This window comes from Artemia sp. Qi Xiang Cuo, chromosome 16 (assembly GCF_049724085.1).
Source record: "Artemia sp. Qi Xiang Cuo chromosome 16, ASM4972408v1, whole genome shotgun sequence".
Taxonomy (NCBI): domain Eukaryota; kingdom Metazoa; phylum Arthropoda; class Branchiopoda; order Anostraca; family Artemiidae; genus Artemia; species Artemia sp. Qi Xiang Cuo.
In genome coordinates this window covers 25,751,379-25,823,467 of record NC_142809.1, presented here as the reverse complement: position 1 = coordinate 25,823,467, position 72,089 = coordinate 25,751,379, and the positions used below count along the sequence as shown (strand labels likewise).

Sequence of the window (72,089 nt, the reverse complement as noted above, 5' to 3'; positions counted from 1 at the left end):
AGTTCTACATGGGTACCTGGAGAAATCTGAGGAAGGGAAGCAGGAAGGGTGTGTGAAAGCATACCATGGCTGGTTCCATACCCCCTTACACTTCCTGGTTGAAGGGCCTTGAAATGGAGATCAGTACTACTGGTTTGGACTTTAAAGGTCTAGTGGTATATGCTTTAACTTTACCCATGTAAATGCGATTTGTAATTTGACGATAGTTGAATTATAGCAGATCATAAAATGTCGAGAGAAATCAAATGCTAATTATGAAATAAGTGCTTAAATTATTTTTAGTTTTTTTTTTTTTGTTACAGGCTTCAAGGCTCCATCACAGATGATGATTTGCCACTGGTCCTGGTAATTACCTCATTTTCTAACACTGAGGTATTTGTTACCCTCTCTTGAACGCGTCAATGGAAAGATTTTCCGGGATTACCTCTGCCGGCAATCTATTCCACGTGGCAACCGATCGCCGGGTGAAACTCGTTTTCAGATATTCTTGGCGGGTAGTACCCTGCTCAAGGTAGTCCGGGCGAGCTGTACTTCGGTGAGTTGATTGCAAGGGCTTTGCTCTATCAGGAACGAGCTTCGATAGCTCCTCTGATGGAGGATTATACAAGTACTTGTAGAAAACCGACATTGACGCCACATCGAGACGTCCCTGGATCAACTGTGGGGTTTTAGCTTTCGTGTTGCCAGAGGTTGCTGCACTGCTCTATTTTGAATATGTTGGAGGTGAGCGATGTGTCTTTTTGGTGCACCAGCGAAGAGAGGACATGCATATTCCATGATAGGTCTTATGCACGAATTGAAAAGTGGCAGAATAGAATCATCAGGGAGAAGACTTTTGCTTCTTAGGATAACTCCTAACTTCTTGTAGCAAAAGGATCTAATTTTACTGCTATGCTCAGTCCATGAGCATTGTGTTTCAATCACAAGGATTTTTAATGAATAAAATTTAATTATTTCGGACCATTTTCTATATTTATCTCTAAGTGATTCTGTCAAATGAAGCAAAACATACTTATATTTATAAATCTAGAGGTGGGGGCTTGCAAGGGTACGGGTCAAGGGGCTCACTTTGTTCTCTTTTATGACACAAAATGGAAGTCGTAGCATAATTCTGATTTCAACAAGGCCTAACATGTTAATGTTTTAATTAAAATATGGGGTTTTACGTAATTGTATAATTTAGGTCCCTTACCCTTGGGGCTGCACTTATCATGTTCCCTCCACCTCCACCCTCCTGGATTTTTCAGCCATTTACATTAAAATGAATACATCCAAGTTTTGATCTGATGTCAAATGGGACTACTAGGCTCAAATGGGGAGCAGTGGTCGTTCAATAGATAGTAGATTATCCCTCGATGACTCTTTGTCCCTAAAAGGGGTGCTAGAACTTGAGATCGAGGCTTGCTATCCGCAACATCTGCTCGATCTGATGACCTTTGGTGGAAAATACATGGGACCCACATATATTTTTTTTACTAAATCAGTGTTATTGCGTCTACTATGATATATTATTTTCAATTTTTTTTAAGAGTTTCGATTATTATGGACTTCATTTGTCACCCTTAGATCTTTGTTACGATGAATTTTTTATCTTGTTTTACGTTTGTAATCTTTTATCGTAAAGAATATATGAAAATCAAATAGCTTATTTATATATTTATTTGTCATTGAAAGTTTTGAATCCAACGGTGGCACCCATCCTGGGTTCCGTATCATGGCTCTCCGTCCTAAAAATAGAAAAAGTTGTCGGAATTTCCTTTTCAGGAAAGCAGATTTTTTCAATCAGCAAAAAATAAAAATGTTTTTAGCTTAGAATTTTCGCTCAAATATGAATTTGGCTAAGTGGCGAACAAACAAATGGCACTTGACCCCTATTCCTTCCAAGATTTTTCGCCAGCACTAGGTTTTGAAAAAATTTTTTTTTTTTGGTACTTTTATTGAAGGATGGCTTATTTGTATTTTCATTGAATCAAAAATTAACCCCCCCCCCCCCAAGATTTCGAAAAATGTATATTTGCCCCTCCTCCTAATTTCCGTGAATTGACGCCATTGATAATACGACCACATTTATCCTGATGGTTCAAATAAGAAAAGACAGAAACTTTAATTATAATTTCCTTAGGAATACACCCGAATGTATTCATCCATTGTTCAATATATCAACCTTCATGGAAAAAGACAAACGACATCATTCACTTGACTGCCCATAAGGTTTCAGTTTCCAAACGACATTTTTACTCGAGAAAGATCCCACGCATAATACCTTACCGTTTGACAGACACTTATGAGAACAAATGGTCCACTTCTCAACAGGAGACGTAAGAATACCTCTTCTGAACAGTTGTGCCCTAAAGACACGACAAATAATCATTCCTTACACTGGGAATTGTCTTAGAGAATTACCTATAGCTTATTCCAAAATTTCATTTGTTTTTAGATTAATAGCTAAGTAGAAATTGAGATTCTAATCAGGAAAAATTCACAAAAACGACGATAATTTATATTCAAAGTCTTTTTTGGGTCTTTTCTTAGCAGGGTCATTAAAGAGAGTTCAAATCTGAAACTTGTGTTGGGATAGGCATATGCGAGGCCTAGTTGCTGGTACAGATGTGTCACATAATTAATGCTTTGCTAAAAAGGAAGGTTACTCTTTTGCTTGATGCCTCAAGCTTTATACTGGATTACTATAGATTAATGAACACAAGATGAAAACTGCAGTTCTGAACACTGGCAGATCCAGGGGGGCGGGGGACTCTTCTTAAGTTGACAACACACAAGACCTTAGCATTGGTTTTCTAGCTCTCTCTCTTCCCATTTTCGTGCTACGGGGTATATTTTATCTTTGAAGGCAAGCCCTCCACACGTTTGGTCACAAAAATAGGCAATTGCGAATCTATCAAAAATAAAGAAAAAGGAGAGAAGCTATGATGACGATAAAAAGATTAAAAAAAAGTGTATCAGAATTTGATTGAAATTTACAAGGGAGATATAAAATTTGATTGGGTTTTGCTAAACCATAGTGACTGAGTTCAACCATGTTCAACAAAAGGCAAGTTTTTTTTTTCATAGCAAGTGGCAGCCTCGAAAGGAATTGAAGCGCGGGAAGAGTCTTTGGAGGCGATATCAGTTACGTTTGAATCTTCTTAGGGACCGTTCACGCTAGTGAATAGGGCGTAAAATTCGTATAATTATGTGCCTTGTACAGGAAAATCTGTGATAAGATTTTGTACACGCTTCTCTCAGTGTGTTAAAAATTAATAGAAGTGAGTCCCATTTTGTGTGTTAAAAATTGTACGTGGGCTTGTACATTGTCTTTTTGTCTATATATTTTTAGTAAATATAAGTCTTTCTTTTTAGAAAATATGTTCTATTCGAAACCAAGACGTTGCCGACTTTTACGCCAAGTGTGTACTTAAGAAGCAGAAGAAGAAAAGCCTAATATTTTATCGTGCCAAAAATGAGTTAATGAAATGGAAAATCAATGGAATTAAGTTTTTTTTTATTATTGACATTGTAAGAAAGAGAGAGTACCGACTCTGTTAATGTAACAAAATGGCAGTTGTGCAAGTCAAAACAACTTTAAACTTGCTGTGATAATTAATAATAATAATAATAATTTATTTATTACCCACTGCGAACAAAAAGTAGTGGAGTACATAAAAAAAAACTTGCACACTTAACAATTATTTACATAAAACGACGTAAATTATGGTGCGCAGTAATACCTGCAGATTCCAATAGCTTTCCCGCAAGCGCATTCACTTCTTCCTGTAAATCAGGGAGGCTGAATCGCGATATTAGATGCTGGTTCCAGAACCACGGAGGGAGGTACAGAAGGTACCGGGAAAATTTTAAAATAATAAGTCCGAAGAGATTTGAGATGTTTAGGCTTCAGAATTGGAAGAAACCCAGATAAAAAAAAAAAAAGAATAGAGTGATCACAAAATGAAGAATATAATTTCCCAAGAGTTTTTCTATTGTACCTCCTTCTGTTTGCAACAATTTTTGAATATCTAATCTGAATTTTTTTTTTCTTAGTATTAGAAACTGTCAGAGCCTGGAGTGTTTTGAGATTATTAGTAATGTCAAAAGACCAAGCCACCGAAAAGAAGAGACACAGAGAATAGACGAAAAACCACAGTTAAGAGGGAGACTCGCACTCAAATTAAACGAAACATATTCGCACTTATCAACGTTCAGCAAAGGCTCAATCCGTCTGAACTGGTCTGAGATCCAGCTGACAGAATGTGAGACCCCAGCCCTAGAACGACTGACAAGGAGCACGTCGTCCGCATAAGTGAGATGCGAGACATCAATTCCATCAGAAATGAAAGTCGAAGGCAAAGATGAAAGGATGGGGAGCAATACATAACTTAAAAATAGTTGGAGAAAGCACATCATCTTGATGGACCCCACGCCAAAGAAACCCCTTTGAATCAGAAACTACTCCATTATATTTTACCTGAATAAATGAGTTAGGATACCAGTACCGTAACAAAACAACAATAGAAAGGTTAATATTATTAGAAAAAAGTGAATAGAGTGCTTGTGAGTGGACTATACTATCAAAAGCTTTCGAGAGATCAAGAGCACAGATATATGAAGAGGAGATTTATTATTAGCAGATGGCAGCAGGAGGGAAGCTAGAACACAATGGGCGTGCTGACATCCCAGCCTTTTTTGAAAGCCAAATTGGTTTTCACCAAAATTAACATTTCCTGAAACGAAAGGGAGAAGAATATATTCAAAAATATTGCTAAGATTACACGAAAATTACACGATTGAAAACATTTGGTGTTCAAATTTTTCCAAATATGAACGGGCATGGAGAATAAGGGTTAAACACATACAGTTTAATTTTTTTTTTATACGTAAGCCTGAACGGTCATTTAGTCATTTATGCGGAAGCCTGAATTAATCGTTTAGTCATTATAAAGGGTAAAGTGATGTAAAAAAGGTTGCATATCCGCTATGCATAGATGTGTACATCTACCAGATCTATCATGTTCATAGATCTGACCCAGTGTATGTATATACATGGCACTCTTTTACGTTATTAAATAAAAAAAACAAGTTTTTTTAACTGAAAGTAAGGAACGACGTTAAAACTTAAAACGAACAGAAATTATTCCGTATATGAAAGGGGCTGTCCCCTCCTCAACGCCTCGCTCTTTACGCTAAAGTTTTTTATTGTTTAAAAAAGTATAGATGAGGGAAAGTCAAACCTTAGCGTAAAGAGCAAGGCGTTAAGGAGGGCCCCTTCCATATACGGGATTATTGTCTGCTCGTTTTAAGTTTTAACATCGTTCCTTACTTTCAGTTAAAAAAACTTGTTTTTTTTATTTAATTTTTGAACGTTTTCGAATTAATGCAGGTTTTGATTTTGGCTCACCGTACATGAATAATTAAAACAAAATTTGCATATTATATTTGGTTAAATGGCTTTCTCGAAACTTGTTTAATTTTATTTACGAACGTTTTTATTAGTAATAAATATACGTAACTTAGAATTAACTTACGTAACGAACTTCTATATTCATAAATTTTTAACACGTATATTAGGGGGGTCGCCCCCTAGTCAATACCCTGCTCTTTAAACTATAGTTCGAATTTTTTTTCCAGTTCTTTAAAAATGACCTCTTAATCACAATCAGTTGACCAGTTGAAAAACTTGTTTTTTTTTATTTAATTCCTGATCTTTTTCTTTAATAATGCTGGGAAATCCGGCGCCCCCTTCATAGCAATGTCCCTTCCCCCATGAAAACTTCCTTCATGGAAAGATCCTTCCATATAGCCCCCACCCTCTCCTTCCCCCACCTACCAGAAAAAATCTCCTCTGAAAAAGTCTGTATACTTCCCAATACCCAATACTATATGTTAACATTGAGTAAAGTTCATAACTTTCAGCCCTCCCCCTGGGGACTTTGGGGGATCAAGTCATCCTAAAAGACATTTTTATCATATTTTTCACCATGTTGAAGAAGATGGCTATCTCAAAATTTTGATCGGGTGACTTTACGAAAAAAATGAGCGTGGGAGGGGGCCTAGTTGACCTCCATTTTTTTTGGTCACTTAAAAAGGGCACTAGAACTTTTAATTTCCGTTCCAATGAGCCCTCCCACGATATTCTAGGACCACTGGGTCGATACGATCCCCCCTGGGAAAAAAAAAAACAAACAAACAAACAAACAAACAAATAAACACGCATCCGTGATCTTTCTTCTGGCAACAAATAGAAAATTCCACATTTTTGCATATAGGAGCTTGAAACCTCTGCAGCATAGTTCTCTGATACGTTGAATCTGATGGTGTGATTTTCATTTAGTTTATATAGCTTTTAGGGGGTTTTTCTCCCTTTTTTCAAAATTCAGCTGAATTTTATCAGGCAGGTAACTTTTGATGGGTAAAATTAAACTTAATGAAACTTATATATTTGAAATTAGAATTAAAATCTGATTCTTTTGATGTATCTATTGGTATCAAAATCCCGTTTTTTAGAGTTTCGGTTACCATTGAGCCGGGTCGCTCCTTACTTACAGTTCGTTACCACGAACTGTTTGAAATCTCAAAAATTTGGAGGATCTGACATAGACGCAGGAATTTATTTAAAAAGTACGCAACATGAAAAAAAAACATAAAAACTGCGTTTAATTTTTAATTACGCAAGTGAACTTTGTAAGAAAAACAACCCTTTTATCCAAATACTAGTGATTGTCCAACTATTTCGGCTCTATATCTGGAAGCCTTTATCGAGAGGAAAAATGGGAAAATAAAAAGTAGAACTTGATTAAACAAACTAATCAATTATAGAAAATGACACAAACAGATGAGAAACATACAAACACTATACAAAAAACTAACGAAAGGAACACACGTATGGTTAACTGTATTTTTTTTCAAAATTTTCGAATCTGACAGTCACAAACAAATAACCAGGCAGGGGTACTCCTGTATTATATTCTGCATGTCCTTGGTTTATTTTTTTTATATTAGTCTGTATGATAAACTATAGTTGCAGGCCATCATTTCACAGAAATTAGAGGGGGGCAAGTTTTTTTTCCATTTACTAGCGTAGACACAAAAAAGGTATTTTTGAAAATCTGGTGGGGGACATTTTTTTTTCAATGAAAACACTAAAGAAAAGTAGGATACTTTTAGAAACCAAGGGAGGGGATTAATTGACCTCACTCCTGTCCCTCAATTTGTACCCCTGTATGTTTGCTATTTAAAAAAAATAAAAAAAAACAAGTCAGTCTGAGTTTCCACAGCTCGGGGCAGAGCCAAAAAGGGGGTGGATCTTATAAGTTATGCTGTACGCTGAAAACAAATAATCAATATAATAATGTTTGATTCCACTCCTGGTCAAAACTAAATATAAAAAACAAGTTTTTTTAACTGAAAGTAAGGAACGACGTTAAAACTTAAAACGAACAGAAATTATTCCGTATATGAAAGGAACTGTCCCCTCCTCATCGCCTCGCTCTTTACGCTAAAGTTTTTTATTGTTTAAAAAAATAAGAGTTGTGAGAAAGTCAAACTTTAGCGTAAAGAGAGAGACGTTGAGGAGGGGACAGTCCCTTTTATATACGGAATAATTTCTGTTCGTTTTAAGTTTTAACGTCGTTCCTTACTTTCAGTTAAAAAAACTTGTTTTTTTTATTTAATATTTGAACACTTTTGATTTAATACAGGTTTTGATTTTGGCTCACCGTACATGAATAATTAAAACGAAATTTGGATATTAATTTTACTTTTATTTGGTTAAATGGCTTTCTCGAAACTTGTTTAATTTTATTTACGAATGTTTTTATTAGTAATCAATATACGTCATTTACGAGTTAACTTACGTAACGAACTTCTATATTCATTTATTTTTAATACGTATATTAGGGGGCCCGCCCCCTAGTCAATAACTCGCTCTTTAAGCTAAAGTTCAAATTTTGTTCCAATTCTTTAAAAATGACCCTTAATCACAGAGGCTGTTATTTAGAATAAATAGCTCTTATTAAAGTACTAAAAAATCTTTGGATTAAAGAGCGAGGTATTGACTAGGGGGTGAACCCTATCATACAAGTAATATTTTCTGTTCGTTTTAAGTTTTTATGCTACTTCTTATTTTCAGTTGGAAAACTTGTTTTTTTTATATTTAATTTCTGACCTTTTTTTTTAATAATGCTGTAAAATCCGGCGCCCCCTTCATAGCAATGTCCCTTCCCCCATGAAAACTTCCTTCATGGAAAGATCTTCCCACATAATCCCCGACCCACCCACCCCCCCTACTACCAGAAAAAATCCCCCCTGAAAACGTCTGTATACTTCCTAATAACCAATACTATATGTTAACATTGGGCAAAGTTCATAACTTTCAGCCCTCCCCCCGGGGACTTCGGGGGATTAAGTCATCCTAAAGGACATATTTATCATATTTTATACCATACTGAAGAAAATGGCTATCTCTAAATTTTGATCAGGTGAATTTGGGAAAAAATGAGCGTGGGAGGGGGCCTAGCTGCCCTCCATTTTTTTTTTGGTCACTTAAACAGGGCTCTAGAGCTTTTAATTTCCGTTTCAATGAGTCCTCCCACGATATTCTAGGACCACTGGGTCGATACGATCACTCCTGAAAAAAAAAACAAATAAACACGCATTTGTGATCTTCCCCCTTTTTTCGAAAATCAGCCAAATTTTCTCAGGCGAATAACTTTTGATGGGTAGGGCTAAACCTGATGAAAGTTATATATTGAATTCAGCATTGAAATCTGATTCTTTTGATGCATCTATTGGTATCAAAAACCCGTTTTCTAGAGTTTTGGTTACCATGGAGCCGGGTCACTCCTTACTTACAGTTCGTTACCACGAACTGTTTTATCGTCTATCCCTTTGGTAAAAGTCTGTACATGTGGGCTCCCCGTAACGGAGAGAAAACTTTTCAATTTTTTTTTTAATGCTCTATTTTGATTTTTTTTGAAATTCATATAATTAACTTCTATCCCTTTCGTCAAGATAATTCAGGATCATACACATATCTCTTCGCCCCTTTAATCTCCTGCAGATTTACGCCAAAGCTCATCTTTCATTACTTTCTGACTAATCTCGGAAACGAAATTCGAATCTTTGCTTGTCCTAATCTGTCAACACTGTTGAACTTGGATGAACTTAAATTTTCCAAAGCCATCTGCTCTTTTCGGCATTGCAGGGGTTTCTGTGCAATCTGTCATAGTCGTGGACTTAGAGTAATTCGCGAATTGACGCCAAATTTAGAAAGGGTTACTAAACGTGGAGAACGTAGAATATTAAAAGCAGGCTTTAGAGTGTCTAAACGAATCTATTCCAATTTACATGATATATATTGAAAATGCAAAAGAAATTACGAAAAAGCTTTGGATGAATAGAAATGTGTTTCAGTATTTCCCTCTGGCAGTAGTAGGCCGTACACTTGTAAAATCATTTAAATCTATAAAAGAAATAGCAAACAAAAGTAAAAAGGAATAAACAGAAATTGAGGGTTAGGCCTATACATGCTTTGCATCAGTAATCTGATGGTAAGATATTCATAGTTATTTTTGTGTTTAGCTGTATTTTAGTACAGAAATTTTTCTTAGTTAATACTGTTTTGCTTGTGCTCATCAAAATATTATTCCTCTTCTATCTATTATTATTATTATTTGCATGCTTATTCTTTAATTGAAGTTTGGTTAAATCACTTCAAGATTTAAATCATCGTTCTAATTCTTTCTTTGTATTGATAATAAAAAGTTTTTCTTGCAAAAGGAGCTTTCAAAGAGAAATAAAGAGCTTTATTAAACAAAAGATGAGCAGAAACAGAGTCAATTAATTTTTCAAGCGCAAAGTGACCATAAATCATTATCAATAAATAAACAAAACCCCAAACGAACAGAAAGTACGCTAAATAATCAAACTCAAAACGAGCATAAATTGCCACAAAGAGATTTTGACATCCCCCATGCCTTGTAAAGGCCAGAATTCAATTTGTACTTTACTACTGAAAACAGTTTTTACTTCGAGCTATGTGTTTTTATTGCTCATGAAATAAAAAATATAACACCAAAATTACTGAAAGTACAAAGAAATGTGTATTGACAGTTTAATATATACTGATATTCATTCCTGGAAGTGTCTATAATTTTGGATTTATCATTTTTATAAAAAGAAAATATTGAAAATGTGGTATGTTTTCAGTAAAGGGCAAATTAGATTCTGGTCTTTAGAAAGCACAGGAGGCATTTCTGCTTGTTTCTGCTTGTTTTTTGTTTATTAACACAATTTAAATCAGAAAGAGACTTTACAATCCAACGACCTCTTAAAGAGAACCACAATTCCTTATTATTATTATTTCCCTTCAGAATTTTGAATTATAACTTGGTTATTTAGTGTAATCTCTGTTGGTTTTGGGATTCATTTATCTATTGATTAGATAAAAGAAAAACAAGTTTTTTCAACTAAAAGTAACTTGTTACGTATATGAGGCGGGTTGCTCCTGCTCAACACTTCGCTCTTTACGCTAAAATTTTTTTAGTACTTTTAAAAAAATCTTCTTATTGTTCTAATTGAACGAACATAGTGTTTCAAGAGTCGTTCTTAAAGAGTTGGGAAAGAATTCAAATGTTAGCGTAAAGAGCGAGATGTTGCGGAGGAGTAACCCCCCTCAAATACGCAATTATTTCTGTTCGTTTTAAGTTTTAATGTTGCTCCTTACTTTCAGTTGAAAAAACTAATACTTTCAGTTTTTTATTTAATTTCTAATTTTTTTTTAAATAATGCCAGGGAATCTGACTACACCTCCACAGAAAAATCCCTCCTCCCCGCGGATTTATTCTCTTGACAATTCAATTTTTGGTGAAAATTTACCCCTGACTATTACCCTTAACATCTCCACGCGTAAAATTGAGTCGGCAAAAAGAAAGCAAGACATAAGAAGAATTTCACATAGGATTTCTGGCAAAATCCCACAGTTCAAAATTTCCTCTGAAAAATTCGCCCCCTGGAAACTATCCTCCCCATGAAAAATTATCCCCGTGGAAAATCCCACCAACAGAAAATTCCACTTCCCCACCTGAAAAATGTGTGCATACTTCCCAATAACAAATACTATACGTAAACAATGGACAAATTTTGTAATTTAAAGACTTTTCCCCAGGGTCTGTGGGTGGTTATGATATCTCTAAATGCATGGTGATTGGGCCTTTCAACTATGCTCAACAAAGTGGCTATCTCAAAATTTTTATCGGACGATCTTGAGAAAAAAGGGGCGTGGAAGGGGGCCTAGTTGCCCTCCGATTTATTTGGTCACTTACAAAGGGCACTAAAAATTTTAATTTCCGTTAAAATGTGCCATTTCCCGATATTCAAGGACTACTGATTGATACGATCATCCCTAAAAAAAAAACAAAAACGAAACAAATAAACACCCATCCGTGATCTTTTTCCGGGCAAAAAATACAAAATTCTACATTTTTACAGATAGGATCATGAAACCTCTATAATAGGGTTCTCTGATACGTTGAATCTGATGGTGTGATTTTCATTAAGATTCTATGACTTCTAAGGGATCTTTACCCCTATTTTGGAAAATCACGTACATTTTCTCAGGCTCGTAGCCTTTGCTGGGTAAAACTAGACATAATGAAACTGATATAAGTAAAACCAGCATAAACAGCCAATTCTATGTCGTAAGGGTGTATTTGGGATATCTCAGGAATGGTTAAATGTGCTAAGTTGAAAATTTCTGGGAATGTGGAGGGGGATGTTTAACTAAATGTGTTTTTTAAATGGGCGTATCTGCAATATCTCTGGAATGGCTGAGTCCATTAAGTTGAGACTGTAAGGGGATGATGGGGTATCTGTTGAACTAAATCAAAACCCCCTACATGTACGCAGGTTTTCAAAAGAGCGTATCACCAATCTACCAGGAACGACTGAGGATAATAAATTGGACCTTTCAGGTCTACTATAACTGCTACTGCTACTTCTAAAACTAACTCTACTACTATTGCTACTAATACTACTACTATTATTACTACTACTACTACTACTACTACTGCTACTACTACTACTACTACTACTACTGCCACTACTACTTCTATAACAAGTACTACTACTTATGCTGCTACTGCTTCTTCTAAATATAGCTCAACTGCAACTGTGACTACTTACGATTGCATCTGCTTGCAATTGCAACTACCTGCTATTGTGGTATTTTTGACTACGTGTGACGATAATTACTTGCGACTGTGACTAAATGTGACTCTGACTACTTGCGACTCTAACTCCAACTACTTCGAACAATGATTACAATTGCAACAAATACTTGCGTCTGCAGCTACTTACAACATCGACTGTAACCAATTCCGAATGCGACAACGACTTCACGTAGCTACAGCTGTTACTACTTGTAATTGCAACTGCGAGTGCTTGTGACTCCTGCTACTAATACTACTAGTATACTACTACTACTACTACGACTGTGACTGCTACTACAACTACTATTACTACTTCTGCTACTTCTACTGCTACTACTACTACTGCTACTATTGCTTTTGCTAATACTATTACTACTGAACAAGATCGAAAGAATCTAAGAACATCCAGGTTGTCAAAATGGCACAGAAACAATATTTCAGGAACAGAACAGGGCAATAAGTTGAAACTTTCAGGGAAAGATGATGGGTAAGGTAAAACTAAAACAAATTATGGGCATTCAAATTTTCAAAAGGACATCTATGTAGTTTCCCTGAAAAAAATATGGGTATTACTTTGGAACTTCAGTGTCTTTAGATTTTGGAACCAAATCTAAAGACACTATGTATCCAATTCTTCTCAAACGGCATGTCTGCAATATATCAGGAGCGGCTAAGGTTATTAAATTAAAATGCCAGGACATGTTGAGTGGGAAGTTGAACTAAATCACAAAACACTTTTGATTTTATCCAAGATTATAAAGAGGGAATACCTTCGATATCTCAGGAACGTTTAAGGGTATTAAGTTGAAAATTTTAAGGTATGTGGAGGGGCATGGTGGATTCACATTTTTCTATACTCAAGCTTGTAACTGTGGTTAGAATTCAGTCAGCTCTAAAGGAACCAAAAGATTATATATATTTGAATATTTATCCATCCAAAGCTATAAAGTACAACTATTATTAAAATTGCCGCAAAATTTTGTCCAATATATAAATAGTACGCCAAAATTTGGATTCTTATAGAACAAAAGCAAAAAGATTAAAATAATTGGTGTTTATGCTGATTTTAAACATATAAGTTTCATTAAGCTTAGTCTTACCCATCAAAGGTTACGAGCCTGATAAAATTTACCTGATTTTCGTAAAAAGGGGGAAAGACCCCATAGAAGTCATAGAATCCTAATGAAAATCACACCATCATATTCAACGTATCAGAGAACCCTACTGAAGAGGTTTCATGCTCCTATCTGAAAAAATTTGGAATTTTTTGTTTTTTGCCAGGAGAAAGATCACGGATGCGTGTTTATTATTTTTTTTTCCAGGGGTGATCGTATTGATGTAGTAGTCCTTGAATATCGGGAAATGGATCATTTTAACGAAAATTAAAATTTCTAGTGCCCTTTTTAAGTGACCAAAAAATCGGAAGGCAACTAGGCCCCCTCCCACGCCCCTTTTTTCCTCAAGATCGTCCGATAAAAATTTCGAGATAGCCATTTTGTTCAGCATCGTTGAAAGGCCGAATAACTGTGCCTTAGGAGATATTATGATCCCACACAGCCTCTAGGAATAAGTCTTTAGGTTAAAAAATTTGCCTGTTGTTTACGCATAGTATTTGTTATTCGGAACTATGCACACATTGTTCAGGGGGGGAAGGGGGAGTTTTCTGATGGTGGGATTTTTCTCGGGGATAATTTTTCATGGGGAGGATAGTTTCCAGGGGGCGAATTTTTCAGAGGAAATTTTGCACAGTGAGAATTTGCCAGAAATCCTATGTAAAATTCTTCTTATGTCTTACTTTCTCTTTGCCGACTCAATTTTACGCGTGAAGACGTTAAGGGTAATAGTCAGGGGTAAATTTTCACCAAGATTGAATTGTCTAGAGAATAAATCCGTGAGGAGGGGGGATTTTTCCGTGGAGGTGTACTCAGATTCCCTGGCATTATTAAAAAAAAACTATCAGAAATTAAATAAAAAACAAGTCTCTTTCAACTGAAAGTAAGGAGCAACATTAAAACTTAGAAGGCATGGGGGATGTCAACCCTTTCTTTGTGGCAGTTTATGATCGTTTTGAGTTTGATTTTTTAGCGTAATTTCTGTTCGTTTGGGGTTTTGTTTATTTATTGATAATGATTTATGGTCACTTTAAGCTTAAAAATTATTTGACTTTGTTTCTGCTCATCTTCGGTATAATAAAGCTCTTTATTTCTCTTTGAAAAACTTCTTTTGTAAAAAAAGGTTTTTATTATCAATACAAAGAAAGAATAGGAAGATGATTTAAATCTTGAAATCATTTCACTGAACTTCACTTAAAGAATAAGCATGCAAATAATAATAGATAGAAGAGGAATGATACTAGAGATAGGAGAGGATAGAAGTATACAGTGGTTTAATTAAAGCTGTACTAAAATCGTTAGGTACTTCCCCTTTTTCAAAAATCATATTCATAATCTTCAGTAACGTATTGCTAACCTCAGATTCACCATATTTAAGAAACTCTTTTAGCACACTATCAGCCCTTTTTAATAGTCAAAAGTAATCGAAGGGAGAACCACCCCCCCCCCCACGCACATCATTTCTCCAAACATTTCCGATCAATATTTTGTTCAACGTAGTTGAAAGGTCTGGAAATTATGCCTTTGAGGACGACAACCCTCCCCCGATAGCCCTCAGGACAAGGGGCGTAAGTTATGCCCTTAGGGCATATAAGGTTTTTAGAGAAAGTTTTGCCGTAGAAGCTTGAAAAAGGGCTCATTTGATTGTAAATTCAGAGGAATAGTGCCTTTTTTTAGTCGATTGTGATCAAAGGGCAAATGCCCCCCCCCCACGCCCATCGTTTCCCCAAACACTTCCCATCAGAATTTTGAGATAGCCATTTTGTTCAATGTATTTGAAGGGTCTGGAAATTATGCTTTGAGGATAACAAATCTCCTCAGCCCTCAGGGCAAGGATTCTAAGTTATGCCCTGGGGGCATTTAAGGTTTTTATAGAAGGCATGGTCATACGAACGTCGGTGGGGACTCATCGGATCGGTAATCAGACGCTCTAGTGTTCTTTTTAAGAGTCAAAGGGATCGGAGGACAACTAGCCCTCCCCTACCCCATACACACACGTCGTATTGTCCCAAAATGCATCTAATATAAATTTTTAGATAGCCATTCCATACAAAACAGTCTAAATATCATATAACGAGGCTTTTGGGGTTTAAAGAAGCCCAAGAGATTAGGGGCAAGGGTTGTAAATTATGCCCAGGGGGTATTTAAGGCTTTTATGAAAGGGTGGCTGTTTAACTTTTGAAGAGGCTCATTCTTTTTCCCTGAAAAAGATTATGTCAATATAAAATGAACGGAAATTAATTAAAAAATCATTTTCCACTAAATAAGTTTTTCAAAAAAAAGTAAAGAACTCCATTAAGCCAAAAATGAATAAAAATAGAATCAAATAATCTACCAAGTATACAACTACCACAAATCAGCATCAATAAATAAATAAAACCCAAAACAAACAGAAATTAAAATAAAAAACAGAGTCAAACTCAAAACGAACAGAATTTGATATGCGCGGGGTTCTAAACCCCTAAGCTTTCTAAAAGTCAGAATATAATTTGTACTTTACTGAAAAAATTCTTTTAAATGTTGTCATTTTTATAGCTTTAAGAAATCAAAATTAATTAAGATTCCAAGGAATAAATATCAGCATATGTATATTAAACTGACAATGCACATTTTGTCAGTAAATTCATTTGAATTTTCTCAGTAAAGTACAAATTATATTTTGGGTTTTAGAAAGCATAGGGGCTTAGAACCCTACCCATAGTAATTTCTCCTCGTTTTGAGTTTGACTCTGTTATTTATTTTAATATCTGTTTGTTTTGGGTTTCATTTATTTATTGATACTGATCTGTGGTAGTTGTACGTTTGGTAATTTATTTGATTCTATTTCGGTTCATTTTTGGTTTACTGGATTTCTTTACTTTTTTTGAAAAACATATTTTGTGGAAAAAGATTTTTTTAAATTAATACCATACAAGGATAAGACCTTTGCTAAAGCTCTTCTATCAACAGAATCGAACGCTTGCTGATAATCTACAAAACTAAGAACCAAAGGTGTTTGAAAATTAAGGCATTTCTTAATTCTTAACCTAAGAGTGAAAATTTGGTCGACACATCCTCTACCTTTTCTAAAGCCGCACTGTTCTTCTTTTAAAACTTTGTCTACAGCATCTCTCAGTCTAAAAAGTATCATATTACTAAGTAATTTGCTTCCTACAGAGACCAGATTAATGCCTCGATAATTACGACAATCACTCTTATCCCCTTTCTTATACAGCGGTTTAATTAAGGTTTTCCTAAAATCGTTTGGTACTTCCCCTTTTTAAAAAATCATATTCATAATCTTCAGCTTATTTCTAACCTCAGAGCCACCATATTTAAGAAACTCATTTACCACACTATCAGCCCTTTTTAATAGTCGAAAGTAATCGAAGGGAGAATCATCCCCCCCCCCCACGCCAATCATTTTTCCAAACATTTCCAATCAACATTTTGATATTGCATTTTGTTCAACGTAGTTGAAAGGTTTGGAAATTGCGCCTTTGAGGCCTACAACCCTCCCCCCATAGCCCTCAGGACAAAGGGCATAAGTTATGGCCTTGGGGCATATAAGGTTCTTATAGAAATTTTTGTCGTAGAAGCTTCAAAAAGGACTCATTCGATTGGAAATTGAGAGGACTATTGTCTTTTTTGTTAGTCGAAAGTGATCAGAGAGCAAATACCCCCACGCCCATCATTTCTTCAAACACTTCCAATCAAAATTTTGAGGTATCCATTTTGTTCAACGTATCTGAAAGGTCTAGAAATTATGTCTTTGAGGATAAAAAATCCCCCCAGCCCTCAGGGCAAGGACTGTTATGCCCTGGGGGCATATAAGGTTTTATTATAGAAAGCATGGTCGTATAAATTTCGGAGAGGGCCCACTGGATTGGTAATCAGATGCTCTAGTGCTCTTTTTAAGAGTCAAAGTGATCGGAGGGCAGTTACACCTCCACCCCCCCCCCCCACACACACACACACACACACACGTCGTATTGTCCCGAAATCCATCTAACAGAACTTCTGATATAGCCATTCTATTCAAAATAATCTAAATATCATATAACAAGGCTTTTGGGGTTGAAACAAGCCCCAGAAATTAGGGCCAAGGGTTGTAAGTTATGCCCAGGGGGTATTCATGATTTTTATTGAAGGGATGGTTGTTTAACTTTAGAAGCGACTCAGTCTTTCTCCCTGAAAAAGACTATGTCAATATAAAACGAACAGATATTAATTAAAAAAAAAACTTTTTCCACAAAATAGATTTTTCAAAAAAAAGTAAAGAACTCCATTAAGCCAAAAATGAACCAAAATTGAATCAAATTATCTACTAAGCATACAACTACCACAAATCAGTATCAATAAATAAATGAAACCCAAAAGAAACAGAAATTAAAATAAATAACAGAGTCAAACTCAAAACGAGCAGAAATTAATATGAGTAGGGTTCTGAACCCCATGCTTTCTAAAAGCCAGAATATAATTTTTACTTTACTGAATTTTTTTTTTTTATGTTTTCATTTTTATAACTTTAGAAATCAAAAATTAATTAAGATCTTAAGGAATAAATATCCGCATATGTATATTAAACTGACATTGCACATTTTTCTCAGTAAATTCATTTGAATTTTTTTCAGTAAAATACAAATTATATTCTGGATTTTAGAAAGCATAGGGGCTTAGAACCCTACTCATATTAATTTCTGCTCGTTTTGAGTTTGACTCTGTTATTTATTTTAATTTCTGTTTGTTTTGGGTTTCATTTATTTATTGATACTGATTTGTGGTTGTTGTATGCTATGTAGATTATTTGATTCTATTCTCGTTCATTTTTGGTTTAATGAAGTTCTTTACTTTTTTTTTAAAAACATTTTATGGAAAAAGTTTTTAAAATTAATTTTAACAGTAAAGGAAGCAGCTGCTATCAACAAACGCGAAGGATGTGCGCACAGCCCTCTGATTTCTGCTCATTTTGAGTTTGATTCTGTTATTTTTTTTAATTTCTGTTTGTTTTGGGTTTTATTTATTTATTGATACTGATTTGTGGTAGTTGTACGCTTTGTAGATTATTTGATTCTATTCTCGTTCATTTTTGGTTTAATGAAGTTCTTTACTTTTTTTTTGAAAAACTTATTTTATGGAAAAAGTTTTTAAAATTATTTTAACAGTAAGGAAAGCAGCTGCTATCAACAAACGATGTGTGCACAGCCCTCCTACAATCAAATTTCAGGATTTAAAAATCACATTTCTTCAAGGACAGTCTTTCTACTTCACCATGTTTTTCATTTTTTTTTTCACAATTTACTCTTCAATTTCGCATTTCATAGCAAAAAAAAATTTTTTTGTGTCAAGAATTCCAGTTTTCTCAATAATTCGAGCATTTAAATATCACATTTCTTCAAGTAAGGCGGTTCTACTTAATCAAATTTTCAACAATTTCAGTTTGATGTTTCAATTTCAATTGCACATCCTTTTTTCATGTTAAGCATTCCAATTTTTTGTAAAATTTTGCAATTTAAATATTACATTTCTTCAAGTAAAGCCTTTCTACGTCATCAAATTTTTTGCTTTTAAACATTTTTCATTTTTTTTTTCTAATGTCAATAACAAAAACCTGTTTTTGTTATTATCAAGTTTTGTTATTTTGTAATATATCAAGTTTTCTTAAGGATTTTGGAATTTATATATTATGTTTCTTTAACTAACGCTTTTCTAAGTCATACCAATTTTTATTTTGTAACAATTTACCTCTATTTTTTGAATTTGGATAGCAATAATACTTTCTATGTTAAAAAAAACTTTTATTATTAATTTCAGGATTTAAATATCACATTTCTTCAAGTAAAGATTTCTACATCATCAAATTTTTTCAGTTTTAGCAATTTTTACTTCTTTTTTTTCGATTTCGATGGCAAAACCCTTTTCAGACCAAGAAGTCCATAATTTGATGATTTCTAGAAAATTGCATGACTTGAATATCACAATTCTTCATGTAAAGCCTTCACGTCTTTTATTTTTAACAATTTCATACCTCTTTTTTTGTTTTTCAATACCACAGCCCTTTTTCAATACAAAGAATGCATCTTTTCTTAAGAATCTCAGGATTTAAGAATCACATTGAATTGAATTGAGTTTATTTATAACCCGTTGAAATACCATGATGAACGGAGTATATAAAAAAAAGAATAAAAAAAAGGAAAAACAAAAGCGAAAGAAAAAGATGGATAATGACAAACAAAATGAAATAAAAGCTCATAGAACAGTCGCACAAGCACACTAATAAACCAGAAAATGACAACACAAGCCAATGTAACAAGCACATAGACAAGCACGAACAGAACGAAGATAAAAATTATGGAACAAGCACACAAGCATAGTAATAAACCAGACAATCATATAGTATATATAACAAACACAAAAACAGTAAACGTGAAAGGCCTATTGTTTTAAAAGGGAACACCACGGGTATCCATTTATTCCCCTATTGTAAGCTGCAATGCATCTGCCGATGTTTTTTCAAGTAAAGTGTCTACGTCATCAAATTTTCTCAGTTATAACAATTTCTACTTCTTTTTTTACTTTTTTATAGCAAAAACCTTTTCATGTCAAAAACTCCAGATTTTCTGAAAATTTTCAGCACTTAAATATCACATTTCTTCAAGTAAAACCAATCTACCTCATCAAATTTTTCTTTGGTTAAGCAATCTTCCCCTGTTTTTTATTTTTTCAATTTCAATAACACAACCCTTTTCATGTCAAGAATTCCAGATTTCTTGAAAATTTTAGGATTTAAATATCAGATTTCTCCAAGCAAAGCCTTCCTCCGTCATCCATTTTTTTATTGTTGAACAATTTGCATTCTCTTTTCATGTCAAGAATTCTAATTTCCTTAAAAATTTCAATATTTCTAACAACTTTTCATTGCTCTTGAAAATGAATTTTTTGTTTCTTTGACAATTTTGATATTTTTTTAACGTCGATACCAAATCCTTTTCGTGTCAAGAGCTCCACTTTTTTGAGAATTATTGAGTTCTACTTGCATTCTTGATTCAAGGGGTTGAATTGAATGGGGCTTGAGTTTCATTGGTGCTGAATTACAGTCTAATGGGGGGGGGGGGTTTATGTAAAAAATGATTCTGGCTGGAATCTTCCGAGAACCTTCTGATAAGGGGAATTTTAATAAAAATTATTTGTTCTTATATCGACTGATTGATTTAATGGGGAAATTTAGTTAAACTCTTAGTTGGCGGTTCACAGGTGGTGTACCTGAGAGGAGGCAGAACTTCGTGTGTGGGGAGCTTAAATTAGCGGTTCAAATAGGGAGCTTATGTTAACGGCCATATTGAGTCGAAATCAGATTGAAAAACTTCAGTTTCCCTTAGGAGCGAGTGGAGCCATAAGGACTAACAAACTTGAGAAATATTAACTTGGAGAGAATAAAATAAGAAAGTAACGTATTTATTGTTACTCACATAGTTGTCACAGAGCTTCGGTATATCAGTACACTTCCAATAAAAGACACTAATACAAAATTGTCATCTGGGATATAGCGACACAAAAGTTCATTCACAGCTAAAAACTTTCCTCGAAGGTCTGTTTTAAACTGATTCACATGAAATTCATATTAGTCTTTTGCAGGCTTGACTCGCGTAAGACTTCTCTAAGTCTCAGAATAGACTCAAAACCAGACTGAAAACATGACTGAAACAAGACTGAAAACAAGACTGGCATAAGACTGGCATAAGACTGGCATAAGACTGGCGCAAACCTTACCAAGTCCTAACTATCTACTTTTCCTAATTTCGCCAGAGGTTACATTCGGGCGTTACCCACAAGTATATTTTACAGTCCCTATTGGCTGCACTATTTGTCCTACATCACTATTGGACGGGCTTGCACCAATGGGCTACTTGGGTTTAATTGAAGTTTATGACTTTTAAGATATCACTCTGGAATTTTTCTAATAAAGCGAAGCTCTACATTGTAACTTTAATTACAATTTATAACTTTTTATAATAACACTTTGGAATTTTCTCGAACGAACAAAGTTTTACATTGTAATATTTTGCTAGCAGGGGGTCGCTTAATTTTCAGGAGACTTATAATTTATTTCTGTGAAAGTTGGTAAATGATAATACAAATTAATTTCATTGAGATAGCTAGTTCTAAATTTAGTCTCCAGAACAATGCAACAAAAATATTTTGCATCTTGAGTGACTATTTTTTTTGTATAATAAACTTTGCCCTTTTGATAGTTTGGTATTCCGAGCTCTTAAAATTCAAATTACATTGTTCGTTGACTGTCATATAAGATTTGGTCCAACTGATATTTATTGCTTTTATTGGCGACACAAGGGCGGATTTATTTGTTGGATTTTCTGTGGGAAAGATTCTTATGATGTTTGTTACAAAGTATAATTACAATGTATAAGTAGATACATTTGTTTCACTATGTTAAATTGGAAGCTTGAGTCTTGCTCGATCTGTAGGTTACTTGAATTTTTCAGGTTCATATTTTGGGTGATTTTATTCTTTACTTGGGTAACTTTAATTGGGAGATTTTGGGGGTTTTGAGAATTGATTCCATTACATATCATCCTTCCCATTTTTAACGATGTCCTCATCGTTGTGTTAAGCTACTCTCTTTGTACTTTCAAATTTTGTTTTTTTTTTTTTTAATAATTTGTCTTATTGCTCATTACTTGAATTATTTCTGCTCTGGCAAAATTTATATCTTTCTTTCATATTTCCGATTGCTCTATTAAACTATATATATGATAACATTACTTTAAAGTCCATCACCTACTCACTCTATTTGGCGAAAGGGCCAAAGAGTCACTATTAACTAACACATAAGATTATATGATTATATCATAATTATTATTCCTACATCTAATATCAAAAGTCCTCCACCTGATATGATTATCTTATCACTGTAAATTGTACATATTTGCCCCTTTTTTTTTAACACTTGACTATACTTCCACCTGACGTTATATAGGTACGATTATATTATTATTCCTTCACCTAATATTAGAATTCCTTCACCTGATCTTCTAATACTTCTACATGGCTCCAACTAGTTAAGTTCCGCTTTTTTAATTACTTCATTATTTAACGTGGTAGATATTCGTTACTTCCAATGCTAGTTATACTTTCACCTGACGTTGTATTTGTACGATGGTTATTTGACCTCAAAAACATCTAACTACATCTAACACATCTAACAACAATACACTAATATATATGGATTAAAATTAGCTTGGAGAAAAAAAAATTTCACACGTTAACATTCTTAACTTAATGTTGATGGCAACACTGGGATAAGGTAGCTTGCACTGATTTCCATCTGTTTTATTATAAGTTTAACAATATTTATTAAAGTTACTAGTTAGATACATAAGACTTCACACTTACTTCATCATTCTACGTGTCTATAATACTCACATACGTTATCACTCTTACTTTGGGCTTCCATTCAATTAATTACTAGGTTGGCTAATTGTTTATGGTTCGTCTTCGTGGTGTTTCGCTTTTGTCACTTGTTGCTTGGGATAAGCGTTTGCATTGTTCATAAGTATGACTATAGCACAAAACTGTCCGTGCATGGTTTGTCATGTGAAATATGCGGGGTTGATGTCACAGGGACGTTGGAATGTCTATTGGGTACATATCCCTTGGGGAATTGATTACATGAAATGGGTATCTTGATCGCTGGGTAGGTCTTCTTGGACACTTTTGTTTTTGGGAAAATCTGATACTCGTACAGTCTGTGTTTCCCGTAAATTGTTCACGTTCAGTACATATCTTGGACTATGGGCTGTGTTACAACATTTAACGTTAACTATGTCAGGATCAAAACTTGATCTAAGGACCTTGGCTCGACGCATTCTCTTTGATTTCCGGTTAAATGATACACAATCATTGAGGGCTTAATTATGGAGATTAAAACAATAATAACTGTTTGTTTTTCTTTTGCGAACACTTCTTTTTGGGACAGAAATTTATCACATACAGTCCATATTCCCTTAAATTGATAATGTTTGATTTTTCTTATCATGGCGAATGGTTAGGTTTTGCGACATCTAATAGTAATTGGATAGCGTCAAAACTTAAGCTTTTGATGTTGGTTCAACATATTGTCTCTGATTTGGGGCTTAAGATACATGATCCTTGAGGGATTGACCCTAGGGTTATTCTTGGTGTTTCAAACATTGAATCTTAAAGCCGTTGCCGTCTAAGGATAGTTATCGACGGTCTCCACGTAGTTTTACGACGTTGCGGTCGAGGCGGTTCTTTAGGTAACTATTAATTCAGATATATATGTATATGTGGGGTTCTTGGTTTGCCAATATTGCTTGAGATAAGATTACCTGGTACTAGGCTTGGGTGACTTGGAATGTTATCAGGATATGTCTTAGGGACTTCCTTGGTGAGTACTTGTCGGTGGTTGACGAATGATGAAAGTAGATGCTACTGGGTTGTATCCGTGTTGCCTGCTGGTACACCAATAATTAATTTGCACTGGTTACTCAGCTTCCTAGAATATAAATACCTGGGCAGAATCATATGCTCTTTATAATTACACAACTTACGACACATACAGCAGTATTATGCAATTTACATGGGACCATGTGGGGACTATTTTTGAAATAATAGTCGTGATTAATTATATGAATAATATCACTTTTAATACAGTTACGGTTAAATTCAAAGATAAAACAAATAATAGCAATTTTCCTGTTTTTACGTGTATATGCAGCAATCACTAAATTACTACGAGATAAACTAGGTAAAACTGGGAAAATAATTGTGTCTTCAAAAAAAAATAACGCTATACGATATTTCCAAAATTTGGTGATTAAATATATACATGTATATATGTGCATTTGACACATATTAATATTCAACACGCTTTTAAATGTTATTCAACACTCATCTACCTTAGCATTTAATTTTCTATTCTACTACCACTTGCGAGGCAGACTGCCTGGTTTTTATTAGAGGTCTCGATTTACTATAAATTTCAAATCTTTACTGTTTATGCGCGTCCACGCCACTTAAGAAATATATCTTTGCAGCTGCATGGGCTCGCATAAAAAAAATTAGATGAAAGTTTGGGACTGGACATGGCACGAATGAGGACCTCTACTCCCATTCGCTCAATCATGTCCTCCCTTATTCTTTGCTTAAGGGTTATCAGGGATTTCCGGGTTTAGGTTTTGCATCTCACTCGGCTCGATGTGGTCTGACTTTGCTCTTTTTCTACGTGTTATTCTCAACATTCTTCCGTAATTTAGGGTTAACAGCATTCTTATAGCCAGAGAGATCATGAACACGAATCCTACCGTCAGGAGGATATTCCACCAAAAATTTGTTGAGAATAGTCCATATCTACTTTCTACATATGTCAATCTTTGGTTTTCATTAGTGAACATGGGAATCTGAGAGTCTAGGGCTTCTCTTATTTTTGTTAGTGGTAAGGTTCCTTTGACATTCTCCATTTTTGACCATATTCTGGTTTTTACTTCTTCATTTTCAATGTTAGGAATCGTATACGATAAATTTACTGCTTTAAAATTGACCACTTTGGGGCTTATTATATTCGTGCTGGTGGTTATCAGAGGTGTTTGTACTGTGGCTTCCTTGGTTACCAGTCGGCATCCTTGTTTTATCGTTATAGTTCCTACGTCTTGTAATATTAGTTCAGTTCTGTAGCTTGGATCGATTCTTTCTGTGTTATTATAACAATAGATAGTCCCAACTATTTCTTTTGGAACAGAAAATAGCCATAGATCATTTCTAAGGTGAATAAATATTTCTCGTTTAGTACTGCTTACTAGTACTTCGCACGAGTTGGGAATTTCCTCTTGTTGAGCCTCTTTTAAGAATATATCCGGTAGACACTATTCTGGTTTTACATTATAGATGGGTAGTGTTAGTTGACATACTAGGTTTTTGAATGCTAAACATTACTTGAGGGCCTGTGGATTTGCTAAGGCATATTTCCTTCTATCTTGATCGATTAGCAAAAAATCTGCTTCGGGGGTAATAGTCATGAACGAAATAGTTCTACCTATGTTGGCTGGAAACGTAGAAATTTTATACAAGTCATATATTGATTGTTGATTTATTAGCGGGATTGTTACCACTGCAAATAATTGTTCGTTTATCTCTGTGATGTGAACCTTCATCTTGGTGTAATAGTGAAATAAGTTTGCTACTTCCGGTTCTGTTGGTAGGTGCAGTCCGAACGTTAAATGCGTTTTTATTTCATCCAAGATACTTTTTAGGTTCGAAGGATCCACTAGGTCGTACGACAAGGTTCCTCCGGTAAGGGCAAATAATGCAAATTCAAATTTGCTAACGTCAGTTGCCAGGTTAAGTAAGGACATTGTCACTATGTCTAGTGATACCATGGTGAGGCTCGAATCGGTAATCACCCGATCTACTTCATTTTTTAAATAATTCATTATGTTTACTGTCTTTGATATTTTCTTCGAGATTGCCTCAATTTTGTCTCTCTGGTAATTGGCTATACTGGCTTGTATTTTTTGGACATGAAAAGGTCACGTTCATAGCGTTATTCAGTTGTCCTACGTTTTCCCTTAGGATATTTAGGTCTTCTTCAGTTGAAAGTCCAAACAAGCGTGAGGCTAAATCTCCCACGATTTGTATTAAACTAGCTGATCTTCGATATTTGCTTTTTCTAAAAAATACTTCGAAGATTCTCGTGGTACTTTGTTTTAATTTTTGTATTTCTGTATTAAACAATTCAAATTGTGCTTGCAGTCTCTGTCTATAGAATATTAGAAAGGACTGGCGAATTGATTTTCTTAGAGCGTTTTTCTCTTTTGGCCCAGGTAATGGCTCGATGTCTTCTTTCGCTGGTTCATTGGACATTGCTAATCTAGCACACATACTTTTGCTGTCTACCGTCCAACATTTTTTGTGCGGGTAACTGTCCTCCTCTTCTTTCTTAGTTTTATCTTTCTTTTCCACTGGTTGAATCGCTTTTACTTTTATCGTTTGTATTTCTGTTTGCTTTACTGGGAGTCTTGCTCTAAAGCCTATAGTAAATACTCCAATCGACCGGGTGCGGTAATGCATGGGTCCTGTTGACCATGTACATTTTGTAAGTATCGTTGGTCTTAGATAAGTTAGCGTGGTCAAATATCTAGGTGCATTCTTGCTAAGTGCACTCATTTTGGTGATTGTGCTCGTTGTAAATTCTGACATTGAAGATTGTATATCTATCACTGGGGTCTCATATGTAGGCGTGGTTGTATTTGTGTCTTTTCTTTTTCTTTCTGTATGACTTTTATTGTTATCATCTTGTTGTGTGTTTGAGAATTTTAATTCCTTTAGGTTAATAATTTGTCTGTAGTCTTTTTCCTTCGTGAGTTTTGATAATATTTGTTTGGTAATATTTTGTTCGGCATGATTTTGCCATAATTCCTTGAGAAAAGTCCATAGGCTCGGTAATTCATTTAGCATGTCGTAGTTTCCATCATAGAGTTTATTTTTCTTAGAAGTTATCAAGAGGGAATCGGTAGTATATTTTGCCGTGGTATATTCGTTTATAGATCCGTCAATTTTGTTTAATTCTCTTTTTCTCCTGTTTCCTATATTGTTAGTTCCTAGAGCTTTGTCGATTTCTGCCATTTTCTTGTCAAAATCGTCCACTATGAATTTCGACTTTAGTTTGGGAAGAATGGGAGGTAGATTTCCTGTATTTTCCTTGTGGTGCATGTCTTTTGTGGCCTGCAAGCTTTTGTCCGATCTTAAGAATTGAAATATGGAATCCTTTAATTCATTGGTGTTCTTCTCCAGTCTCATTACCTGTTGAAATAGGGTTTCAAACGGTTTGGGATCCAGTTTCATAATTATTTTCCAGGCATTGTGGCTTGCAAGTAACGAGTTCTCATGTTTGAAGATTATTCCATGTTTTACGATGTCTTGGGCTATAGTTTGGGAAATGAAGATTGTTATGACCTTTGTTATCCACATCCTTTTTGCTGTTTCTGGAATTAATACTTCATTATACATAATATAGGAAAACATTTTATGATTGATAATCGAACGAGAACTTTGACTCCTATTATTTGTTCTTTTTTTTTCAGGGAAGGAAAGAAAATGCTAATTATGATATTATATTTTCATTATTTTATGATAATCTTCGTTGTCCAAAGGAAACAAGGTGAGACTAAGATTCATGGTCGGTCAATTTGTTACTCGCCTATGGTGAATGTACGGTTTGATTCCCAGGCTGAGGGGATAGATATGTTAATGGCTTTCACACCAGAATTTTTCTTTTAACGTAAAAGGTTGGTTAACTTTAATTATTTCGGTTGGCGCAGTTTTTTTGATTTTTTTGTTACTTTTGATTTTGATACATAGGTTTTTATTCTCTTAAATATAATTTCATTTCTCATTGCGCTGCATATTACACTTTTTGGATTATATATATACTGCTTATAATATATTATTTCTTGGAGGGGGTCATGTTTACCTTGATATTTTACCCAATTTGGGTTTCCTTCAATTTTATAAACTAAATTTTGCTTTCTACATTTGTCGAGGAGTAATAAATCTGTCTGACAAGGACCCTTAACATACCAGTACCGAATTTTATATTGTTTTTGCAACTTTCTTATCTCATGTTGAACTAAATAAAGGTACTTGCCCTTTCTGCCGTTATATTTTATTACTAATTTGCCTCTGGCTGGTCGAGATTTGGGCGTGTTTGCTAGACGTAATCTGAAGATATATGATCCTATGTTGTACTTCCTTAAGTCGTACTTGACATCCCATTTTTCCGCAAAAACTTCTTCCCCTGATTTATTCACAATAATCATTGCCGCTGAGTATATGACATTTTCTTTGGCATGTTTAATGCATATGAACTCTGTGTCAATAATTGCTTTGGCCATTATTCTGAAATAAAAGGTAGTTTCTATGATTTTTGTTTAATTAATAATTTTTTTTTTCGAGATTGGTTATGATCATGGTACACTCTAGGTCGAGGTCAAACTATCTTTTCACCGGCATTTCCTCAATACATCGGATACTTATTCATTCGACTGTAATTCGAGTCATCTGAGCTCCATATTAACCAAATTTGAGTGAAAAACAAGGTAACTTCAGGTTGAGGTTGAACTACTTTTTCACCGATTCCTCCTTGCACCTGGCTCTTTGTGTGTTCGAACATAGTTGCTTCCCTAAAGTTCCGTACTCTAGTTTAACGACTTTGCGGTCGCTTTATAGGCTTAAAAGTACAGAGATTTTCGAAAAACTACCCTTTTTTCAATATATTGATGATGTACTTAGGTCTCGTAACATTTACTCGGATTCATAGTTTTATAAATATTAATACAATACTGGTCTATAATGCACTTCCTTTTTTTTTATTGTGATAATAATCGATTTTCATAGTTATAACGCTTCAGGTAATATTATAGGGTTCTTTTATCATTCATTTCAACAAGACTATTTATATATACAGTTTTTCCCACTGAGGTTGGGTTTTAATTTCAATATGGGTGCATCATCTGGCAGTACCGCCTTTGAATTTGGAGATGTAAGCATATCTAAAAGTCGATAATTTTCCCAAGACGAAACATTTGGGCTGAGAAATTGGAGTTCAAATACTATATCGTTTTTACCGTTTTCGGGTATATTTAGGTACATTAAATACACTAGTAGTTGGTTTGGGAGGTGCAGGCCTTCCAGAGTGGCGGTTATGTCATTCATTCGCATATTTTGACGAATGACTTTCCGCCACAACTGAGATAATGACAATGGGTCATTTATTATCTTTACTATAGAGAAACTTAAGTTTACGTGTGAATGGAAACAGTACAGCTGCTCACACACGATTACGTCTAACCCAGGAACTATCTTCCTTCCAAAATTTTCATCTTCTTGGAAGAAATTCGGGGTTATTTTCCTTGTCTTTATATTCTCTTGGGGTAACTTGAAAAATTGCGAATCCCATTGTAGGGTTTATCGGATTTAGATACGTGTTATTTACACAATTGACGTATAATGTTTTAAGAAACCCTTCAACTTTTAACATGTGTCCTTGGTCTATTAACGTGCAGACAAACTTGGTGGGCCAAATTGTAGTCACATCGTTATCATCTTAATCGTACCAAATATTGTTGGCGATATATTCAGACAACGAGCTATACATTGTTGATGGGATATGTTGTACTAAGATTCGGAAGGCCAGATTGGCACTTCGTCTAGTGTGCTCTAGTGTTCTGGCCATCGCACGTGCACTAAAATTATAAAGCACTAGGCTTGCCGTTAATCTTAGGATCATTCTTTGTTCCAACATAGTCTTTTGAGATTTTAGAAGATAATATAGTTTTGGACAGTCATGATTTTCTACTGCTTTAATAAGTTCCTCTTCTTTCATTAAACTGTCAACAAGTCCCCATTCCCTTAATGGAGCATTAATATTATCTACGCTATGTCTCATCTTAAGATTCCAAAAGATTGCATTTTCTCGTCTATGTTTATTTAATTGTTGATGGCTTGTGTATCTTATCATGGTTACTTTTTTTTTATTATTCTACTAGATTTTAGGTTCAATATAAGCACGTACCGTATGGTTGCGTGTTCCGGCGTTTCCCTTAGCCAGTGATTGAAGGTTACTTACGCACTGTATCTGGAAATGTGTTCTTATGTAAAATTTATCAGTAATTGTGAAACAAATGATTACTTAATATAAAAATGGTTACAATTATCAAGGCATAATAATAGATTAGTTAAGTACCTTCAATTTGATGATATTTGTTATTATTTTTTGCTATTTTCAGCTCGCTCCTGTGATTTATGGTATTTAACTTTCACTGTTATCCTTGGGTTCCTTTTCTTATTTGAGTTGATCTTAGTAGGAAATACCTTGGCACGGTGCCCGAACACGAAATTAAATCAATCGCGTTCCAGCACCCTGCCAACGCACACCCCACGTATCAGATTTCATTTCCTTCTTTATTTCATATTCTTTCACGGTCACTTTTGGCGTCACATTTTCTTATGGTAGAGATGAGTTAGGGTAATTCTTGCGGGTCACTTTTTGTAGAGAGGTTTTTTGATTGTCTCGTGAGAGTTCCCCGGTCAGACTATAATGACCAGTGAGATAGAAGGTAACACAGGTCACCACAGCTGCCTGTCCGCTCCCCACGACTTATGGTGGCTTTTTTCAATTCCAAGACTGTAGTTTTTCATTATATAATGATCAATTTTTGTAACTGCCTGGTAGTTTCTCATAAGAGAGTTATGCCTCTAATGGAAACGGAATGTTATGTAGACGCCATCAATCGTCTCCACTTGCCCCGGCTTCCCATGACTGGGGGGCCTATTCATTTATCACAATTCCTTGTTGCTTATTTGCCTTCCGTGTTTCCATAGTTGTTAATCATAGAGAGCCAGGGCCAAACGGTAACGGCAATAGAAGGACAATGACACCATTGTCATTGCCCTGTGGCCACCGTTACCCACAACTGAAGGTTTCTTTGTTTATGGAGTTTGGTGGCTAGACAGTTGTAGTGTTTGCCAAGCAATGTCTTATTGTGCAATCAAGTCTCGTATCCATGTAACTTTTTTTTGTACAGAGTGTGAAAGTCAAGTGATTGCATGGTGGGATAATGTACACCATGCTAATCCTTGGCTCTAACCTCCCATGGTTGGGGGTCGATCCATCTTCATTATCGTATACTGTATAGACATTTGAATTATTGCTCTTATTCCATTTCTAGAGCATTTCATGGGGTTGTTCGCTGACTATTTTATTTTGCTTTTATGAATTAGAATTGCCATGTATATTGAGCTTTTATTAATTGCCGAAAAAGAAAAAAAAAATTTTGTTACGTTCGAAGTGTGAGGGATGTTACTACTGATTTTTCAGCTAAAAGTATGCTTCGCTTTGTTTATAAAAGAATTTTTTTTTTTTTTTTTACCGTGCGAAGTACATGAATTACTACTACTGGTTTTTTTTTGCCAAAAGTATCTTTTACATGGTCTGAGTGGGTTTTTTGTGTTTGAATTGTTAAGGAAAGGATTGTATTATATTACAGGTTAGCATATTTCAATTAGTGCGATATCTGTCGATCGGTTTGAGGGAACTCTAAAGTTTTCTATTAGAATTTGCTGTGGCATTCGATTTCTATAATTGTTGAACCCTTATTTACAACAAAATTTTTCTTAAGTAATCTATGATTGACGAGACAAATTTTTCTTTCTAAACAATCTTTTTTTTTCAAATATCCATAGTTTCAATTATTTTCGTTAAGGCCCTTTTTTTTAGAATATAGACTTTTTTTTTAATTCATTAAAAATTCAGCTACTAGGCTGTAATGTTTTTTTTTTTCATTTATTTTGATATTTCATTTAGCCGTGCCGCGATTAAAGTATTACTTTCATCGGCTTTGTATATTCTTAGTTAATGGGAGTTAAGTGAGTTGAAGTGTAACTTTACTTTCAAGGTGTCAAATCGTCCTTCTCCTGTGGCGGAGTTAACGCCACGTGGTAGAGATATTTATTATCCAGCGCGGTATTACTTAAAGTTTCGTAGCTTGTCATAAGCCATATGAATTTAATTCCTTTATATTTCCCAAATGAAAATTAAAATAATTTCGTTGATTCCATACTTTAATGCCACTAAGATGCCGCACGACTCAGGGGGGGGTTCATAAATTGGATGAGAAAAGGAATGATGGATCCGGGGTTCTTTTTCTTTGGTACTTTATCGCGATAGTCTTTAGTAGGTTATCCTTTTGTAAGAGTTTGATTCAGGGAGAAAGTTCGATAATTTATCTATATTGATTTGGGGTCTTTGAAGCATGTTTCAGGGCAAAGGGCAAGAGTACTTTACAGGTGTTAAAATCTACACTTGATCTCCTTTATTGCTTCAACTTTCGCTTGATTATTTTAGAAACTACCCTTGAATTATTCATATATATGCTCATTATCACTTTGTTAATTTCAGTAAGGGCATTTGTTCGTTAGTGAACGAAACTTAGTTTTTGTAAATATGGTGATTCACTATATTATATTCCTTGTTGGGGGAATAGGGATTCGCAGGGATTCAAGGCCGTGACTGGTTTAAAAGGTTAGTAAAAATTATTAAATACTGTTTTGTTGTAGGTGCACTTATGAGTTACTATAATTTTTGGAAGCAACAAAAAAATTCTCTTTTTTTTTTTTTACACTAATTGGTTTTTTTTTTTTTGCATTACTTGATTTCTGAATTATTTTGGTTACTAGTCTGCATTTTGACAGGCCTATATTGGTTTAAATTTTTTTTTCTTTTACTTACTCGTCCTTAGCAGTAAGTTGTGCGGTTTGCGTCAATTTTGAGAACTCGCAGAAATTGAACTACATTTCTGAAGCAGAATATATTTGCTACTGTTAAAAAGCCATTAGCTTAACTGCAAGTTGCTATCTTTTTTTATATAGCATCACAGTGAATTTATGGGTCACTTTTACGATACACGCTATGTGATTGTATCTTAAATATTTTGGGAATTACAATATTTTAGGAATTAGCTGATTGTTTTTTTTTTTTTTCCCCTGCTGGCAGGCTATTTTAGTAATTTTTTTATCATATATATATATAATAACTGATTGCAGAATCGTAAGCGAATAATTTTATTTAATATTGGTTTGGCGTTTCGGTCTTTTTTAGTCTTGATTAAACTACAAAAACGGTTATAAAACAGTATGAGGATGGTAAAATATCTTGCCTAGAAAAAAGTTTTTTTCTTTGTTAATCTTTTTTTAAATTTTATTTATTATAAATTGATTGCACGGGTATTTTGTAGAGTTGACTCGCCTTATGGTATTATTGTTTGAATTTATTGCTGCAATTTTTAGGGTTTTTAATGATTGCTTATCCTTTGCCTCTCGGCTGTAAGCATTCTACTGCTTTGTAACTGTTGCAAAACTACGTGCTATTTAGCTACTGGTTAGTTACAATTTTGATTTATGGTACATTATCTATTAGGGAAACATATTCCCCATAGTTGGTGATCAAACGTTGAAATATTAATTAACATGCTATTTTTTTTTTCGTCTTAATTCTATTTTGAATTTGACTTCTTGGTACGATATTTTGGAATTTTGATAATAATTTCACGTATTTCGGCTTCATGGAAGGTTTTTCTTTAATGTTTGTCACTCTTTATTTAGAGGATATGTGAATTAATATTTAATTATGCCAATCAAAAAATTCATTTAACCGAATAGGCTAGAGCCCAAAATAGGCTGGGCCACAAAAATACTTTTTCTTTTTAAGGTTTTTTTTTTGTTCCACATAAATATTGGGCTTGTTTTTGTGACTCACGGATCACACTGCCTTCGTGGTTTTATTCGTATTTGTGGATATATTTCCTATTAAGGATTATATTGCATTTCTGTAAGTTGAAATTCACGTGGCAAAATTAAAATTTTAAGTTCTGCAATATTGATTTATTTTTTACGTTTTTTAATGTTACTAAAATTTTCGTTTTGCGTCGATTTTCTAGTAATTAATTTTCTTTATTCATTTAGATTTCAGAACGGAACTGTGTATAATTTTATTTATTTGCTATTATGCCACACCACTCTATGAACAATATACGAATAAATATATGGTTAAGGATATATCATAGATATCAATTTTTGATAGCAAGCTATATTTTTTTTTTTTCCTCATCTTTATCAGGACCAATTTTTTTTTTTACTGCGGGGGTCTTGATATTTTAGAAACATTTTGGTATTGTAGGCTAATTCTTAGTTTTTAGGCGAAAAGACTATTAATTATAGTTATGCAATTGACTCAGAGTAAACGATACCACACGGCTCAAATGTTTTTCTTGTTAATGACAAGATGAAAAGTGAAGGCGATTTAACTCGAGGACATTATGCCTATGTGATTTGACTATACTATCATAAATCTTAGTGGTTTGAACTACGTTTGAAAATTACTGGCTTTGATTATCGGTGGAAATTATCGAATCGACGTTTTACAGTTCGGGTGGTGGTTATTTCCGATCATCTTTTCTTGTGATTAAATTTGGTACATTTTGAAATTACGTATTTGATTGTATTGCACATTATTTTATTTATTATTTGATTTTTTGATAAAAAAAAAATATCCCACAAAAATGATCTTCGAAAGGGTCGAATTTATCATGAGGACCTCTCAGCTTATCAAACATCTAAATAGAGACAGCCGAGCCCCTGGGGGACACACATACAGAAGGTTCCTTATATCAGATGCCAAGCTGGGTATGCTAGTGCCGATCGGTACATTTTATTAAAATTAAAAGTAAATTATGGATTATAGTGGTTTGAGGTTATAAATCGATAGACGACCGAACCCAGGACACGGATTTGATCCCCGTGCCCTGAGGTAAATCGTCTCACCAAGCGATCCCCTGTGATCCTCGGGTTTATTATTCCGGGGGGGGGGCTACCCAAAATGACGTTTACATGTCCCGGGTAAGGCTAGGATGGCTATCTACCGCACTTTGTCCCTTATGAATGAATTTGTAATATATTTATTTTTTTATTTTTTTTTTTTATTAGGGAAACACTATATTCTTGGCTAGCGGAAATATAGAATTTTTTTTACCTCGTAGAAATATATATTTTTACCTCTTTCTTTTGAGTTCAACTAATTCCCACGTTTGGTATTCCCTAGTTTTCCGTATCTTCTGGTAGTAGATGTGTATTGGGTATTCCTTGTGGCGCAGAAACTTCCGAAGAATTTTGGCCTGTAGTAACATTCTCTTGGGCGTCAGAGTACTGGGTCCTCATAATTATATTGCTATCCGTTGGAGGGTTCTGTTGATTAGTTTCCACTTGGGGTTTTGTGTGGCGACGACAAACTTGATTTGGAATCGCAAAATATGCGGGTTTGGATGGACCTTCGTTGTAGCTGTTAGTAAGAAGATTTTCCAAATGGGGACTGAGGGGTAGGTTAATTTCAACATTAAAATATGTTACAACCTTTTTTTCTAGGTTTGAGCAGAAATCTCTTTGTTTCTGGAGTTCTTCGGTAATTTTGGCATGGTTCTCTTTTAGTTGTTTTTCTAAACTTTCCTGTTGCAGCTGAATCATTTCTTTCTGTGCTTTTAAGTGATCGTATTTATGCTGCAAGTCTAGGATCTTTGCTCGTCGGGGTGCCAGGGCTTATTGTACTGCCATTGTCGCGGACAGAACAGTACTGTTTCTATAGTCTTGTCCTTTTTACCAATTTCCTGCTTTTTATCGTATAATAATTGTAATTTTTGGATCTAGTCAGGTTAATTATCTCCCTTGACAAGTATGGTGTCACGTATTTATTCCCTTTAGTTTTGAATTTCTGCGGTCTGTTGTTTAAAATATAAAAAAATAGTTTAAACAAAATTATACCTGTTTTTATCTACCAAAATATCAGTTCTTATCTTGTTCATTATTTCTTTGGAGGCTTTCTCGTCACTAAGGGATTTAAGTGTGGCTTCTATCATATTGTTGATTTTCAATCTTTCTTCTACTAATTGTGCCGAGTCATCGAGAAGTTTTGATCTTATTTGAAATAGTTGATCCATATTTGTTCTGTTAGTAACGGGGTTGCACTGGGTATTTTTCTTTCGGAGGAGGGTTTGAACAATTCTTGTTCTTCTTCTATCTTCGGGGTTCTTTACCAAGCCGGGATTTAGTTTATCTGGAAAAATTATCTATTGACTTATTTCGACCTTTTATGGGTGACTTTCATCGTGGTGTCTTACTCATATATTCTTGTTTTAAGTTTTTTTTTTCGAACTGCTCATTTCGATTTAATATTACTTTATAATTTTTTGGGGTACATGTTTCCTAGACATATTTCCATTTATCCGGTCTCTTGCTTATTCTGCCAGATTTCGTGGTAACCTCCTGTTCGTTTTCTGGCGTTTTACTCTTTTTTGACTTTCCCATAGAGATTAGGTCAAATTTCTTGTATTGTTTCAAAAGGAATTTCTGGCCTTTTGCCTTAGCCTGTTTTGCATGGGCAGTAGCCGAAGTAGGTTTTTGTTTTTGTGTGTCTTGGGGCTCATGGTAGGATACGGTAGAACTGGTTTCTGGGGATTCATCAATAGCACTTTCTGGGGCCGTCCTTTGAGGTTTTGTGATATCACCTACTCTTGCTTTATATATCTCATTTCCTCTGGAGGTTGAGGGTTTATTTTCTATTTCCTCACGCTGAGGTCCCGTTTCGGGGGAGTTGAAGGATTCTTGGGAACTCTGGGAGGAGTCAAATACTTTTGGAGAATGCCTCCACTGCTTGAATGCCATATCTTCCGGGGGGTGAGGTGTATTTTGTAGCATGGTCTGTTTCCAGGAGTAGGATTCCTTGGGTTTTACTTTAGACTCCGTTATGTGATGATATTGTCCCAAGTTTTCATCTTCAGGATGTTCCTGTGTCCACGGCAGCGTACTTTGCCTTGTTTTTATCGGATAATAAATAATGTCCATGGCCTCTCTCAAGCTTTTTCTATTTGTATCTCTAGGGGGAGTCTTCCTCCTTTTTGCACCTGGAGTTTCCACGGCTCTGTTTAATTCCTCCTGCAACGACAGGGGCCTTTCTATTGGGGTTGCTGGGGATACCATGTCATCAGGACATCTTTTGGGGGGACATGGGGTTGAAATTCTATCGGGGAAAAATTGGGTTTTTGGCGACAGCGCATAATCTAATTCTTGCTCCGAGCTTTCTGTGGATGAACTCTCTGGGCCTTTTGGGGTTCTTGCAGGCATGGGTATTAGGGGTTTTCTTTTAGGGGTGACTAGGCTTTTCATGGCCAAAAATTCTTCAAAATCTTCCTCTTCGCTATTGTTTTCAAAATAGTTTTGTTTGAAATTAAAGGGTTTTAATTCGGATAACCTAGACTTAGGAAATTGATTTTCCGCGTTTGATTATTCTGAAGATGAAGTCTCGGGTGTCCGCTTAACGGGGTATTTGGCACTTTTCATACGGCTTACATGTGCTTTGTACGTTCTCCCGTTTTCTGGATTTATCATTTTAAAAATAAAACCGTTGTCATATTTTTTTATTATTCTGTAGGGTCCTGATTATTTATTGGAAAGTTTTTTGCCTTCCAGCTTAGCTTCATTTTTCAAATAGACACAGTCACCTACTTTAAAATTTATAGTACTTTTGAATTTGGACTCATTTCTCAACTCTTGGTTGATATTATATTTTTCCAACTCTCGTGTAACCATTTTATAGGGTTTTATCATCCTTTTTGTAAAATCTTGCTTGTAGTCTTATGTATTATTGTAATACTGCCTGGATTCTATAATTTCTTGATAAGGTATTTTAAAATCGCGGCCAAATAAAAGAAAAAATGGACTATCTTTAGTCGTTTCTGAATAAGCGGTATTAATTACATTGGTTAAGTAAGGTAGATACAAATACCAATCGTTTCGGTTGTCTTTTGAATAAATACTTACAACATTGGAAAATATTTTGTGCCTATTTTCAATTTTTCCATTAGCTTGGGGATGGTAGGGAGAGGTTAATAATTTTTTGATTTTAAGGAAACTCATTAAATCTTTTGTTACTTTAGAAACGAAGTTAGTTCCGTTGTCGCTAATAACCTGTTTAGGTACGCCAAACTCTAAAAATAGTTTTGCCAAGGCTTTACTTGTGATATATGCGGCCTCATTCTTCAATGCTTTGGCAAAAGTAAAACCGGTAAAGTTATCAAATACTGAGAGGACGCAAGTATGACCTCTAATAGAAACGATCAATTCTCCACTTGTACCATACAGGTCAAATGAAAAGTTATCAAAAGAGAACCTTGCTACTGGCACTCTTCTCAAGGGGGGATTAGGGCACGTTTGGGGATTTTTTCTTAAGTTACACGCTTCACACGTATTTATAAAATCCTTGAGTTTTGTTAATGCCGACGGTACATAAAAGTATTGTTTTAGCTTGTGAAATGTCTTGCTTATTCCTAAGTGTCCACCTATCTCCGAATGGAAGTACTCAAAGGCAGGTATTATTAAGTTTTGGGGGAGCACTGGGATTATTAAGGTTTGATTTCTACTCGTTTCGCCTGTTACTATCCTGCAAAGGATTTCTTCGTCAAAGTCATAATAAAAATTTTCTATTTCCCGTCTTAGGGCTTTGAACTTATCAGGGAGATTTTCAGAATTCACGAAGTAATTAATGAGCGTTAAACACATTTAATCCTTCACTTGGTTTCTTATAATATTCGCTAGGGATAAGGGGACTACTCGTAGCCCCTTTTGCTCCGTAAGTATGTTTGGTTTATTCTTCTTGTGTTTTCGTTTAAAGTAATTAATGGCATTTATTTGTTTAGTTTCATTATCTGAAGGGTTATTCTCAGGGTATCTACTCAGGTAATCACAAGGGGCATTCTGTTTACCGGTCACGTGTTCAAATTCGTAATCCAGATCTTGGATTTTCATTACCCATCGCGCTAAAATTCCAGTTGGATTTTTGAATGTGCTTAGATACTGTAGGCTTTTATGATCCGAACTCAACTTAAATTTTCGACCAACTAAATAATATCTAAATTTGTCTAATCGATAAATTATAGATAATAGCTCCAATTGCGTTGCTGAATAACTTCTTTCGCCTTTTGTTAGAGTTCTGCTTGAATAGCATATGACTTTCTCTATATATTGAGGGGGGTCTTGTTGGGATTCAGGGTTGTTTTCCACGGGGATTATTTGGGAAAGGATTGCACCGATACCCAGAGCAGAAGCATCAGTGGTAACCACAAATGTTCCTTTTTCAAAGTCTGGTAACGCTAATATTGGTTCAGAGGTAAAGGCTTTCTTGAGAGTGTCTAAGAAAGTTTGAACTTTCAGAAACCAGGTCATAATGTGGGAATTCCCTTTGGTTAGATCTGTTAGGGGTTTTGCGATTTGGGCGTAGTTGCGTATAAATTTTCTAAAATAACTGGTTAAACCTATAATACCTCTTAGTTGTTTCATAGTTTTTGGCGGCTTGAGGTTTTCTACACATCTTATCTTCTCAGGGTCCGGTGATATTTGACCTTGGGTCACTATCATTCCTAAGAATTTTATTTCGGATTGAAACAGATTTACTTTTTCAGGTCTACATTTCAGATTACCCTCTCTGAATTTTTCGAAAACTTTGGTTAATGTTTTTAGATGGTCCTCTGGTGTTTCTCCCACACAAATAACATCATCAACAAAATGGATAATATTTTCTATACCTCGTAATAAGTGTAACAGAGGTCTACATAATGCTCTTGAACTAGTTTTGAGTCCGAAGGGTACTCTCGAATATTCAAAAGAGCCACATTCCGTTGTCGAAAAAGCCGTTTTATAAACGTCATCATCTGCTATCTTAACCTGATGATAACCTTGCGTGAGGTCAAGAGATGTAAAAATTTTGTTCTTGGTTGAAATGGAGTCTAAGATTTCGTCAATTTGGGGCAGAGGAAATTTGTCACTAACTACCTGCTTATTTAAGGCTCTTTAATCTACTAAAAGTCTGAAGTTCTTGTTCTTTTTCGGTACTAGTATAACGGTGGCTGAATATGGGCTTATGCCCGGCCGTATTATATTATTTCTTTCTAACTGGCGGATTTAATTTTTTAAACAGCCCTTGTAGGGATGAGGAATGCGATAGGGCTTTTTAGCTACAGGTCACCCGGTGGTTTGAATACAATGTTGGTAAAAGGGTATCATCCCGATATCTTCCTCACATGTAGAAACGGTATCTCTGAAATTCCATAGCAATTCGCATAATTTTTCCTTTAATTGCGTATTTTGGATGTGATCTAATTTAAATTTTTCCAATAATTGGGAACTTGTTAGGGGGTACTTATTCTTCCGGTTGTTATCACCAACGCTATTAACCAAGCTTTCTTTGGAGTTTCGCCATTTGTTTAGATCGTGCTCCGAAATAACTTGTATTTCAACGAGGCACGTTCCCTTTTTTAATGTGATTGTATCATTTTCATGTGTATTAGTCCACCAAATAAAACCTTCTCCTTTGTCATATGAAATGATTTGTTCTCCACAAAACAGATTTTCTGGGACTTCTTTATACGGGGATGCAAGCCAGATTTCGGAATTGTCATTTGCGGGGGTAAACATTTGAGAGATTTGAACTCTTTGCATAGTGTTTGGAGGGATTTTTGTTTTACGGACCGAAAATCCATAATATTTTTCTTCCGAGTTATTTTCTATTAAGTTGAGGTTGGCGCTTGGTCGCGTCAAGTCTTCCGCTTTTGGGGTTGGTTGTAGGGGTAAACTCAAGTCCTTTCCCCTTACAATAGTACTTAGATTTATTATTTCATTCCATAATTCAACTATTTTCTTTATTTCTGTTTGTCTATACTCCCGCATTTTTCCCATTTTTGCTTTTATTGACTCGATCCATTTGCTGCTTGATTTTCTCCACCGAGACGAGAGATGGGGTACAAAAGATTTTATTTTCTTTACTGTTGCTTTCCCTCTCTCCACGCGTTGGAGATTAGAATTGCATGGATACACAAGCCTGCTGTTCGCTATCTCCAATAAAACTTTATTATATTTTAAAAAATTTGCACCAATTATAGCCTCATATGGGAAATTTTTGCAGATTATGAAGTTTGTTGGAAAGATTTTATTATCTTTTGTTACATCTAAACGTATGGAGCCGATAGCTTCCAGCCTATAACCTGTGACACTAGTTAAACTTGGAATATTTAAATTTTTCTGTCGTTTAATATATATTGGGAGTCTATTAAATACATTCGAATTTATTATATTAACTGATGAACCTGAATCTATTAACGCTTTGAAATTGATGCTTGCAACACTAAAATTATTTAATATAGGTAATATGTCATTATCATCACTCAAGGAAGGTACATTTACTGGATGGGACATATAAAAATTACTGGCCTCCAGGGTCCCGGTTAATTTTCTTGGGGGCCTAACTCGCTTCCCTGAGCGTTTATTTGATAAGTTGGCATTTGAGGCTGGGGTGCGGTGATAATTTCATTTGTTAGGGAAGTTCCAAGTTGATTGACATTTGATGGTCTTGTTTGCCACGTATTATTGCGTGGGTTAAAGTTTCTTGTGCTGACGGCTCGCGGCACTTGTTCATTTTGTATTGACGGAAAATGTCTTTCATTTCCCGAAAATTTCTTTCATTTCCCGTTGGGAATAAATATCCTCTGTTATTGCTTATGTTCCTGTTGAACCTAGTTGGATATACCGTTCTCGAATTAAATTGGTACATGTTCTGTCGCGTTTTGAGTTGGGTAATCGATATTTATTTTTTCGGTTGGCTGAGGAATTGGAATACGGTTGGGGAGGCGTATATTGGGAAGGATTCGAATACGCAAATCCTTGTTGGTACGGGTTGCGGAACGAAGGGAGACGTGGGGGATTATTTCTATAGTTTCCTGACCCATTGGCATTTGTGTTTGTTCTCCCGAACAAACGATTATTAAAACTTGGGGTTGCTAGTGTATATTTGTTTTTAGTACGGCATTCCCTGGCGATATGTCCTTGTTTATTACATGCATAGCATATAATTGGGGGGTTTTGCACGTATTTTGCTTTATCTGTGGGTAAAAAAAACACTATTCTTTGCCTCATAGCGTTTGAAGACCTACTTTGGTTCGGTCTGGATGATTTATCTCTTGGTAAAAAACTTGAGGGAATCCCTCGTGATTGTCTCGGAGTTGAATCTTCCACATTGTTTATTTTTGATTTGTTGTGATTTGCCACAATCGAGTCAATTTCAATCATTCTCTCTACCTCCTGAACTGCTAGCTCTAATGTTTGAATATTTTTTTGATATTAACATTCGGTATAACTTGGGGCTTAACCCTTGCATGAAAGCATTAAGAACAATTTTATCGTATAAAGTACCCGATTCTTTTCCATATTTTTCCTCAATGGATACCATTACCTTATGAAGGTATTTCATAAAATTTTGTGTTTCATCGAAACATACCGTGCGATGTTTTAATTTGTGTGTTGAACTGGTTTCAACAAATCTTTCTTGGAACGCTTTTAGCAATTTTTCAATTGAGTTTATTGGGAGGTTGTTATCTTCCCCTATTGTTTGTTCTATTTGTTTAAGGAATGTTAATGCCTGTCCCTTAAGTCTCATTAACAACATGCCTACTAATGATTTTAAGTCTGTTTGGGTTACTTCTACGAATTGGTTTAATTGAATAATAAACTCATCTACGTCTGCATCGCCGTTATGAAGGAAGCGATTTTGAAATTTCCACTGTTTTGGCAATGATTTTTTGATTTAATATTTGTTCTTTTTGTTCAAACGAAATTTTGGTTTTTTTTTCAAAATAAATTAAAATTCGGCACTTTTTTTTTTTTTCGTTATTATTTTAAGGGGACTTAGGCTTAATAAAATATTGCACTACAAAGCATGCACAATAAATGGCACTTTCAAAGCATGCACAAGTAAATTATAAGTCTATAAGATATCACACTTTTTCCTATGCGTAATATTTCTCAATAATCTTTTTTTTTGTTTTTTTTTTGTCCTTATGTTTTGCTCCTTTAAACCGACCGCGCCAATTCTAATGGGGGGGGGGGGATGTAAAAATGATTCTGGCTGGATTCTTCCGAGAACCTTCTGATAAGGGGAATTTTAATAAAAATTATTTTTTCTTATATCTACTGATTGATTTAATGGGGAAATTTAGTTAAACTCTTAGTTGGCGGTTCACAGGTGGTGTACCTGAGAGGAGGCAGAACTTCGTGTGTGGGGAGCTTAAATTAGCGGTTCAAATAGGGAGCTTATGTTAACGGCCATATTGAGTCGAAATCAGATTGAAAAACTTCAGTTTCCCTTAGGAGCGAGTGGAGCCATAAGGACTAACAAGCTTGAGAAATATTAACATAGAGAGAATAAAATAAGAAAGTAATGTATTTATTATTACTCACATAGTTGTCACAGAGCTTCGGTTATATCAATACACTTGCAGTAAGAGATACTATTACAGAATTGTCATCTGGGGTAAAGCGACACAAAAGTTAATTCACGGCTAAAAACTTTCCTCGAAGGTCTGTTTTAAACTGATTCACATGAAATTCATATTAGTCTTTTGCAGGCTTGACTCGCGTAAGACTTCTCTAAGTCTCAGAATAGACTCAAAACCAGACTGAAAACATGACTGAAACAAGACTGAAAACAAGACTGGCATAAGACTGGCATAAGACTGGCATAAGACTGGCATAAGACTGGCGCAAACCTTACTAAGTCCTAACTATCTACTCTTCCTAATTTCGCCAGAGGTTACGTTCGGGCGTTACTCACGAGTATATTTTACAGTCCCTATTGGCTGCAATATTTGTCCTACATCACTATTGGACGGGCTTGCACCAATGGGCTACTTGGGTTTAATTGAAGTTTATGACTTTTAAGATATCACTCTGGAATTTTTTTAATAAAGCGAAGTTCTACATTGTAACTTTAATTACAATTTATAACTTTTTATAATAACACTTTGGAATTTTCTCGAAAGAACAAAGTTTTACATTGTAATATTTTGCTAGCAGGGTGTCGCTTATTTTTAAGGAGACTTATATTTTATTTATTTGAAAGTTGGTAAATGATAATACAAATTAATTTCAATGAGATTGCTAGTTCTAAACTTAGTTTCCAGAACAATGCAACAAAGATATTTTGCATCTTGATTGACTATTTTTTGTATAATAAACTTTGCCCTCTTGATAGTTTGTTATTTCGTGCTCTTGAGGTTCAAATTACATTGTTCGTTGGCTGTCATATAAGATTTGGTCCAACTGATATTTATTGCTTTTATTGGCGACACAAGGGCGGATTTATTTTTTGGATTTTCTGTGGGAAAGATTCTTATGATGTTTGTTACAAAATATAATTACAATGTATAATTAGATACATTTGTTTCACTATGTTAAATTGGAAGCTTGAGTCTTGCTCGATCTGTAGGTTACTTGAATTTTTCAGGTTCATATTTTGGGTGATTTTATTCTTTACTTAGGTAACTTTAATTGGGAGATTTTGGGGGTTTTGAGAATTGATCCCATTACAACAGTATCTACATATATTTTTTATTTAAGGAGGGTTTAATTGAATTTTGGTTGAGATAAACGATGCTGCACTTGGAATCTTAGATGTAACCTGAGAAAAATTAAAAGAGAAATTAACTTGTCAAATAGTATTATTCGCGGAAAGTCATAGGTTAATTTTAACGAAGTCAGCGTAAAATTTGAGAAAAAAGAGACCAAATTACTTGAACCGAATTTAAAAAATGAAGCAATCAATTTACCAAAATATTGAAAAAAAAAATGAATTTACTTGCACAAAAAATCGAAAATTGAACAAAAATTTGTAACACAAAATTAATTAAAAAAAACTTAATTGGTGAAAACTTTGAGACAATGATTTGTAGAGACGAAAAAATACGAAAGTACTTGAACAAAAAATGAAAAAGATCGAAATATTTGAAGAAAAATTTGAAAAAGTCGGAATTACTTAAACAAAAATTGAAAAAGACAAAATTTCTTGAACAAAATTTGAAAAATTCGAAATTACCTGAACAAAAAACAAAACTAATTCGTCAAAAATAAATCGTGAAAGCGCATATGTTAATTTAGGTGAGGTTATATTTGCGCAACTCTAACCTTGCATAAATTAAGCTGTGTGTTTTCACGTTTTCGAAAATCTCTGTTAAGGAAATTTACTGACTTTCAATTTTTTGTCGAGTGAAAACGCAAATACTCAATTTATATCAAGCAATGCACGGATTTTTATTTCCTCGAAAAATCTTCATATTTTAAATTTTTATCAAGCTTATATCGTTTTTTTATTTTAGTTATAAATATTCTTAATGATCACAGATTTTCAATTTTTGTCGGTAGTTCACAGATGTTTCATTTTTGTCGAACGTTTTCGTTTTAAATTTTCGTTTCAGTAATTTCGTGTTTTTAGCTTTTGTTTTTCTCTTTTCCAATTTTTTTAGGAAATTTTGACTTCTTCAAATGTTTCTTCAAGTAACTTGATCATTGTAAAAATTTTTTTAAGTAATTTGGTTGTTTTAAAATTCTTGTTGAAGTAATTTCATCGTTTTCAATTTTGTTCTGATAATTTCATAACTTTTAATCTTGTTCAAGTCGCCAAGTCTTGGTTTTTTTTCTCAAAGTTTTCACCATTTAAGCTTTTATTTAAATTACTTGGTCATTTTCACATTTCGCTCAAGTAATTTTGCCCTTTTAAAATTTTTCTCATTCAGATTTTTTTTCAATTTTTGTTAAAGTAATTTCTTCTTTTTTAATTTTCGTTCAGATTATTTGGTTTTATTCAAAATTTTAAACTTCTTCAGAATTTTTACACTCAACAAATTCTAGAAAAAAAAAAACAAAAAACATTCAATTCAGCCCCTTAAATAAAACATTCAATTCAGCCAACAATACAAGTAGAGCCCCAAAATTTTTAAAGAAGTATAATCCTTGGCATGAAATAAGTTTTGTTATTGAAATTTGAAAAAAGAAAAGAACGTTTTAAAAAATGAAAAATTCGATGAAATAAAAAATGCTTTAGCCTTTTTGAGGACAAATGATATTAAATCCTTAGAGATAAATGATATAAAAAATTTTTAAGAGACACGGGAAATCTTGACATGAATAACGATTTTTCTATAAGAATTCGAAAAAAATGAAGTACAAAATACTTAAAAACTGAAAAATTTGATGAAGTAAAAAAGGCCTTATTTGAAGAAATACGATATTTATATATCAATTTTTAAGGAAAGTGGAGTTTTTGATATTAAAAGGAGTTTGCTATCTAAATTTAAGAAATAATGTGCAAGTTGTTGAGAAACTGAAAATAAAATTATGAAGAAGAAAGGCTTTACTTAAGAAAATGTGATACTAAATCTCAGAATTTTCAAGAAAACTGGATTTCTGGACATAAAAAGGGTTTTGCTATCGAAATTCAAAACAAAAAGTGGAGTTTGTAAAAAATGAAAAACTTAATGAAGTATAGAGGTTCACTTTAAGAAATGAAGTACTTAAATTCGGAAGTTTGAAGGAAAAGTAAAGTTCTTGATGCGAAATGTTTTTTTCGAGAAACAAATTTTAAAAGTGAAAATCGTTTAAAAATGGAAACAATTTGATGCAGTAAAGAGGCTTTAATTGAACCATGTGATTTTTAAATCCCGAGATTCTTAAGAAAACCAGAATTCTTGACATGAAACAATTTTTTTCTATCTAAATTCAAAAAAAGTGAAAAATTGTTAAAAAATAAAAAGCTGATGAATGTGAAAAGCTTTACTTAAAGAACTATGATATGTAACCCTGAAATTATTAATAAAATTTGAATTCGGAAAAAATGTTTTGCAAACGTAATTCGTAAAAAAGAAGTGAATATTGTTAAAGAACGAAAAATTCAATGATATAGAAAGGCTTCACTAAAAAAATGTGATATTCAAGTCTCGAAATATTTAAGAAAAGTGGAATTCCTGGCATGAAATAAGTTTTTGCAATCGAAACTAAAAAAAGAAACGAAAACTGTTATCAAAAATTAAAATGTTGATGAAGATGAAGGGATTTACTTAAGGAAGTGTGATATCTAAATCCCATAAATAGGAACGAAAATAGAATTCTTGACACGAAAAAAGGTTTTGCGATTGAATATCCAAAAGAAGCGTAAATTTTGAAAGAAATAAAAAATTTTATAAAGCAGATAAGGCCTAACTTGAAGAAACGTGATATTTAAACCTTGAAATTTTTAAGACAAGTGAAATTCTTAAAATTAAAGGGTTTCTTGGGAACTGAATTCGAAAAAAAAGAAAAAATTGATGAAGTAGAAAGGCTTTAATCGAAAAAATGTGGCATTTCAATGTCATTCTATCCTCAAAGCCCGGTTTATCAGTTCCCAGTCAAAATTGGCAATAGTTACAGTCTATGCCTGCAGCTGGTGATGCTGTAAAACATATTTTAAAAAATAATTTAAACGATCTAGTCAATACAGCACCTGATGATGTTTTAATTGTGTGTGGCGATTTCAACGCCAAAGTTGGACGCGACAATGGCTATGCACCTGGTGTATTGGGATGACATGGTATCGTTTTATCAGCGACAATGGATTTTACTTAGTTGACCTGTGTGCCAGTCGTAAACTAATTGTTGGTGGGTCGTGGTGTCCCCATTGTGAAATTCACAAATACACTTGGACTTCTCCGGATTGTGAAACAAGAAACCAAATAGATCATGTTCTAGTTAGAAAACAACATAGACGTCGTTTAGACGATATACGTATTCTTCGTGGTGCAGATACGTACTACGACAACAAGTTAGTGATTTTTAGATCGAAACTGAAGTCAAGGACTGCTGCTAAGTGCAAAAGGACTATTAAGACATTTGTTATTCAGAATTTTCGGGGCAAAAATGTCCAACAAGCCCATTGTGTTAGTCTTCAAAAGATATTCGCAAGTTTTATGAGAAATGATGAGACTGCAACATTTGAAAGTAGTTGGAAGTGCATTGTGAAGCGTGTGTGGAGTGTCTTGGAAGATACTTTAGGATATATGAACTACAAAAAGGAACAGTGGATCGGTGACAGTTCTTGGGAACTCATTGAAGATTGAAAATAAGCAGAAGTTTCATTGGACATGTACATTCCTTACGTTACCATCATAGGCAGCGCGCTAGCGCTGCCTAAGTAAAGAACGATGTAGGCACACGTGTGTTTTTTATTTTCTTCAGCCGGGCACTTCGTATCGAAGGAGTTGTCATAGAAACTTCGAAAAGGGCTCACTCAATTGGAAATTGGAGTGGCTAGTGCCCTTTTTAATAGTCGGATGTGATTGGAGGGCAACTAGCTCCCCCACGCCCATCATTCCCCCAGACACATCCAATCAAAATTGCGAGATAGCCATTTTGTTCAGCGTAGTTGATTTCCAGATATAAAATATCTTTTTGAGGAGGACACTCCCCCACAACCCTCAGGGCAAGGGTTTTAAGTTATGCCTTGGGGGCATATAAGGTTTTATAGAAGGCGTTGTCGTAGAAACTTCAAAACAGACTCATTTGATTGGAAATTCAAAGGGCTAGTGCCCATTTAAATAGTCGAAAGTGATTGGAAGGCAACTAGCTCCCCCCACGCCAATCATTCCCCCAAACACATCCAATCAAAATTACGAGATAGCCATTTTGTTCAGCGTAGTTAATTTCCAGATAGAAAATATGTTTTTGAGGAGGACACTCCACCACAACCCTCAGGGCAAGGGTTTTAAGTTATGCCTTGGGGGCATATAAGGTTTTATAGAAGGCGTTGTCGTATATACTTCAAAACAGGCTCATTCGATTCGAAATTCAAAGGCCTAGTACCCTTTTTGATAGTCGAAAGCAATACAGCCCCCCCCTCCCCGCCCATCATTCCCCCAAACACATCTAATCAAAATTTGATATAGCCATTTTGTTCAGCGTGGTTGATTTCCCGATAGAAAATATGTTTTTGAGGAGGACATTCCCCCACAACCCTAGGGGCAAGGGTTTTAAGTTATGCCCTGGGGGCATATAAGAACGATGTGGGCACAATGTATCATTTATTATTTTTTTTCCTTTAAAGCAGAGGACTTCATATGGAAGGGGTCGTCGCAGAGACTTCAAAACAGGCTCATTCGATTGGAAATTCAAAGGGCTACTGCTCTTTTAATAGTCGAAAATGATTGGAGGGCATCTAGCCCCCCCCCCCCACGCCCATCATTCCCCCAGACACATCCAATCAAAATTTTGAGATAGCCATTTTGTTCAGCGTAGTTGATTTTCACATAGAACATATTTTTTTGATGAGGACACTCCCCCACAACCCTCAGGGCAAAGGTTTTAAGTTATGCCCTGGGGGCATATAAAGTTTTACAGAAGGCGTTGTCGTAGAAACTTCGAAACAGGCTCATTTGATCGGAAATTCAAAGGGCCAGTGCCCTTCTTAATAGTCGAAAGTGATTGGAGGGCAACTAGCCCCCCCCCCACCGATCATTCCCCCAATTACATCCAATCACAATTTTGAGATAACTATTTTTTACATCGTATTTGATCTCCAGATAAAAATTTTTTTTTTTATGAGGACACTCCCCAACAACCCTGACGGCAAGGGTTATAAGTTATGTCCTGGGGTATATAAAGTCTTTATAGAAGGCGTTGTCGTTGAAACTTCAAAAGGGGCTCATTTGAATGGAAATTCAAAGGGCTAGTGCCCTTTGTAATAGTCGAAACTGATTGGAGGGCAACTAGCCCCCCCCCCCCGCGCCCATCATTCCCCCAAACACATCCAATCAGAATTTTGAGATAGCCATTTTGTTCAGCGTAGTTGAGATCCAGATAGAAAATATGTTTTTGAGAAGAACACTCCCCCACAACCCTCAGGGCAAGGGTTTTAAGTTGTGCCCTGGGGGCATGTAAGGTTTTTATAGAAGGCGTTGTCGTAGCAACTTCAAAACAGGCTCATTCGATTGGAAATTCAAAAGGCTAGGGCCCTTTTTAATAGTCGAAAGTGATTGGAGGGCAACTAGCCCCCCCCCCCCCTTCCCCACGCCCATCATTCCTTCAAACACATCCAATCAAAATTGTGAGATAGCCATTTTGTTCAGCGTAGTAGATTTCCAGATAGAAAATATGTTTTTGAATGGGACACTCCCTCATAACCCTCAGGGCAAGGGTTTTAAGTTATGCCCTGGGGGCATATAAGGTTTTTATAGAAGGCGTTGTCGTAGAAACTTCAAAACAGGCTCATTCGATTGGAAATTCAAAGGACTAGTGCCCTTTTTAATAGTCGAAAGTGATTGGAGGGCACCTAGCACCCATCACGCCCCCCCCCCCCGCCCATCATTCCCCCGAACACATCCAATAAAAATTTTGAGACAGCCATTTTGTTCAGCGTAGTTGATTTCCAGATAGAAAATATGTTTTTGAGGAGGATACTCCGCCACAGCCCTAAGGGCAAGGGTTTAAAGTTATGCCGTGGGGGCATATAAGGTTTTATAGAAGGCGTTGTCGTAGAAACTTCAGAAAAGGGCTCATTTGATTTGAAATTCAAAGGGATATTGCCCTTTTTAATAGTAAAAAGTGATTAGTAATAGTTTTTGTTGTTGTTGTAGTTTGGACCAGGGAACTTCGTATCGAAGGAGTTGTCGTGGGATCTTCGAAAGGGGCTCATTCGAGTAGAGAGGGGGGCGCTACTCCGATCAGTACAAAATTCGGTTATCAAAAGAACGTATCTCCGATCAGTACACAAAATAAGGGCATAGCCTCCCTAGGGAGAATGATTACGTAATGGGGTCAATGACCTCTTTTTCTAAGGTCGATTTATTTGATGTTTCTATGTGTAATAACTCCGGGGCGAAGGTTGCACATGCGCATTGAATTCTAACGGGAACAGTGTTATTGATCTAGGACTCGAGGGGGAAGTGAATTTCCGAGAACTTGATTGCGTAATCGATCGTAAATGTCATGGTGTCCAGAAATAGTATTTGTTGTTGTTGTAAGTGCACGCTCTCAGCGAATGTTATGATCCAGAAATAGTATTTGTTGTTGTTTTGGTCATGTACATGCACGAGGCGAATGTCATGGTGTCCAAAAATAGTATTTGTTATTGTTGCTCTCACCAATGTTTTGACTTTCCCGGAAACAGTTAGATCACGTGTTTCCTTCTCAGCCAATCAGCGAGTCGGTTACATCCCCCTTCTCAGCCAATCAGAGACCTGCTTACATATAGTTTCCCCGTTACATAACAATTCACCCTTGAGATTTCGTATATAACGGGCATGCAATGTGATTCATTTATCAGAAAGTATTTTGACGCTGTGTAAACAACAATGGATAAATTTAACTCTTTAGAAGTCTTGGCAGTCGCAATTAGCAATGTAAGTTCTGTTTTTCATTATTTTTATTTTCAAATAAAATTGTTTTCCGTGGTCACCCTCTACTATATTCGAGTAAACCCTCCCCCCCCCACATACAATACAAACATCACTTTACAATCTTTATACTCACTAGGAAAACATAAAATATATTCTTTTTACCCTAACCCCATCCCCCATTGTTTTACAATCAAATTCTCGCAAAAAGAAATAATTTTCTTTTCGTTAAAGTTTGACTTTTCTCTATTGTGATTTAGTGTCTACTGACTTCTGTCAATTTTAATGTAAATGCCGTTCTGTTTTTACACAAGGCTCTTCGGTGCGAGGCCTATAATTAGCTGTCATCCTTTCCCCTCTGTGTTTACGAACGCAGCAGCCAAATTCAAAAGGAACTGTTTCTCCTGTCAAATTAAAACACTTTGAGGCAATTGTAATAATTAAGCGCAGACGCAATGTGATATTTTGGAGAGCCGGTGAAATCTCGTTATTTTCAAATTAAGATCTAACAATATATTTAGGACATCGGCGAAAGGGGGCGGGGGCCATGACTCAAGTCTATCGCAATCGGTGTAAGGTGAAAACAAACTGTTTCTTAGCGTTAAAATTAAGGGGGGGTAGTTTAAGAAAAAGATACATTGCTTTATTATGCGTAAATTGAATCTCATTTTTACCATATCTTTTGGTGGATGGAGGGGGTATTTTTCCATGTCCTTTCTCAGGGGTTATTTTCCGTGGGGGTTATTTTCCGTGGGCTGTTTTTTCTGGGGGTGTGATAAATACCAGCTATCGTAAAAGGATATGGAAAGATAAAAAATAGCGTTAATACTTTAAATGCGTCAAACAAGGCATGCTCAATACAGATTAAAACCAGAAAAGAACAGAAATGCCTAAAAATAAGAAACTAGGCTGACTTATATAGCCCGGCTTTTGAATGGTTCAGTGAGCTGTAATTCTCAGATTCAAAAAAAGGATGCAATTAGTATATTTCACGAAATTTTTTACGTTGTGCTTTCTTAGTGACAAACTATATAAAATTATATGGATGATGTTACTAACGTTCTTTCCGTGAAAAGGGAGAAAATTATTTAGAAACTAATTTTTTCTCTTTTTTTTAAGGCCAATTATGAAGAATGTATGGCGCCGCCGCTCGCTCAGAAGACCAGAGATGACAAGACAGCCCGATCAGTGCCAGCCCCTATGCAGCCTGGGTTTAAGTTAAAGAGAGAGTGGACGGCTTCTTTTAATATGGTGAACCCTGCCGAAGCTATGCAAGATCGTGAAATAGCCGGCCCAGTCGCACAAGAACATAGCAACGTCGCCCCGTCCACCCTCCAGCATGCACTACCTGGTCCTTCGGGTGCTCAAGTGCAGCCGGGATATGCAAATGTAAGTATTTTTTCCTACCTTTTTATTTCTTCATTTTTCAGTCCTTTTCAATCCCAATATAAACATATCTCTGTGAGATATTAAGCCCTCGCCCAAACCATTGCTTTTAAATTTATCTCCCTCGGAGATATCTAAATGTAATTTTTTACAATCAAACCACTCTTTTCTCTGCTCCCATCCTCCCTCGGAGATATCTAAATGTAATTTTTGCAAAGAAACCGCTCTTTTCTAATCTTTGCTATCGCTTCGATATCTCATAAACGAATATTTTTAGGTAATTTCTATTAATAATTACTGCCTTTGAAACTCAAAATGCTATTTTTTCTAATCTTTGATATTTTCTCTGTTGCTATTTCTTCGCCGTTATCGCATAAGCGAATATTTTCATGGGTAATTTCAATTAATGCTCACCATTTGAAACTCAAAATCCCCTATTTTTCACAATTGATTATCACAAAGTTTCAAGAGAATGAACTGAGTGAGATTATTCACATTTATCTATTTGTCACATATGGATCCCCTAATTTGCGCAAGGGTATTTTAAAATAACTTTCAATCTTACAAAGCCTTGCCAATATTTTAGTGATGTGGAAACATTGTTGAATTAGAGTTAACGGTTCTCGAATTTAATTGTACTGTTTCCCAGAGAATGCGCATGGAAACAGAGCAGTCACGAGATTAAAAATAATCTAGGCTCATTTGGAGTCATAGACACCCTGTACGGGAAGTAGGCGAAACGACTTATGCCACCTAACAAGACGGTTTTTGGGGCATTAGGTAAACGGCTGGGAGCCGCGGAGCCCAGAATGCGCCGCGGGGTCTGGGGCGCGTTGGGGGGGCCAGGTTCGGGACGTGCCGGGGGGATGCGCCACGGGTCAGGGAAGTGCCACAGGGATGCGCCACGGGCCCGAGAAGCAACGCGGGAAGCGATGCGGGGCCCCGAGAAACGCCACGGGGATGCGCTGTGGCTCCGAAAAGCGCCACGGATGGTCCGGGAAGCGCTGTGGGGCACGGTTAGGGGGGGGGGCGTTGGGGCACAGCGCCGAAAAAAAAAAAAATTTTAACACTGAAAATAAACGAAAAAATTTTCGCCTTCTATGTCAAATATTATATTGTATTCAGTTGAATTAATCAAGTGCTATTAAGAAATAATAATCCAAATTTTAAAAGCAGTAGGGATGATTTGAACACTTTGAAAATAAACGACCAAATTGTCGCCTTCTATGTCATATCTTAGATTATCTTCAGTTGTATTAACCAAATGTTATTAAGCAATAATAATCCAAATTTTAAAAGCAGTAGGGATGATTTGATCACTTTGAAAATAAGCTATTTTTCATCTATAGTGTCATATCTTAGATTATCTTCAGTTGTATTAACCAAATGTTATTAAGCAATAATAATCCAAATTTTAACTGTAGGGATGATTTGAACACTTTGAAAATAAGTTATTTTTTCATTTACAGGTTGTTCTGGTTCCATACTCACCATCTCCCCCCTGCTCGTCAGTTGGAGAAGGAGAGGAGGCACACGTGGAGTCCCACAACAATTCACTATGGGATGATTTACATCAAATTCCAGATAATATTGATGAGTTTCTAGATGATTGTTTAACTATTTTATATAGTCGAAATTTTTCACAGGGTTGCTTACCTTTGCTGAGAAAGACCCAATGGAAACTTTAAACCTTGTTTACCCGGGAATTAACATGGGACAATAACACCTCCTATCCCATCTCGACTACACTTCACCCCACTTAAGTGTAGCATTTGCCAGTGATAGGTGACAAACGGGGAGTATGGGGTCAGCTCGCCGCGGGATCGGAAGATCATCATTACCCGCCCTTTCATTTGGCAACCCCACTGTGAACTCATCGCGTTTTTTTAACTGTAACGTGTGGGAATCACTTTAATTCACTTATGGGGGGACATTTTGTTTTTGACCCTATAGAAATTGTGCATGTCTATGTAGAAAAAATTCGTGCACTTCTGGAGAACCAAATTCAATTGTGGGGGAGGGAGTCAATTAAGGTCTCCATTGTTCTAAAGGTTTTTTATTTAAATGAGGGAAAAAGTGAGGTTTATTATCATTTTATACATTCCGAGATGCGTTTGGTTTATTCGAATTTGGAAAATTTTGGGGGTGTTTTCATGGATTGGGTGTATCAAATTATAACGCATCTCGAGAACTTTAATGAAAACAGTAGTGGCTCTCTAGTTCTTTTTATTGAAAATTTAAGCATTAATATATGTAAAATTAAGAAAGATTTTATTTTAAGAGGGGGGAGTCGACGAAGGGCAGTAGTTTTAAAATATAATCAAGATCTAGTAGGTTGTAAAGCTGTTCAGAAGATCTGTTTTGAAACAGATCAAAAGTGTTTCAGATATACTTTCCCCATATCAGCATACGAGCCTCTAGCTCGGGACGCTACCAAGAAGAATTTAGACAATTGGGCTGTACAAGGGAAGGAAGGGTCCAGTTTCCCAATTGTAGATTTTTCGTGCTTAGAGGGGGAATACCCAGTGATGCTACGATCCATTGATCTTATTGAAAGAGCTAATGTTCACTTGAATATTGGCGTTACTGTTGTACAGTATGAAACTGACTTTGAAGATCGGGCTCGTTCTAAAAAGAAGGGGGTGGTCTTCCCCGTCCGGGACCCGTCAGTTGATTTGGTTAAACACTGGGTGTGGTTATTATACTCGCCACCTAGACCACCGACCGCACTCGGTCCATTTACCCCCACCACTGACCTTAGGCGCGTGCTGGGGGGTGGTACCCATCAGGGGCAACGTTTCTACTGCCCAACATGCTTTTCACAATTCCGTAGTGATATAAAACTACGGGATCATATGAGGCATTGTAGACAGCATGGAAACGAGACAGTGGAAACGGTTTCAGGGGATAGGTCCATTCTACGATTTAAAAATTTTCAAAATACCCTTCTCCAGTGCAACAAAATATCTTTGGACTGTGAAGCTAAGCTGGTGGAGGTGAATGACCCACAATATCCAAACCGAGTCAAAGAACATCTGGCTATTGCAGTGTCCTACGCTCACGCGCAAAGAGACAATTCTAACACCATGCAGTTGTTAGAAATAGTTGAAACATTGGATGAGCGGGAGTGCATGGACAAGGCATTGACTAAACTGATTGGCACGGCTAATGGTGCTATTTCTCGTTTGAGAAATAGCAATTATCCAATGGTGTTGTCTGCAGAGGATTGTATCGCGATTAAAAATCAAGAAATATGTTGGGTTTGTAAGGGGGAGTTTGTAGAGGGGGTAAGGGGACTAAAGGGAAACGTGGGGGGAGGGGGAAAGTTAGAGATCATGACCATTTGTGGCAGGAAATATCCTCGGAGGGTAGTAATTTTAGGGGGGTTGCGCATCAATCGTGTAATTTAAATGTTAGCCAGCAGTTTTTTATTCCTGTTTTTATTCATAATTCCAATTATGATTTAAAATTTATTTTACCGGCACTGGCACGTATGCATAGGGAGGGAGGGGGAGTAGATTGTCCATGGGTAAATAGTTCATTTACCTACAATATAATTCCCAAATCAGCTGAGAAGTTATTGCTTCTCGAACTGAAATGGCAGGTAGTGGATAATGAGCATACGTTCTGGAATAAAATCAGGTTTTTAGATTCCTTTAGTTTTTTCCCCAAGGCATTGAGTCAATTGATTCAAGTGAAAAAAAGCGACAATTTTGATATCTTTCCCTTGCTTAAACAGCACTTTCCAGACAGTGAAATGTATGACCTGTTGACCTGCAAAGGTATATATGCATACGATTATTACTGTTCTGGCGCACGCTTAAGTGAGGAGAAACTACCTCCAATTGAAGCTTTTTACAATTCACTGACCAACAGTGAATGCACAGCCGAGGAGTATGAGTTTGCCAAGAAGGTGTGGTCCAAGGGGGATTGTAAAAATGGGTGTGATTATTGTAGACTGTACTTGGCCAGTGACGTTCTAACTCTGTTGGATATAGTCTGTAAGAACACAGACCAGATCTATTCAGAGTTCGGGTTAGATATAGGCTACTATTTTTCTACACCCCATTTAGTGATGGATTTAATTTTAAAAATGAGCAGGGAGGACCTAGGTCTACTCGCCGACATTGATCAGCCCTATTTTTTAGAGTGGTCCAAGAGGGGTGGGTATGAGTTTAACTGGGACCGTATCATATAAACCGATCCGTGCGGACCCAGAAGCGGTGTACAGTCACTTGCGGTCTTCCCGGACATAAACTCGTTGTAACCCTCGGCAATGTCACACTAATCTTTGCCGTGTGGAAACTATCAATGGCTTGAGAATCCTTGTGAGTTCCCCGACATTACCACCGTCGAGGACAATGGGCCACAAGGATGGTTCTTTGAAGTTGATGGTCACATTCCGCTGGCGCTTCACGACTCAGTCAAAGATTTTGTCTTTCCCTGTATCACGCGGCCGGTGAGCAGGGCCTCTCTGAGCCCCTACAATCATTCATTGGTTGAGGATATGGGGATGCACTGGACTCCCTATAAACAGAAACTGATTGCTGATTTGGACCCTAAAGATAATATCGTTGTTCACCATGTGCTTTTGCAGTGGATGGTGAGCAACGGTTTCAAGATCACTAAAATACACAGGGTCCTGCAGTTCAATCAGCGACCCTACTTGAAAACGTTTATCGACACCTTTGTCGATAAACGCTCTAGGGCAAATTCAAAGGTGGAGAAGGAAATGTATAAGCTCATTCTAAATTCAGCGTTTGGCAAAATGTGTGAGAGCCTACGGAACAGATCTCGCTGCGACGTCGTGACTGACCCTCTAGAGTGTGCACAAATTATTGCCGACCCCAATTTTACATCGTTCACGAGCATAGAGACCGGCATGGTTCTTCTACACAGGCGAAAGCGAAATGTGGAACTGAACAAGAAAATTGCAGGCGGTAGTTCAGTACTACAAATTTCATAAAAGCTCATATTGTCGTTCTTTTACAATGTGTGCAAGGTGCACTAGCCACGGGAGGGGGAGGTTCAAGTTTACTATGGTGATACAGATTCTCTGCTGTTAAAGGTAAATGGGACTGAATTGGATTTATTGGGTGATTTAGAAAAGGGGGTGCACATCAGCTCGCGGATGGATTTCACCAACTGGAATCCAACGCTCTACCCCAAGCTGGTGAAACTACAAGCCTCGAACCAACTTTTAATGTTAAAATCAGAGACGGGGTGTAAGTGGATATACCAAGGGGTGGTCCTAGGTCTCAAAGTTTATTGCGTTGAAACACATAGGGGGGATGAAAAGAAGGCGTGTAAAGGGGTGCCTACACATTTTGTAAAGAGCAATTTCAACATGAGTGTGTACAAAGACTGTGTAGAAAGTAGCCTTGTGCCGAGAGCACAAGTGCTTGCAATTCGCTCTCTACAGAATGAAAATTATACTGTGAGAGTAGAGAAGAATGCAATGTCATGTATATCAGACAAAGTCTATGTGCTCGAGAATGGTGTGAGTGTTCTACCCCACGGCCACTACCGTATTTCAGATCGAGTTGAATGCATTGACTATCGCAATCAACTTGGTCTGGATAAATTAACCTAATCTGACTAACCTCCACCCCAACCTGTTCATCTAGCCCAAGCACTAACCACCACCACTAACCCAACCTCAACTAACCCATAGCAGTGACGACAACTATTCTTTTTCACTCCCGCGGCTCCCGGGGGGAGGGGGGGGGTCCCTTCCCACGGCCGCCCAGGGGGGGGGTCCCGCCCGCGGTCGGCCGGCCTTCGGCCCCGCGGTCCCCGGGGGGTGGGGGGATCCCACACCTTTAAATTCACCATAATCAAGTTCAACTGTGCTAGTTCATGTTCCCGTGTGTGTATTTTCTGTTGTACAAAAAGTGTCAGGTATAGAAAAGTGTTTTTATTGTACAAAAAGTGTTGTATAGAAAAGTGTTGTTGATGATGGACAAAAAAGTGTTTTTTATTGTACATAAAGTATTGTACAGAAAAGTGTTTTTAAAGACAATAAGTACTTAATTATAAAGTGTTATCGTTGCAGTTCATGTTGAACAAATAGAGTTTTCATGTTGACCATGAAATTTTGTCAATTGTTATTGTGTTATTATTTTTATCATAGTGCATGTTTACTGAACAAATATTTTCATGCAATGTCGAAATAAATGCTGCCATGAAATATTGTTTTTTTGTTGTTCTTGAATAGATAGATCCATGGGGAAAATTATTGCTACTTATTCATTGAGCATATATGATTTACAGTTAGTTGCAGTCCGACTGTTGTCCCCAACAGCATGTATCAATTTAAAACACCCTTCAGATCGTTTCTGTGTGGTCCCTCAATGTCAGGGAAAACAACACTTTTAACTAGAATAATTCAAAATTGCGATAAAATGTTTTTGGAAAAGCCGAAAAAAATCTACTATTGCTATAGTATTTGGCAAGAGTCCTATGATATAATAAAAGCTATTGCCACAACCATACCAATACAATTCATACGAGGACTTGATGTTTTCAATAGTATTGAATCGAACTCGTGGCTGATTATTGATGATTTGGCTGAATCCATTGAACAGTTCTCACAGGAAATGCTACCACTGTTCACCGTTCGCTCCCATCATGAACACATTTCCATTACCCTAGTTCTACACAATCTTTTTGATCAGAGCAAATATATTTGAGCCCTTACATTGAATTGCAATGTTTATAGTATCGCTCGAGTTGGCGGTTTTTCTATCTCGCTACTAACGCCCACTCAACAGCTAAACCGTCGCACTACAACCTTTATAGTGCAAGCAGCAACTAAGGCGACTATCCAGCCCACTCGGTACATTTTGTTTGATATTAATTAGAGTACTCCCGAGGATCTACGTGTAGTCACCGACATTTTCAACAATGAAATTACAGTATATCTTCCGGTGAAAAGTAGAAAAGACTATTAGTCACCATTATGACACTGAAGAAACTACACGAACAACGGCATCTGTTTTCCGTTTTAAGCACTTCAAAACCATTGCTTAGGAAGGCTATACTCAAACATGGTGTTGAAAATGATTTAATTAATCTAATATATGAAATTTTTTTAAATTTAACTTAGGGCAATGTTCAAATGACAGAATGTGTTAGACAAAATAAAAAGAAACATCGATCCACTTTACTTGCCTTTGATTGTAAAAACAAAGAACAAAATATTAAAAGAAAACGGCTTCTTCAGGCAGGCGGTAGCTTTTTCACACTTTTACTGCCAATAATTGCAGGACTTGTAAACAGTTTTCTCTAGATGGCAAAACCCTATAAATTGACACCATTTGAACTTGTCCTCTCGCCCATCGAACATTTTGAGGACAATCTAAGCAAATTTATTAACGACGAGAATATTGCCTACGACAAAAAACCGATTTTACTCTCAGATGCATTGTAACGCGTGGACAAGTTTAAACCTGATCCTGAGAAACCCGTCGCCGATCCCTCTAACCAAGAAATATCTCAATATTCTACAGTGCACTCAATGGAGATGGACATGAATTCGAGTGTATCGACAATTGGAAACCTATTGCCATTGACCTATCGAGAACAGAGTAAAAGTGTATTATCTTATCTCATGTTGGAAACTGGCGATCAAGTTCAAGTCGATAGCACAGGGAAACGAATTATAATTCAAGGAAAGAGTTATAATCTAGTTGATTTAATTTGCGATATTGTGACAAATCGTAAAGGACTTTTATCCTTTGACGATAATCTATACACCTTTCTCTGTGCATCAAACTTTCCCAAAAGTCTTATTGGCAATAAGCAAATTCTAAAGAAACTAAAAGAATATAGTCCACCAACAACAACACCATTTAAAAAAGAAGAAGATTCAGTATTTGAAGATACTATCAGCACTGATTTTACAACACCTGTGGCTGCTAGTCAAAAGCGAAGACGAATAGATTCGCCCACCAGTGTGCAAAAGGGGAGTGGACATTAAACTACGTGTTTACGCTCAAAATGGATGAAGTTTTGAAAGGTGTCTATGAAAATATTGGCGAAGCGGGAAGTTTAAGTTCCCCCACCACTCTTTCCAAAGTCTCCGGCACCACCACATTGAAAAAAGCAAAAGAGTATCTACAAAATGAACCAAGTTAAACTCTGCGTAGAAATCACAGGCTTCGCAGTAAACAATATCGACAAACTAAAGCCTTTTCCCCTCTGCATATAATGCAAATTGATCTTTTAACTTTGGACACACTTCAACAACGTCACAATGCACCCTACAAATATATTCTAGTGGCAATCAGTATCTTTAGTCGCTATGCCTATGCCATTCCACTGCGGTCAAAGAGAGGTGTTGAAGTTGCTCGGGCCATTGAAAGTATTCTAGAACAGGATTCATATAGAAAAGTTCAATTGGATCGTGATAGTGAATTTGTTAATCCCCATGTGCAAAAGGTTCTTTTGAAATATAATACAATACTTTATCATAGTCACAGTCCTATAAAGGCTGCATTGGCCGAACGATTGATAAGAACTATTCGACTTTTAATTTCAAGATATTGTACATTGAAAAATACATCGGCTTTTATTCATGATTTAGATAAAATCATGTTGATTTATAATCAACGACCCCATCGATCTCTGTCCAACTCTACACCATCGGATGTTGATTACAGTGAAAATACATTTGATACTTTTCTAAAGCAATACTTCAAGTCTGAAAAAGAGAAAAAAAAGAAGAAATTCAATGCTTGTGATACTGTTCGAATTAATAGAACCATCAATATTTTTGAAACGGGAAATTATTTATTGAGCATTGAAATGTTTAAAGTTTCCAAAATCCTAGACACCATACCCATAACATATCAACTACGAGATACCAAATAAGATGAGATTCTCGGTGGTTTTTATGAATATGAACTGCAAAAATTTAGAAACCCTAGTGAAATGTATCAAATTGAAAAGATATTAAAGAGTCGTACACTCCATGGTAAGAAACAGTTGCTTGTTCGCTGGCTAGGATACAACTCAGATTTTGATTCTTGGGTCAGTGTTGAAGATATTGACAATGCCCAATGATTTCTATGTGACTTTCATGTCCAATGTTTCTGATCCTCTCTACAATGACTTAAATAGAACAAGTGATTTTTGGACAAAACTCTCCCCCACCATCAAATTCGATGGAAAGTATGAAGTGGCTCTTGTCGATTGTATTCTCAAAAATACATATGACATCCTGAGAAAGGATCGTAAATATGAAATAAAAATTAGACCCTATGATTGGCCGCCACCACCAGGTGATCAAGAACAAATTCAAAAAATCAATTGGTTGGATTATCCATATGTTGTATTACCATAAGAGTAACTCACATGTATGAATGATTTATCTCGTTCTATCAATAAAATAATTTCAGATCGTAAAAAAGTAGATTTTCATTTCAAATATTCAAAGGAGGAGGGCAAGATCTACATGAGTTCACCTATTGCAAGCGAAAAGGTTATTCTAAATGATAATCTAAATGATGTTCTTGGCTTTAAGATCAATAAAATCAATGGTAAAAGTGCCGGAAACACTAATTTCATTTTCGCTGACTATCCGCCTGCCTTCTCCACAGACACTTGTATATTTCTCTATGCTTCATTTGTGGAAACATCTCGAGTTGGTAATTCAAATGTTCCCCTCCTACGAGTTCTTGAACGAAAAACCAATCAAGAACATATTCATAACTACAATATAAATCATCTTCAGTATATTCACTTAAAAACTTACTATTTGTAACTCTGTAAGTTAACACTAATAAACGAATTTGGTGATCACATATAAATTTCAAAAGTTTTGGATGTGATTAAATGCCATTTTCGACCCATAGTTCAAAAGCAAGATGTCTAATAAAAAAGTGGTATTCACTTGTCCTGATATTGACTGCTATGTTAATACTCTTGGTCCAAGACAACAGGGCAATGGAATGGAATATTACAGAGGTTACTCGTCAATGTCTGGCTACGGTCTTGGCAGTTGGTTTTTTAAGCTGTTTTGCTCTTCCCTACCACTGGCTAGAAAATATCTTGTACCGGCTGCGACAGATTTTGCATCCTCTACACTATACGATTGGGGCTCTGGCAAGGATTTTAAAAAAAGTGCTACGGAAAATCTTAGGTCCAGTGCGCGAACCCTTGGCGAGAAATTAAAACAGAATGGTAAAGGCTTAAAAAGGTCAAGAAACCACGCATAACTCATCAGTCTCCGCTCAGGTCGGAAACGTAAGACATCCCTTTTGTCAAAGAAAAGAAGGAAAAAGCCGACACGTAGTGTAACCAGAAGTCCCAGGAAGAATAGAATTGTCACATCGAAACTAGATTTCTTCTCCTAAGATGTCCTACCTACCGCATAAGGATTCTCAACCTTCAATCACCGCCTCATTGAATCTATTCAATGCCAAAAATGTTGATGTGAGTGTCAAGCATAGATACTATGAACAATTTTATCCACAACAACCCCTCTTCGATAATATCTCCTTTCAAATTTATTCTAATGAAGACTACTTCGTAGATTTATCGTCCTCATTTATAGATTTACAAATAAAAGTCTGGAAATCCGATAATACCATGCCGATCCGGGCCGATGGAATACCCTATGAAAATTGTATACTACATAATTTATTTCGTCAAATTAGTGTCTACATCAATGGCACGTTGGTGACCACAAGCAACAATCTCTCAAACTATACAAGCTATATGCAATTCATGTTGATGACACCCAAGTCATACAAGGAATTGAGAGGCACCTCCAATGGATATGAATACATTACTAATACTGATAGTACAGATGCATTTAAAAATGCTACAACTAGTGAATTACATCTAGTTGGAATAATATATCATGAGATATTTAATATACCCCACTGGATGCCACCCAATGTTAAAGTGGATATAAAATTGACGCTTGCACCCTCAAATTTCATACTGAGAAAAGAACCTGCTGGTAATCCCGATGTAAGTGTCTCCCTCACCTCGGCAATACTTCATGTACGCAAACAACAGGTCATGAGTTCTGTTGCTTTGGCCGTGGAAAAACTGAGAGCCAATGGCAACAATATTAAACTACTTGTTCCTCATACAATCACCAATCACCGTCATATTGCAATGGGCTCACGCACCTTCACCGATTCATCCTTTATCAATGGTGAAATCCCCTCGAAATTGGCTTTGGCATTTGTAAAAAGCGCCAGTGCAATAGGATCATGGACTGAATGCCCACATAAATTCGAGATGTTTGGACTTTCATCTCTTGTGTGCAAAGTAAACGGTATCCCACTCTACAATCTATCTTTTAATAGATTCTATAGAACATTGTACGAGTTGACCATGCAAACCCTAGATCATGAGTCTCAACTATTTGAAAATGGTATAACCGAAGATATGTTTGCTAAAACACATGGTATCATTGTACTGGATTTGTCGGGTACACAGGATATGAGTCTAGTACGTACGGGGAGTGTGCGTTTAGAGTGTACATTTGCCGACCCATTGGCTGAGAGTATTGCACTAATCTCACTAAATCAATATGAAACCTATTGGGAAATCACTCCCGAAGGCAGTGTTCTATTAGACTTGGCACCATGAACACCAGTCAAATAATCAATGTATTTAATATGGACCCCTACATGTCTCAGTATAAATCCTATTGTCTGCCCTCGGACTTTCTTGGAAAAATTCAAAGTGTCAACAATACCTTAATTATTGTTCATAGCAGTCCCTCGACTGTGCTGATGGGTCATTCGCTGTGCATCTTTCAAACAATGAAGACGGTTGAATTTTTTGATCCTCTTGGTCTACCTTATACACTTTACAAATCTCACATCAGCAACTATATTGAGAGCAGTTGGAAAACTATTGTTCAAAATCGAAAGAGGGTGCAGGATCTAACGACTAAAAGCTGCGGTTTCCATGCACTACTATATTTTATGTTCCAATGTCGCGGCTATACTTACAAGCAGTTTCTCCACATTGATGTTGACAATCCACGTCTGAATGACTTTCTAGTGGAAAATATCCTCTCAAACCTATACAGTATTGATTTCAGTGCCCTAAGAGTAAAGTGCTTAAGAAATGTTTGTGAATTTGTTTATTAATAAAATGCATATATATATACAACAATGTCTTTAAATCTTCACTTTAGATTTCTTCTTCGATGTATAGGCAGCTGTCGTGAACCACTAATGCCGAAAAATCATTTGGATTCACTATATATTGATCTTGATTGACTGCAAAGTCAGGGTCACATTTTCTACAGTACAATGTAACTTCACTCTTGTCATATCTCTTTGTATAGTCAATGATACTATTTGCATTCATATTATGAATTTCACGAGTTTCAATCTGTCTATTTGAAGCAATATCATATACAATGTTTTCAAATGGTGAATCACATTCGGTAACTGACAAATAAAAATCACTTGGTTTATAGTCATAGTAGGTGGTGTCATCACAGCGATGACGTGGAAACCAAATTGTCTTGTTACCCCAACCGTTTAATCGTAGACCAGATTCCTCTTCCCAGAATAATTTAAATCCACGACGATACCAATCTCGTAGAAATAAACTGAAAACACGTTTGGGATTCTTTCCAATCATAGCGGGGTAAGTATTCTCCCACTGATCACATTTATCATAGTGACAATTGGAGCACAGGTGCCCTCTAGGATGAGAGTCACACACCTCCTCAAGACATGAATTACATCATTTAATTTTTACTGCATAGACTCTATGTAATTTAAAAGGATTACATAATTTAAACTTTTCACTATAGTCATCAATACTTGTAAAATTCTCACATTTATTACAACTGCAAAGAGTGTACATGCACAATGGACATATATAGAACATTTTTCGGTTTCCGATTTTAACTCACACACAGATAAAACGAAACTGATCCTCTACGCTCGATAAATTCCACGAGATGGAAATGTGGGAGAGAGGAGTAACTCTGTAGCGTTACTTCTTTCGAATGATGGGGGGAGCCATCTACAATGAATCAATTGACAATGTTTTCAAAGGTATATACACGATCTGAGTCTATTTGTGTCCAATTAATAGCTCAATACCATGAGTATAAGCATTTGAATACCATTTTAAAATTTTCATAAAAAACTCCAATTGAAAGTACTAACTCTTTATTGTATTTTCGATTTTTCCGCAAAAAATGACTCTACTATATTGAAGAGATAACTTAAGACAAACATCATCCAAAATCAAATGTTTTTCCATAAACACTAGATTTGATCTAATTCTCTCTTTCTCAAATTTATTCATTTTTCAATCCTTTCACTCTGACTGCTGACTCTAGACTGACCCTGATTCGTTAGCCCTAACCAGAAAAGAAAGGGAACATTTTCGATTTCGAAACAATTTTATTGAATAATTACAACAACAACCTCAATAATACAGAGAATGTACAAATAACGATGCTGTTTATTGTCTTCAATATGTTTCACCAATGCACTTAAAGCACATTGAAGTCTATTCACATGTGCTATATCAACTTTTGCGGCGAAACATAATTGATCTTCCATTTTAAATTTACTCAAGGATATCACATATCTTGCATATACTGCATCCCATTCCAGACAAAGCCGCGATCCTTTCGTGATTTCCACTGCAATGTTTGGTGCTCTTGTACTATTATCATCAACTCCACTATCAACTTCTAATAGTGTAAACATTCCACTCATCGCCATCAACACAAATATATATCCAAATGAGTAAAGTCAAAACAGTTCTCACTCCATTGAATTCTATTCACAGACTAATAAAACTATAGCAAAAAAAACCCGTTCCTTATATTCACACCGCCGCTAATATGTAAGCAGCCCTCTGATTGGCTGAGAAGGGGGATGTATCCGACTCGCTGATTGGCTGAGAAGGAAACACGTGATCTAACTGTTTCCGGGAAAGTCATAACATTGGCGAGAGCAACAACAACAAATACTATTTCTGGACACCATGACATTCGCATCGAGCATGTACATGACCAAAACAACAACAAAGACTATTTCTGGATCATAACATTCGCTGAGAGCGTGCACTTACAACAACAACAAATACTGTTTCTGGACACCATGACATTCACGATCGATTACGCAATCAAGTTCTCGGAAATTCACTTCCCCCTCGAGTCCTAGATCAATAACATTGTTCCCGTTAGAATTCAATGCGCATGTGCAACCTTCGCCCCGGAGTTATTACACATAGAAACATCAAATAAATCGACCTTGGAAAAAGAGGTCATTGACGCCATTACGTAATCATTCTCCCTAGGGAGGCTATGTCCTTATTTGGTGTACTGATCGGAGATACGTTCTTTTGATAACCGAATTTTGTACTGATCGGAGTAGCGCCCCCCTCTCTACTCATTCGATTGAAAATAGAAAGGGCTGATGTAGGCCTTTTTAATAGTCGAAAGTGATTGGAGGGCAAGTGTCCCTTCACTCCCCCCCCCCCACGCCCCCCCATTTTCCCATTATGTTTTAAAACTAAATGTTGCCTTAAAATTAAATCAAAATGCACTGTGATAATGCTAATTCCCAATAAGGCATCCCAGCAGTATCCCAAGAACGACTGAGAGTATTATGTTCAAACTTTCGAGGCTACTTCTGCTCTTAAAATTTCACAAGTCAAATAGCGTAAATGTATCCAAGCTATCAAAGAAAGTAAACAGATATTTTTGCGAATAGTATCAAGTTTTCCATTTCAGGTCAACTAGAGGAAGTATGAAACGAAATTAAACAGTACTATTTGTGTTCAGATTTTTAAAAGGGTGTATATTGTTAAAAATTGCTGAAAATTTTTCTCCAGCATACAAATAGCAGGCCAAACTATAAAGTCTTAAAAAACGAAAAGGTTTAAAGTATTATTTTCTTTTTCCCTGAAAAGAATATGTCAATATAAAACTAACATAAATTAATTAAAACAAAACTTTTTCCGCAAAATAAATTTTTAAAATAAAAGTAAATAATTTCGTTGAACCTAAAATATGAAAAATAAAATCAAACAATCTACTAAGCTCGAAACTACCACATCCCAGCATCGATGAGTAAATAAAAGCAAAAACGAACAGAAATTACAAAAAATAACCTATTCAAGCTCAAAACGAGCAGAAATTAACACAAGTTGGGTCAAACCCCTATGCCTATGCCTTCCCAAGGCCAGAACAAAATTTGAACTTTACAAAAAAAAAATACAAATGAACGTGCATTGTCAGTTTAATATACATATACTGATATTTAGTAATAAAAATGTTAAAATTATTTGATTTATTGAAGTTATGAAAGTAAAAACATGTATATTTTTTTTCAGTAAAGTGCAAATTTTGTTCCGGCCTTGGGAAGGCATAGGGGTTTTGATTTGTGGTAGTTTCACTCTTGGTAGATTATTTGATTTCATTTTTGCTCATTTTTTGTTTAATGGAGTTCTTTACTTTTCTTTGAAAAACTGATTTTGTGGAAAAAGTTTTTTTAATTAATTGCATTTAAAAAATATCTAGAAACGAAGTATAAGGAAGCCCACAAAGCTGTAAAGCGGCTACAAGAGCCGATAAGTGCCTTTTTCTTGAAACAAATCCGGCTAATGCTGAGACAACTGCTGGTAAGGGCAGTAGCCGGGTAGTTTATTGAATTACCAAGGAAATCACCGAAGGTTTCAGAGGGTCTATTGCTGCCATCAAAAGTAAAGAAGGACAGCTACTCCCCATGGAAGAGGACACCAGTAAAAGATAGAAGGAGCACTTTACCGAGGTACTCAACTTTCTGCCATCTCAAAACTCTATAGATCTTCCAAATGAATCGCTACTCTTTCAACTTGATATTAGCACAGAAGATATCAGCTTGTTTGAAGTTCAGACAGTACTACACAAGCTCAAGAATGGTAAAGCTGCTGGAGTTGACGATCTCCCGCCTAACCTCTTGAAATGTGGAACCCAATTCTTGGCCGAACCCCTGAATGAGATGCTTATTCAGATATGGGAAAACAAGAGTATTCCCGCTGTTTAGAAAAAGGGACAATTATGAAGCTGTGCAAGAAAGGCAGAACTGTTGATTGTTGGTGAGGCATCGTGCTACAGTTTGTAGGGAGGAAAGTCCTCTATCAAGTGCTACTGAATAATGTTCACTCAAAAGTTGTCGAAATTCTTAGAGACAAGTAGCATGGCTTTCGACCAGGTAGATCTTGTGCTGATTTAATTTTTTGTTTGAGACCTCTCATTGATCAATAGAATAAATGGCAGATGGAGATCATAAAACGTGTTATTGAACTCCTAGAAGGAATTAGACTCAGTCCACATTGAGTCGCTATGAAGAATCCTGCGTTATTATGGATTCCCTTACAAGATTGCACGTATGATTGTTGCATTGTTCGAGGAGCAGCTATGTGCTATACCAACCGCTGACGGGGACCTTACTGAATGATTCAGTATAAAGTCTGGTGTCCTCAAAGGAGTCACTCTGCCCCCAATACTGTTTTCTATCCTCATAGACTACATAATTTGAATGTCACAGGTGGAATCCAAATGAACCAGAGCCACACTCTGTATGACGGTGATTTTGCTGATGACATATCCCTCTCGTCTCATGTGATGGAGAATTTAAAGCAATACATCATAGATCTTGCCCACAATGTACAGCTGGTAGATCTGTAAATTAGTTCGAAGAAAACAAAAATCATGTGAAATAATGTAAATAAACTACCTGCCCCTCCATTCCAACTCAGAACTAATCTATTTGAGGAGATATGAGATTGTAAGTACCTTGGTATCTTCAGTAAATCTGACATGAGCCTTCAGCGTGAAATTTCCATGTGTATTCCATAAGCAAAAAGCACTTTCAACAAGCTCAGTAACGTGTGGAAGGATACGGCTTGTTCCATGTAGCTGAAGCTACGGGTTTTTTTTCAGTAACTTTTCTCCGTATTGATATACGGATGTGGATCTTGGGCGTTAACTAAGCTGTTCAAAAAACTCATCCAGGGGTTGGACAACAGTTGTCTCAGACGCATCCTTGGAATTTTTAGGACTGACAAGAATACAAAAGCTTTCATCCGTGAAAAAGGAAACAGCCACTCGTGACCGATTAAATCGCAATTAGTCAATGGTGATACTGGGGTCACATGATGCACATTGACCAAGGTCATCTCTCTCACGATGTTTGGTGCTGGGTCCCTCCCAATACAAGACGGTGTGGACGGCAAAAAGCTAAAGTAGGACAATGTCTGGAGAAGGATGCTGCACTGTTCAGATTGTCAGTTGAAAATCTTTGGTTTGCAGCACTCATGGGCTCATTGTAGGGAGGACCTATTGTCACCTTGTGCAAAAGCTGGTATGGGAAGATTTAGATAAGTAGTAATAAATTTCAATCTTGTGATTTTTGATAAAAATAGAATTCTTCACAAGAAACAGGATATTTGATGACGTAAAAATGTTCTTTCTTTCATTATAGTCCCAGAGAACGGTATTGAACCTCAGTTTCCGTATAGCCTACTCTTTGAAATACAGTCAGTCAGTTAGGCATCCAGAATAATCCGTAAACAATTTCTCTGGAAAACACCTAGCCAATCTTCATCTGCTTTTCGGAGCGTCCATGCTTTAGAGCCATATTTGACCACTGTCATCACTGCAGCTTCTAATATTCTTATCCTGGTTTGCAGACTTATCTTCCTATTATTCCTTAGGCAGGTAGTATTAAGTTTAAATTGGAATTATTTGAAGGTAGGGAAGAGAATGGTGGAGCAAAATAGTCCTCACTACCAGCTCTTTATGAGAAAGGTAGGCATGTTTCAACTTTGGTTAAATCAGACTCTTTAAAGGAATTTCAATCTGTATGAGTGAAGGACCAAATCAGGCTTGTGGTCCCTCCGACACCGCTAGTTTTTAGAAGAAAAATTGCCCTGTTGCCCCTTGTTCGGGCGAGAATCGTGAAAAGATTTTTGAGCTGCATTTTTGAAGACACAAAGTGGGTCACTGGACTCTGCAAGCCTCCCCCCCCCCGTCCGTCAACTATTTGGCAAAAGGGTAGCTAGTTGTTTCCTCTCCGATCAGATTTAAACTTCTAGTGCAAGTAAAAATGATAATATTTTCAGAGATGCATGCCCCTTCTCCGATATTTGAAAGAGAGCAATTGGAACTTATGGGATCAGTACATTGGGCTAAGGAGAAGAATTGCCACGTAGTACGTCACTTTTGAGCTCCGCAAAAGTAACTGCATTTTTCTGAAGTTTGCTCAGCACACAGGCTACCTAGAGTTACGGAGACTTCTCAACTAAATCCTGGGTACTGGAATTTTCAGTCCGGTAGCACAGGCATCAAAATTTTAAAGGTCAGTGATTCCTCAAAACCTGAAATTTTGAAGTGTTCTAGTGCCAGGACTGTAGAAACTAGGAGTCTTACATTTCTTAAGGGGGTCCCTCTAGCTGTTAGAGCCTACTTATCAAATTCCAAGCAAATCAAAATGCTTTCAATTTTTTGGAAAGTCTTGAAATTTGGTTTGAAATTTTAATCACAATCCAACATTGTAATTCTGAAGCACTAAAGCTTAAATAATTGAAAATGTTCCTGCAATTGAGACTATGTGAAGCTATATCAGGTACTTGTGCATTATACGCCACTCACTCAAGTTTATGCTGTGTAAAACTCGAGAACAAACCGGTTTCTTCGTTAGTTTCTTCGTTAGTTTAGAAGCAAATTTGGACTATACATTTGCACATTACGTAGGGGGGGGGGGGGGTAAAGTAAAGTAGGTCTGCATGCAAAATGTGTTAGGTACAATTATTCTGAATATTATGAAGTAAAAATTGTTTTCTAACGTCAAACTGTCCCATTACTTTACCCCCCCCCACCCTCCTTCCCAAATGTACAAATATATAGCCCAAATTATATATTTCCCATCTATCCTGTCACTTATCTTTGTTTTGTCTCAAGCTAAGCTGAAAGAAACTAAGGAAGAAACCGGTTTGTTCTCTATTTTTATACAGCGTAAACTTTAGTGAATGGCGTATAATACACAAGTACCCTACATCAATATTAAAAAAAACTAACAGAAATTACTAAGATGAGCAGGATATACGCAGCTGAATAAAGTCTGGAACAATTGAAGGACAAGCCGTTGAAGCCGGATTAGGGTACTAGAAGCCACAGTGGTGACAGTGGTCAAGCATATAGGGGTGTCAACGAAGGAGAGGGTGGCTGCATTCGCCCTCTAGATTTTGAAAAAAACGTTTTTTGGTATTTTCATTGTATTTTACTTTATTTTTAGTATTTTTATTGAAAAAATCGAAGGACAACAAAACATCCCCTTAGATTTTGAAAAATATATTTTTGCCCTATCCCCCCACAATTTATTTAGTCCTCCCTGCAAGAATAGTGCTGAAATGCACCTGTTTCAATTGGCTTAAAAACATATGTTACGTGTTTTCCAGACGAATTGTCTCAGGAATCTCAGGATAATTTTAGTTCCTCATTTGAATGACCGTAGGCTATACGAAACGATAAGCAGTCTACAAAC

At 36.0% G+C, this 72,089-nt stretch overlaps 2 protein-coding genes across 2 annotated transcripts in view; one reads left to right on the top strand and one right to left on the bottom strand.

The window, feature by feature from the left end:
• The window catches only part of LOC148942718 (uncharacterized), a 141,245-nt gene extending 113,024 nt beyond the window's left edge, over nt 1-28,221 (bottom strand). Inside the window, exons 1-4 of the mRNA XM_089102341.1 lie at nt 27,975-28,221; nt 25,265-25,373; nt 2,264-2,348; nt 502-703 (exon numbers count right to left, since the gene is read on the bottom strand). Coding sequence (XP_088958467.1) covers nt 502-703; nt 2,264-2,348; nt 25,265-25,373; nt 27,975-28,221 — 643 coding nt within the window. The remainder of the gene's footprint in view (nt 1-501; nt 704-2,263; nt 2,349-25,264; nt 25,374-27,974) is intronic.
• A 19,143-nt stretch (nt 28,222-47,364) lies between these two features.
• Nucleotides 47,365-47,898, top strand: LOC148942717 (protein CFDP2-like). Its single transcript, XM_089102340.1, has one exon. It carries the CDS (start codon nt 47,365-47,367, stop codon nt 47,896-47,898), a length of 534 nt encoding a protein of 177 aa, XP_088958466.1.
• The last annotated feature ends 24,191 nt before the right edge of the window (nt 47,899-72,089 follow it).

Coding starts and splice junctions, on each gene's coding strand:
- LOC148942717 (XM_089102340.1), top strand. CDS start 47,365: ATGACATGGTATCGTTTTATCAGCGACAATGGATTTTACTTAGTTGAC.